The sequence below is a fragment of the Chenopodium album genome, chromosome 15 (assembly GCF_948465745.1).
Source record: "Chenopodium album chromosome 15, dcCheAlbu1.1, whole genome shotgun sequence".
NCBI lineage: Eukaryota > Viridiplantae > Streptophyta > Magnoliopsida > Caryophyllales > Amaranthaceae > Chenopodium > Chenopodium album.
Genome location: NC_137848.1, coordinates 30,994,013 through 31,066,101, shown reverse-complemented (window position 1 = coordinate 31,066,101; position 72,089 = coordinate 30,994,013). Strand labels below are relative to the sequence as shown.

General features: G+C 37.6%; 3 protein-coding genes across 3 annotated transcripts; 2 read left to right on the top strand and 1 right to left on the bottom strand.

Annotated features, from left to right (window-relative positions):
* The first annotated feature begins 36,733 nt into the window (after positions 1–36,733).
* Positions 36,734–46,951, top strand: LOC145582133 (condensin-2 complex subunit H2-like). Its single transcript, XM_081639153.1, has 11 exons — positions 36,734–37,256; positions 37,368–37,467; positions 41,766–41,869; positions 41,956–42,095; positions 42,179–42,626; positions 42,728–42,897; positions 42,973–43,143; positions 43,295–43,393; positions 45,884–45,985; positions 46,075–46,230; positions 46,335–46,951. The coding sequence occupies exons 1-11, from the start codon at positions 37,058–37,060 to the stop codon at positions 46,710–46,712; spliced, it is 2,067 nt and encodes a 688-aa protein (XP_081495279.1). The 5' UTR covers positions 36,734–37,057; the 3' UTR covers positions 46,713–46,951.
* Positions 46,952–48,505: 1,554 nt separating this feature from the next.
* LOC145582132 (RING-H2 finger protein ATL64-like) lies at positions 48,506–50,178 on the bottom strand. Its single transcript, XM_081639152.1, has one exon. It carries the CDS (start codon positions 49,933–49,935, stop codon positions 49,039–49,041), a length of 897 nt encoding a protein of 298 aa, XP_081495278.1. The 5' UTR covers positions 49,936–50,178; the 3' UTR covers positions 48,506–49,038.
* A 13,801-nt stretch (positions 50,179–63,979) lies between these two features.
* LOC145581047 (uncharacterized) lies at positions 63,980–68,179 on the top strand. Its single transcript, XM_081638118.1, has 2 exons — positions 63,980–65,102; positions 65,304–68,179. The coding sequence occupies exons 1-2, from the start codon at positions 63,980–63,982 to the stop codon at positions 68,177–68,179; spliced, it is 3,999 nt and encodes a 1,332-aa protein (XP_081494244.1).
* Positions 68,180–72,089: the final 3,910 nt, after the last annotated feature.

Sequence of the window (72,089 nt, the reverse complement as noted above, 5' to 3'; positions counted from 1 at the left end):
AGGCTTCTACTTTATTCTTCTCGTATTCATGTGCGCTTTCTGACTAGCATGCAAACAATAAGTTAACCCTAAACCGGTTTAATCTATGTTGGTTGAATTTAATGCACAAACAAAACTATTATTGGCGATCACTTGAATTATAATCATATTAGCCCTAAACAAGATTATTAATTATCTTATTAAGCGTGATTACAAGTACAAATTGCCTTTAAACATGCATAAAAGGTGTGATCAAGCAATAACAATAATATATATCAAGCAACATGATAATCACAATAATCATCATCATAATAATAATCATAATCATAACCATAATAACGCTAAAGCATAATAATAGCAAGATCCTAGGCATGATACTAACAAGATTAATAAAAAACCCTAGCATGTCACTAAGCATTAAAGATCAAAGCTTTAGCCCTAGCATGATACCAACATGATATTGATATGATATTAGAAAGCATAGGAAGCACCCTAAACATGATACTAGAAAGCAATAATAACAACATAAACATGATACTAGGAATTAAACAAATTTAAACATGCTTTCTACGAGAATAGAGCAATAAGATTACATACTTTGATGCCTCGTACCTCTTTCTAATAACAAAATACACGCGTTAGTAACTTCAAGGAAAATAATAAATCAAACAATTAAATAAATAATTAAAAGAGAGATTATGGACCAAACCCTCAGAAATTATAACCTTTCACGTCTAGGGCGAAGGCAACTTCGAACATGGCTAGGTGTGTCTAGATCTCGTGAATGCGGAATTTTGTTTGTAAAAATCTAGAGAGATGAGAGCATAGAGAGAATTGAGAGAATAGAATTGATGGATGTGGATGATGATTGTGAATGAATAAAAATGGAGTCTTAGGACCCTATTTATAAGAAAAAAGTCCGAAAATAGGTAGAATTTGATAAGGAATAAAACTCCACTCTGTCGCCGCAAAACCAACCTTGTCGCTAGGCGACAGGGTCTGTCGCGTGGCGACAGGCCTGTCCTTTGGCGACAGCCTGGATTCCTACGCGCTTTCAAACACAGAGTCCACTTATCAATCAAAATTGATTTGTAAAGTCCGTATGAAAATCGAAATCGTATTTTCCATAAAATTATATTTTATTCCAAATAAAACTTATCAAAATATAATTATTAATTCTAATTCTATTAGGACTAAAGAGAACCTTCTAGAGAATTCTAGAAGACTATAATTAATTCTAATAACTCTAGGAATAATAATAACATTAGGCCCTCCCCTAGATCATTGGGCCGCATGTAAAGATCAAACCGGGCCCAATTTAGTATTTTGGTCACAACTTCCTCATTACTCATCGGAATTGGGCTTATAATATATCGTTGGAAAGATCTTTGCAAGCCCCATCCAACTACACTATTATTGGACCCTTGTCGTGGACCAAACTAAACTGGATTGGCTGTTTTCATAAAATAGAGTTTTTTTAAAAAAACAGAAAGAAAGAATTTTTAATAAAAACCAACCGCAACACTTGACCTTTCACACTTTCACCTCGCTCGATAATCATTCGACGCAAAAGGTATTCATCACTGGGTTTGGTTTTGGGGAGACACAAATGGGTGTCTATAGAAGCCCCCACTTTGACTGAGTTTGGAGAAACTTATGTTTCGAAAACGAAAGTCAAAGTAACGATAGGGACGGAGAATGATTCAGAACGTTCTGCGATCCTAAATTACTCTTGTAACGCCGATACCTGCAAACTAGCGTTAGTTAAACAGATAAAAGAGTTAAGAAATGCGTATCTTGCACCGTCGAGCACTCGTTTCTGGAGTAACCGGTTTGTTGTGTTTTGTTGAAGACTACTCTGCTTGTAGCTGCCTCCTATTTCATCGAAGATGACTCTGATTGTAGTCATTCTCCGCCGCTTGGTCACAACCCTCCACAAGCTAGGGAACGCTGTCGAAGATATCTTCGCCTGAAGTTATCCTCATTTGTTGCGACAATACTCCGAAGAATATCACCGAAGACCAATGCCTGTTGATCCTTTAAAGTTCGCTTGAACTTTGCTTCCGCTATGCCAGTACGTCGGCGCTTTTGCTTGCTTGTGAACCAGTGTGTCGGTGCCATTGCTGTCTATGAACTAGTATGTCGGTGCCTTTGCGATGAGCCAATGTTTAGGCGCTTTAAGCTAAGTGAGACGATCTTTTTACCAGGTCGATCACTTGATTTAATCGTAATCAAGCCGATCATTAAATTATGTCAAGTTGCATAGAGGGGCTAACTGGCATACCAAGGAACCCAAACCGCTGCACGAGGTTCACATAACCATATTATGGAGCCCTGTACTCTGTCGCCGCTCTAGCGCTAGCCGGAACTGCTTGTCGCCGCTATTTTTGCTTGTCGCCAGGTGACAGGTTTTGTCGCCACGCGACAAACTTGTCGTTTGGCGACAGGGTCAGGTTTTTTAAATACCCTCCCTTTCTTCTTTATTTTTCGCTGCTGCTGTTTTGTTCTTTTGCATTTGCGCAAAACTTCAATTTTCTCGTTCTCGCTCAATTCTCGACCGAATTCGCTCAACTTGTTGCAAATCAAAGCTTATTTCATCTATTTTCCCGATCCATGTAAGTTTTATTCAAACTCATCTCGGTTTTTGCTGAATTATGCATTCTTTGTTTATAAATTTTCCAAAAATTCTAACATGTTCTCGCTTAATTTGCTTCTTTTGTCAAACTTTATGCTCTAAACTTGCTTGATTATGCTTATGCATTGCCTTGGGAGTGTTTTGAGACTTGTTTGACTCAATTTGGTGAAGAAATAAGCGATTCACCATTGTTGTTCCTCTTGAGGTCGTGAAGAACAATGTGATCCGTTCTTTGTGTTTTTACTAGTTCTTCTTGTACAATTTGTCACAATATTTATCATAGTATTGCAAGAAATTGTTTAGTTGCTTGAAAATGCTGATTATGCTTAAATTGAATTTGTGCTCTGTTTTAGTACTACGTACTCCATTTTTTGCGAACATAGTATCATGCGGCTAGGCGAACCTTAGATACTATAGAACCTTAATCTTTATTATTTGCATAATATAGCATGGTTAGGCAACGCGGCTCAGGTACTCAATCGAGGGACACATGCCGGGAGGACGAGCCTGTCGGCGAGGGTGAGGACCCCTCTACTAGACTTGGACCTTTTCTAGAGTGGGATGAGCACACTCTTTTCTTTTCTCTCGAGCACCATATTTCTGAGCGGGTGCGTCGCAGGCAGATCAGTGGGAGAACTCGCAGTCACGGTTCTGGCAACAACGTCATTGGTATGCTATATAAAGCGTACTTCAGCATAGATGAGGCGTTGCGACAGCTGTGGGAGTCCTGTGGGTTGACTCCCCTCTTTTGGGCTACTCAAGCCATGTACTCCTATGATGGGGGTAACCTCGTCGTCCCAGCTTTGGTGGAGTTCTTTTGGGACACCACCAACACCTTTCACTTTCCTTGGGGTGAGATGACGGTCACGCCTGCCGACTTCAGTCTCATCACAGGTTTAGAGTTTCGTTCTTCTCCACTGCCATTTGACAATGATATTACTGTCTACTCACCGATGGTTTCGGAGTTATTGGGTCCGATTGCTGTTCGAGCCCGTGCCGAGGCTCAGCCGGGACAGCTTAGTTCCCGGTGCATCCGCCGTTCCACCTTGGTAGCGGCTTTTTGAGGATGATGCGACCACTCGCGAGCAGCGGGTGCGCATCTTTGTTCTTATTTTGTTGTCAGGGACCTTTTCTCCTGACAAGGGTAGTCGAGTGCTCCTCTACTACCTGAGAGCTGTTCGCGACCTTCACCTGGTCGGGGCGTATGACTGGGCCAGCTTGGCCTATGCTGACTTTCTTCTGGGCCTCCGACGTTCCTGTCGTCACAGGGCCTTGTCTGGAGAGGTCGCACTTTCCAGTTTCTAGAGGGTCGTAGAGGTATATTTCTATCCTTTTGAAATTAGCTCTAGACTCGTGCAAGCATTTGCTGACTTTTCCTTATCTATGTAGATTTGGTTCTACGAGTACTTCCCCTCACTTGCGCTGGTGAGACCTTCACCTCGCGAGCTTCCCGTCGGCGCTGGTTGGGGAGGTCGCACTAGCCAGGTTGAGAATGCACGTATTCGAGATCTGATCCTCTCGGTAGATTCTCGTGAACACTTATTTTTTGATATTACTCTTTTGAGTACATTTATCTTACATAGCTGTTTTGTAGGAGCCTGACGTGGTATACCGACCATGGGCTGATTTAGCTATACTTGCGCTGGCCGCGCGGTATACTACCGAGCGTCGTTATTTTCAGGGGACGTATGACACTATAGTGTATCTTGGCGAGAGAGTAGCTATTCAGCACTCCTCGGATGTTTTTGTCGTCCCCGCTTGCCCGCCTCAACATATGTTTCACGAGGCGTTGATGCGTGACTGCGCGAGTCGGTCGTCTCCTGGCACTCCCTGGCGGTCTCATGTCCATTTGGAGCAAAGTTACGAGTATGAATTGCTGCATTTGCTAGCGCCGACCCCTGTTTTGTCTGAGGAGGCAGCGGTATGCTTAGTTTTTATTTTTCTTTAGGTAGCCCCCAAGTGAATTCTGATCATTTGAATTTTATCAGGCTGGGCCTAGGGAGTTCGTCCCTCCGAGGATGTCTATCTATTAGCAAGGTACGTTCGGACCGATCGAGGAGATGATTCCTCTAGCCCCCGAGGATCAACGTTTTGTGGAGTGCTCCATTCCTCGTCACCAGACTCGGGTGAGTTTATCTATTTTCTTGCTTTTGTATTTGTTCTGTATTATCACTGACTTTATTCCTTTGATAGTTTTCTCGCGAGGTGGTGACAGCTATGGCGAGGTGTATAGACGCCTTTCGCAGCCAGCTCGTGAGGTTACGGAACCGAGCTACCTATCGGGGGAACGACGTTGAGGAGGTGTCTCTCTTGTCTTTCTTTTGTATCACCTTTCATTATATTCTTTACTTGGTATCTGACTTGATTTTCCTTTGTAGGGACAACCTATTCCTTCACCTCGCACTCGGTCGAGACCAGAGGCTAGGAAAGAGCCGAGTAGATCTGGCTCAAGGCGTCGCCGCACTTCTGACAGCGGTCGAGGTGGCCGGTCTGAGGCAGCTCCAACCGAAGGCTAGGCTTCTTCACCTGAGGATGTCTTTGCTGGGCCGACGGGCCAAGGAGGCGTGACATTGGCTCCTTCGATGGGTGGTGGGACGTACGAGGTTGGCTCGTCGTTGTCGATTGGTGAGCCTGGGTGGACTGCCCCTGAGCTGAGGTTTCAACCGACTGGTGGGTCAGGAGATGGTGAGGGGCATACACCCCGGACTACAGCGTTCTTTGATATGATGGGCGTACCTCATCATCTACGGCCCCCGGCACCATAGTTTGTACCTGTGCTTATTTATTTATTTTGACTTCATAGGACTTTGTCTTTTGTATTATATGACTCACATATTGTATATACAAACTTTTTATATTAAGCCTGTTTTATCTTTGCATTTTATTTTTCATTTTATGTGCATGTGAGTGTGTGCAATTGTGACTTAATTTTTGCGCAAAAATTTCCGTCATTTTTATTATTAATGGAGGTATCTGACTTTCTCCCCCAAAAGAAAAAATGAAAAAAAAAATGATTTCGACTAAAAATAAGCCTTAGCTTAATTTAATCAAAAGAAAAAGGCAATATGGAATGGATTTGTATATAGGGGTATTGAATATCGAGGTGGAATGTGCAAAATCAAAGTCGAATCGAAGTCAGAAAAATGCGGTTTGCATAATGCGTAATTGTCGTTGGCTCAAACGCGTTGTCGCCACGCGTATCCTTTTGTCGCCACGCAACAGGAGTTGTCGCCACGCGACAAGCTCGTCGTTTGGCGACAGACTTATTTTTCCAAATCCTTGCAGAATTCGAAATCTGCCAAAAAAATTGTTTATAAATAGCCCCCCAAATCTGACGATTTCTGTATAATTCGAACAGATTAACTCAAAAATTGATCATGGCTTTGATTAAGAAGAGTTTTTGTGATTTCACTCGTGAGTGGTGTCGTTCTTTAACTGCTAAGGAGAGAAAAGAACTTGACTTTTTTCATATGGGGGGTATTTATGGCATAAAAGGGGTAGATCTTGATATAGACTTTATTCATACCACCTTAGAATATTGGGATCCTAATACTCATTGTTTTAGATTAGGCTATGATGAAATTTGCCCTTTGCCAGAAGAGTTTGGTGCCATTCTAGGCGTTCCTTCATTAAATCTTGTGGTAATGCCTATGGTGAGTGAGTATTATTACAAAGATTATGAGTGTTTCCTTGACCTTAGGGGTAAAGATCTAAAAAACATAGTGCATGGTAATAATGTTGATTTAAAAGAATTTGCACGTTTTTATTTTGATAGACCACGCTCTGAATCTTTTCATGTCTATAAGAGAAGAGCTTTCCTCTTTTGCATGCTTAGCCAATATTTTCTTACTACTGGTAAAAATAATGATGGTCAAGCGATTATAATATCTGTGCTAGAACAAATCGAATCTGGGAGAAATCCCATGCCATTAATCGTTGGAGAGACTATGCTTAGTCTTGATGAATTGAAAAAGAATCCAGAAGCCTCTTCGAGGCTCCCCAATTTTATTACAGGTAGAAAAATAATATTCTTAATTACAGAAATTAAAAATATATTTTTTTATAGCAATACTGATTATGTGCATTGATTTTTAAAGATGTGGCTCATAGAGAGACTAGAATTGATTAGTCCTCCTGATAATATTGACAAATATACCCCCAATTGCTTTGTTCGGCGAAAGAAGCTTTTCTCCTTGAAGATGGGTCGCCGAGAATGGGGCAAAGTTTTTGCCTGTTGTGACTTCTCCATTAAATGGGTCATTCCCTGGTGGAATCTTGAAAAGATGATTGGTTGTAATGCCCAAACCTTTTGCCGTCTTCCTAGTTTGTCAAAATTGACCTTTTATTATCCCTGTAGAGTAAAGAGGCAATATGGGATTGCACAAACCGTTCCTACGGGAGATCTTCGTCGCCCTTATGAATTCCCGGTTTCACAAGAAGTTGAAAGATTTGACAAGTATTGGTGTGGTAGGCCTTTATGGGAAGTGATTACCCAGAAGGTTCCACCTTCTTTGTCCATTGATGTGAAGCGGTGGTTGACTGGTAGATCTCAAAAGGACCGAACCAAAGTAGAGAAGACCAATGTGAAGACTCGCCTTGGTGACAAGAAATTTCCTGTTAAGGAACGCCTAGGTGAAAGAGTTGAGTTTAAGGCTCCTGTGTTGCCTAAGAAGAAGAGTGCTAATAAAGACAAAGGGGAAAAAAAGGTGGACTCTATAGAAAAGAAGGTTTGGGTAGAGAAAAAACATGGAGTTTTAGCTGTGGAAGAGACTATCCATACTAAAATCGAATGTAGAGCCTTTAATGGATGTCTCTTAGCAAAAGTAATGGATGAAGAGGAAGCTTCTGACAAGAATTGGAAAAGGAGTAAGAAAGAAAAGAAAGATTAGAGCATTGCTTTTCCTTCAATTTATTAGACAATTTTAAGTTAATTTAAATTTTTTAAGCTTTATTTAAATTCCATCAATGATGTAATTTTGCAATTTCAGCTTTTTAATTAAATTAACTTTACATTTGTACATTTAAAGCAGTGAAAACAACTTAAAATATTTTTTCCGAAAAAATTTCTTCAAGTACGGAAGTCGAAAAATTTCCAGAATGCACCAAAGTTGTTCAGATGTTCGCAGAAAATTGGCGCCGCTCATAGGAGTCTGTCGCCAGACTTTTCATCTTGTCGCCTGGCGACACTCTTGTCGTTTGGCGAAAATTTTTTTTTCTTTGGCGCTTATGTTTTTGTCGATGCTGGGACGCGAGATTCTTGATAATTAAAGTGGCCGCATCCTTTAAAGGGTTTCCTACGTATCCTTTCTTAAGGAATCAGGCCAAACGTAGCTCTCTTGAGTGTCTTACTCAAGTAATTATGGGTAGTACTTCTTAAGTTGGTCAAAATTGGTCATGTTTGAGAATTCATTGCCATCTATGTCAGTTAATTGAGCTACACCTCCTGACAAGATTGTTTTGACAATGTATGGTTCGGACCAATTGGGCCTGAATTTGCCTCTTGGATCCAAAACATTTTTTATTAGTGCTTTTAGTACCAAGTCTCCAACCTTGATGTTTCTTGTCTTTACCTTCTTGTTGAAGTGTCTAGCCATACGAGTTTGGTAGCATTGGGTATGATGTAGAGCTTCTAGTCGTTTTTCATCAAGTAGAATTAACTCTTCATACCGTGCTCTAGTCCATTCAACTTCATCGAGTTTACTTTCTAACGCAATGCGTAGAGAAGATATTTCTAGCTCTACAGGGTGTACGGCATCCATTCCATAGACTAGGGCGAATGGCGTGTTTCCTGTTGACGTTCGAATTGACGTGCGATAACCCCAAAGTGCAAAATGGAGTTTGTCAGGCCAATTTTTATAATTTTCTATCATTTTCTCGATGATAGTTTTTAAATTTTTATTAGCTGCCTCAACTGCTCCATTTGCTTGAGGTCTATAAGGGGAAGAATGGTGATGTTGAATACCATACTTTTGTAACAATTCTTCACATTCGGCTTGAAAGTGAGTTCCATTGTCACTTATCATCTCATGTGGGACTCCGTATCGACAAATTATGTTCCATTCGATAAAGAGTGCTACATGTTTTGCAGTGAGTTTAGCATATGATTGTGCTTCGACCCACTTTGTGAAGTAATCGGTTGCTACCAAGATGTACTCGTGGCCTCCTGTTCCAGGAGGTGTGATTTTTCCGATTATATCGATTCCCCATGTTGAGAATGGCCATGGTGAGGTGTAGGTATAGAGAAGAGATGGAGGAATATGTTGCAAATTTGCATAAATTTGGCATTTAGGGCATCTTTTTACATATTGATGACAATCCCTATTCATGGTAGTCCAATAATATCCTTTTCGCATTATCTTTTGGGCTAGCATTTTTCCATTAATATGCGTTCCACATACTCCTTCGTGGACTATTCTCATAGTTCTTTGAGCGTCTTTCTTGCCTACACATAATAGGGCTCGACCTTTAGGTACCCTTTTATGTAGCTCATCATTTATGAGTACGTATTGGGAAGCCAAAAGTCTTAAACCTCGTTTTTCTCTTTTGTCAGCATGAGGAGGGTATTCTCCTTTGGTGACATAATTGAGTATATTGGTGTACCATGGTTCTTCTTCTTCTTGGATTGTTTCATCATCCTCTATAGCTTGAATGTATGCTGGTTTGTGTCTTTTCTCTATAGTTAAAGGCATTTGCTCAATTTCCTTAGGAATCCTAACCATTGAGGCTAGTCTTTCCAAGGCATCGGCAAATTGGTTTTCTTCTCTAGGTAGATATGTCTATTCTACCTTTTCCAGTTAATCGGTGAGAGTTTCGAGACAGGTTTGGTAAGGGGCTAAGCTTTCACTCCTTACTTTCCATCTTTTGGAGATTTGGTTGATGATCAAAGAAGAATCTCCGAATATTCGAAGTTTCTTTACACCCAATGCTAAAGCTGTTTCGAGGCCTACCACGCATGCTTCATATTCTGCAGCGTTGTTGGTAACGTCGAAATCCAACTTTATTGAGATTGGAACATGCTCCTCTTTAGGTGATACTATTAGGACTCCTACGCCACATCCCTTTTGGTTCGAGGCTCCATCGAAGTATAAAGTCCAAGTATCATCTTCCGTGACCAATAAGTTTTCATCTGGAAATTCATTGTCGTGTATTGGTGTCGAATCTTCTATCGGAAAGTCCGCTAAGAAGTCCAAGACTACAGATCCTTTGATAGCCTTTTGAGGCATGAATCTTACATCAAAATGGGCTAGGTTGACTATCCACCTTGAGATGCGTCCGTTAAGCGTGGATTTCTCGAATAAGTACTTGAGAGGATCCATTCGTGATACTACAAAGACTGTGTGAACAAGCATGTAGTGTCTTAACTTGGTTGCGGCCCACACCAATGCGAGGCACAATTTCTCAAGTGGTGTATAGCGTGCTTCATATTCGAGCATCTTTTTGCTTAGGTAGTAAATGGTGTTTTCTTTTCCTTCTACCTCTTGTGCGAGCATAGCTCCCATTGTTTCTTTGGTGACTGTTAAGTACAACCTTAGAGGGATTCCTGGAAGCACTGGTGCTAATACGGGAGGATTGGAGAGATAGGCTTTGATCTTCTCATAGGCTTTTTGACATTCGTCGTCCCATATTACTGGCACGTTTTTCTTAAGCTTCTTGAATATCGGTTCACATATTGTTGTTAGCTTAGATATGAACCTACTTATATATTGCAACCGGCCAATAAATCCTCGAATTTGCTTCTCGGTTTTAGGCGGTGGCATTGACATGATTGCTTTGATCTTGGTTGGGTCTATCTCTATTCCTCTAGAGCTTATGACATATCCCAAGATTTTGCCTGAGGTTACTCCAAAAGCACACTTGGATGGATGCAACCTCATGTTGTATTTTCTTAGCCTCTCGAAGAATTTTCTTAAGGCCACTTGATGTCCTGGACGGTCTTTAGATTTCACAATCATGTCGTCCACATATACTTCGACTTCTTTGTGCATCATGTCATGGAGTAGGGCAGTTGCTGCTCGTTGGTAAGTGGCACCCCGCGTTTTTCAACCCAAATGGCATTATCGTGTAACAGTAAGTACCCCAAGGTGTTATGAATGTTGTCTTCTCCATGTCTTCTTCGGCCATGAGAATCTGGTTGTAGCTTGCGTATCCATCCATAAATGAGAGAAGTGCGTGATATGCTGTATTATCTACCAAAATATCGATGTGTGGTAAGGGGAAGTCGTCCTTTGGACTTGCCTTATTTAGATCTCGATAGTCGACACACATTCGAACCCTACCATCCTTTTTTGGAACTGGGACTACATTTGCAACCCATTCGGGGTATTTGGATACCCTGATAAAACCTGCAGTTATTTGCTTTTGTACTTCTTCTTTTATTTTAAGAGCCACATCGGGTTTCATTCGACGCAACTTTTGTTTTACAGGTTTCATTCTTGGGATTAGTGGTATAGTGTGCCGAGCTATTTCTCTATTAATGCCTGGCATATTTTCATATGACCAAGCGAATACATCGATGAATTCTTTAAGTAGATTCATTAAATCGGTTCTTCCATCTTTGTTTAGCGTGAGTCCGATTTTAACTTCTCTTTTAATGGTTGGATCTTTTGAGATATCAACCGTTCCAGTGTCCTCAATTATTGGTGTCTTATTTTCAAGTGTTTCCATTGCTTTAATAATTTCTTTGTCATTTTCATTGTTAGTTAAGCAATACTCATCATCTTGAGTTAAAGAAAGACACGAGGAATAAGGGGAAGAAGACATATTATTAAACTCAAAAATCATTACATCGAATAAAGAAATGTCCGTTGGGACTTGATTGCCAACTATCCTAAGAGTAGAGGGAGGTGCTACAACTAGAGATTTAGAGGACTCGATAGGGGAAGACTCTGACTCAGACTCTGACTCAGACGATTCTTTAAATATTGGCCCTTGTCATGTAGTTATTGAGATCTTCTTTCCGTTTGCAGTAGTCACTTTCACTGTCTTGCGCCATCCTCGCACTAAATCCTCTGCTGGAGTGATGAGCTTGGAAGGATCAAAGTTCTCACTTTGTAGGACTGTTTGAATGAGTGAAGAGTTATCCTCTATATATCTTGGCTCATTCTTTTCTTGCCCAAAGAGAAGTCCCATGACATTAAAGTCAAAGCATGGGGGTGCTTTTTCTTTATAGATAGGAGTTGGGATCTCATCTAGAAAGCAACAATCCAGAAATATTTCGAACCCAGGTTGTCTTATGCCGTTTACAACAAAGGGTTCTGGAAATTCGTAACATGGATAATCTTCTCCCTCTCTTATGAATTGTCCATTTAAAGTAAGAGGGTATTGATTCATTGGGATTGCTTTCTTTTGTGCGCGAGCATTTCTACGTGCTTTTGATTTTTCCTGGGCTCGCTTTAGATCTTCGAGAGTCGGTTCGAAACCAAGTCCGAAAGTATCTAATTTATGGAGGCCAGGTAGTCCCATCTATTTTGCTATCCCTTTCTTCTTTCCCAGAGTCATTCCAGGGAAGTGTCCTTGTTTTCTCAGGATAGCATTGGTTATCATGTTGGAGTGGAGGTCGTAGCGAAGAGGGGTCCTTTCATCTTCCTCGATTAAGGAGACCTCTTCATTAAAGCCCCACAGATCTTCGTCATTCTCATCGTGCTCCACATTGATTAGTGGATTTTTTACTGTTTTGATCCTCATGGGTGAAGCATCGATTGTAATTGGAACTCCTCCAACTATGGCTTTCACTTGTTGGTGAAGAGATGAAGGGATGGCCTTGAGGTCATGAAGCCACGGGCATCCCAACAGTAAGTTGAACGAGGCCTTAATATCTACCACTTGGAATGTGGTGGCATGTTCAATTACTCCCGTCGTTATGTTCATAGTAATTGTGCCTAATGCTTGGCGACGTGAGTTATCATAGGCTCTTATTCCTTGTGTTGACAGAGATAAATCTTCATCTCTTATCCCCAAAATCCTCGCAGTTCTAAGTGGGCAAACGTTAATTGCCGATCCATTATCTACAAGAGTCATGGGGACGTTCATTCTCTTGCAAATTACTTTGAGGTTGAGAGCTTTGTTGTGCTTGTCACCTTCCGGTGGTAGATCTTTGTTGGAAAAAGTGATCAAATTAGTAGGACTTGGGAGATCACTCGTGAGGAAGTTAGCCAACCCCTCAGGAGTGGTGTCCTATTGTATCCCTACTTTAGCTAAGGTATCCATGACCGCAACTCTATGTTCTCGGGATGTAGCTAGAAGTTTCCATACGTTCATTTCGACCTTATTCTTTTTTAATTATTTGACAACATCGTTGTCTTCTATGATTGGTATGGGAACTTGCTGAGTAGTGGGAATAGGTTGTGTAGTAATGGAAGGTTGTATTCTCCCGGATCTGGTGAGGACATCTATAGGTGAATCCTTTTCATCCCAAATGTCACCTACTGGATATATTGTCGAAAGTGGAGTTTCTTCGACGTCCTTGATGTAAACATCCTCGTCATCACTATCCCAAACCCCATTAATGGTAGCATCTCGTTCTTGTGGGATTTGAACTAGTTTCTTGTTATCAATCAATCTTTGGACCAAGTCTTTGAACTTGAAACAATTTTCTATAGTATGATATGGACATTAGTACCTATCTGTCCTTTTTAGTGATTCAAATGGTCTCGGTTCGAGAGGTTGAATTTTACCATTCTCGGAGAGCATTTTGAACATATTTGCATAAGAAGTCCCAATTGGAGTGTATGGCCTATTGTTTCTTTTGGGTGTGTCAATTACTTGGAGGGAGAATGATTTCTTTTCTTTAGGTAGAGGTCTACTTTTGAGTAGTTCGTTTCGTTCCTTTATAACCTCCATGGCCTCGCGTAACAATTCTCTTGCTTCCAATACAACCTGAATAAGAATACACACTTCTTGTTTAGTCGCAGGTTCTTGTCCACAAGGAAAATGATCTTCGGCATCCTCGAAGATTTCCTCCTCTTCTTCAATAGCTTCGACAGATTTGATGAGGTTCGAGGGGTCAACCTAATTTTCCTCATCGGAAATAGCCAAGGAATCCGACATTGGTGCATTATTGATACTTGGCTTCTTGCTTGCAGGGGGCAATGGAAGTTTGTTGTTATCGATTAAATCTTGGATTGCTTCCTTTAGCTTCCAACAATTTTCTGTGAGATGGCCCCTACCCTGATGATACTTTCAATGAGCATTGGGGTTCCAGCTAGCCGTTCTCTTTTCGACAGGTGGGTCCCCAAATGGTCCTATGGGAGTTATAAAACCTTTTGCATGTAAGCGATCGAATGCGGTGTCATAACTCATACCAATAGGAGTAAAGTCCCTCCTAAATGGTTTCTTTTGTCCTTGATTATTCATAGCGAGGATTTCACTCAAATTAAAGGTGCTAACATTGTTCGAGTGGGTGGTTTTGGAAGAAGAAGGATTGTCGTTCTTCTTGCCTTTCCAGCCACAATTAGAGTTACTATTGTTAGCAGCTTTTTGTTTAGGTAGGTCGTCTTCAATATTGATACCAATGTCATAGACGGCCTTGAAAGTGTGCAAGTTATTTTGGTATTTGAGATTCTTAGAATATTTTTCTTGGAGATTCTTGATAAACATTCTTACAGATTCTTTCTCGCTAGGCACCTCAACCATCTTTGCAGAAGTTTCCCACCATTTATTAAAGAAAGAAGTAAAGCCTTCATTCTCTTTCTGCTTAAGTATTTCAAGTTCCCTATGATCAGTTTCAACTTGAATATTGCATTTATATCTATCAATGAAAGCGTTTACAATTGACTCCCAACTAGAGGTTTTCTCTTTATCAAGAGAAAAGTACCATTGCTGACAAACGGTTTCTAAAGATAGAGAAAACAAAGAATGAAAAGCTTTCTTGTCTATTCCTTTGATATTCATTACAGTTTCAAAAGCTCTTAAATGAAAATAAGGGTTATCCATTGCTTTGAATTTCGGGATGTCGTTGGCATTGAACTTCTGCGGAAGAATATTCTTGTCCACCGAGACCCCTTGTGAGCTAATGCCCTGAAATCTATAGTCATTGGATAATCTGCTCAAACTTTCCTGGATGAGCTCCATTTGCTGTTGTCTCGCAGGGTCATTGATTTGAAGAGTTAAATTCTTCAACATTTCAGCCATGTTAGCTACCTGTCCCTTGAGTTCGTTGACTTCTTCCCGACTTGCCATTATCTTCTTAGCTTTCCTTTTTCGACCGATTGGCTTATCAAAAAGCGAGACTTGAACGAAAGTGTTGTCTTTGATTAAACGCCCTTCTTTTCTTAACCACGCGATGTAGATTAAACCATATTTGTTTTAATGACTTAACTCAAGTTGACTTTGATTTTTATGGTTTTAAAAAAAACAAAAATAGGGTGCATATTTTGGGAATGAGTGGTTTAATTGGAGGATTAATATCCGATTTACCCCCCTAAAAAAATGACGGAAAATTCGCATTCAAGACTCTCTAGACATGGTCAAGGTGTGACATACATGTTAGGTGTGTGCTTTATAAGTGAGTGCAAGTGATATGCTTTGACTCTTATGTATGACCATGGGCTAAGTGCCTAGACTCAATTAAGGACTTAAACATGGCTAAAGCCATTAACAAATTGGTTAAACTGATTAGCAGACTGGTTAATTAGACTCGTCATGATGACTCTAGTAAGAATCCGGACTGTCACTGGAACAGCAAAACTGTCACCACAGTTTAAAGCTTGTCGCCAGGCAACAAGCAGTTTACTGCGGCGCCACAGCCCAAACTCCTGCGCTATTGCTGGAACATTAATCTGGGACTGTTTCCAGTAATCTTACTTTAAGGGGACATGCCTACAATCGTATTAAGTCAGATTAATTACTTTATTAGTCTTTAATTAGTCAAATTAATTAATTATTTAATTACTTAGACAAAGTCCTTTTTAGTCATTAATTGGTTTATTTAGACTTAAACACAAGTCAAACAAACGGTTAGCACATATATGATATGGACAAGTAAAGAATGCACAAATAGTTCAAATATTCACAATATGATGCAATGAGTTTGCAACCTAACCATGGCTCTAGTTCTCTAAAGTTCAGGATATGGGTTAGTCAAAGAGGGTCCATGGTTATGAGTCCGGATGCACCGCGCGGAAGCCTTACCTTTGGAAGGGTTGGCGCGAGTGGATGGGACCCCGCAAGTTAAAAACTTGCTTCCACGGTTTGGTGCATTCACAAACTCGGATGTTCCCGTCGTTGCCAGGAGCGTTCAATTGGGTAGATGGAGCGTAAACCCCCAGAGGGTTATGTCCATATGTAGAACACATATGGGTTTCAAAAAAGTGAGAAAAACTCAATCAAGAAGTAGAATTGAGCCAACAGTGCTAGAAATGGTCAAAACAAGAAGGCAGAGTTCTGGCTCGGTATTGAAAGAACTTGGCGCCAGACTACAGGGATTGTCGCTGCAAAAGTACCCCTGTCGCCAAGCGACAGAATTGTCGCCAGGCGACAGAAACACTTTACAGGCGACAAGCCCTGTTTTCTAGACGCCAGTTCCTACATGCCTCAGCAGGTATCTACGTTCTTAGAATTTTCCAGATTTCACAGTGTTATTTCAATTCTAGTTGTGAAAGATATTTCTCAAATTTCCTACGTGTAAAAATCCTATGTTTTTTACTCATTTCGGATGGTCTATCTAATGAGGACCTTTTTTATGCACATAACAATAATGCTAATCAAAATTACGCACATGAAATACTTAGAACTTTTCGAGTCTCATCCACTCATTCTAAATCATTGCCAAAATAAATCTCAGGAATTAAAATAGAAATCCTCCCCAGTGGAGTCGCCAAAAACTGTAGGGAATATTTCAAGCATTACCCCAAACTTGAACCCCACTGTGATCATACACTTAAGTATGGTGGCGTCCAAAGGGAAGGAAGCTAGAGCAAAAGAGTCGCCAACAAGTTTTAGGAACTTATAAACCGTTCACAAGGTAAAGATTACACCCCTTAACGATCCATGAGATCGTCAACTCCAAAAGGTCTTAAACCAAATAGGGTTCGGGGATGAAGGTACAAATCCAACCTAAAAGAGACTGAACCTGCCCTATAAAATAGGCTTCTACTTTATTCTTCTCGTATTCATGTGCGCTTTCTGACTAGCATGCAAACAATAGGTTAACCCTAAACCGGTTTAATCTATGTTGGTTGAATTTAATGCACAAACAAAACTATTATTGGCAATCACTTGAATTATAATCATATTAGCCCTAAACAAGATTATTAATTATCTTATAAGCGTGATTACAAGTACAAATTCCCTTTAAACATGCATAAAAGGTGTGATCAAGCAATAACAATAATATATATCAAGCAACATGATAATCACAATAATCATCATCATAATAATAATCATAATCATAATCATAATAACGCTAAAGCATAATAATAGCAACATCCTAGGCATGATACTAACAAGATTAATAACAAACCCTAGCATGTCACTAAGCATTAAAGATCAAAGCTTTAGCCCTAGCATGATACTAACATGATATTGATATGATATTAGAAAGCATAGGAAGCACCCTAAACATGATACTAGAAAGCAATAATAACATCATAAACATGATACTAGGAATTAAACAAATTTAAACATGCTTTCAACGAGAATAGAGCAATAAGATTACATACTTTGATGCCTCGTACCTCTTTCAAATAACAAAATACACGCGTTAGTAACTTCAAGGAAAATAATAAATCAAACAATTAAATAAATAATTAAAAGAGAGATTATGGACCAAACCCTCAGAAATTATAACCTTTGACGTCTAGGGCGAAGGCAACTTCGAACTTGGCTAGGTGTGTCTAGATCTCGTGAATGCGGAATTTTGTTTGTAAAAAGCTAGAGAGATGAGAGCATAGAGAGAATTGAGAGAATAGAATTGATGGATGTGGATGATGATTGTGAATGAATAAAAACGGAGGTTTAGGACCCTATTTATAAGAAAACAGTCCGAAAATAGGTAGAATTTGATAAGGAATAAAACTCCACTCTGTCGCCGCAAAACCAACCTTGTCGCGTGGCGACAGGCCTGTCATTTGGCGACAGCCTACAACCTGGATTCCTACGCGCTTTCAAACACGGAGTACACTTATCAATCAAAATCGATTTGTAAAGTCCGTATGAAAATCGAAATCGTATTTTCCATAAAATAATATTTTATTCCAAATAAAACTTATCAAAATATAATTATTAATTCTAATTCTATTAGGACTAAAGAGAACCTTCTAGAGAATTCTAGAAGACTATAATTAATTCTAATAACTCTAGGAATAATAATTAACATTGGGCCCTCCCCTAGATCATTGGGCCGCATGTAAAGATCAAACCGGGCCCAGTTTAGTATTTTGGTCACAACTTCCTCATTACTCATCGGAATTGGGCTTATAATATATCGTTGGAAAACTCTTTGCAAACCCTATCCAACTACACTATTATTGGACCCTTGTCGTGGACCAAACTAAACTGGATTGGCTGTTTTCATAAAATAGAGTTGTTTTTCAAAAACAGAAAGAAAGAATTTTTAATAAAAACCAACCGCAACACTTGACCTTTCACACTTTCACCTCGCTCGATAATCATTCGACGCAAAAGGTATTCATCACTGGGTTTGGTTTTGGGGAGACACAAATGGGTGTCTACACACATCAACATTAGAATCATGATTACCCCTATTATAGACATCCCTAGTAAACCAAACATAGAAATCCCAAGCATCATCAATTGACAATGCTCTAAATTCACCATTATGCACGCTCTCAACTTCATCCCTAGTTTTCTCATTCAAACTAAAATAACAAATCTCACAAGCGTCCCGAAGACTACAACAATTACAGTTCAAAAACCCTATAAGTCTATGGAAGTAGACATTAAAAGACTCACCATCATATTGAGGAAAAGAAAAACATTCCATTTTTTACACAAAACAAACAAAAATCAAATAAAAGAAAGGTATATACAAAGAACTAGACTTAAGCAATCAAAAACACTTAAACATAGACACCGTTCCCCGACAACGGCGCCATTTTGACGCAGGGAAAAGTATGTCGTTATCTAATCTTCCCTAGAGCCAAACAAATTTATAATCACTTAACAAACCTAAATACAAGTATAGAGGTAAGTCAAGGGTCAAACCACTAGGAACGGTTATGTTCAAGTATTTCCAATCTATGCCTAAGCTAGGTCGAAGTCAAGGGTAAAGAGATAACACTAAACAACTACTGAACAAGTAAACAAACAAATGAAACACTAGGGAATGGAGATCAACAAGTAATCATGACAATTGCAACAACTGGAGAAGAACATGCCAATTAATGGTTGTGAAGACTAATGACAAGAGCTATCAATTGGAATCAAAGAGCTATCTCCTATAATTCAAGCTAGGGTTCACTATGAATGACTAACAAGGAGAATCACAATCCAAACCAATCGATAATTGCAATTCCTAAATCAATGGGTCGTGTCATTAGCAATCGCAATGCAATCTAGGATAATTCTCAAGGCCTAATCAAACTACACACATGCAAACTTTCATTAATCACTTTAATCTCAACAATCAATCAACACAATTCCTAAATTAATCACAATCAATCAATCATACAAGTTTCACCCAATCCATAGCCAAACAACTACTCAAGAATCATCATCTAATCAACAAGCAACTAAAGAAATCAAGAATCAACAAAATATGGAGAACAATTATACTAATCAAGAATCAAACATCAACATCAAATCAAACAAACTTGAAATTAAACAAAGCAATAAAATGAGATGGAGTTAAAAATCCTCGTTGATTAATTATAGATCTTCAATGTAATTGTCACCTTGAATCTTCAATCTCTCAAATCCCCAATGAAATTCCTCACTTTCTCTCTCTAAATCTACTCCTAAACTATCCCTAGATCTAGAGAGAGAAGATCTCAACCTAAGCTAAAATATGAGAGATAAATTCTAAGTTAGTCTAAAGTTGTTCAAAAATAGAAAGGCCTCAAGTATATATAGCAAAGAAAAACAAAAGGGACGGAGAGTCGCGGTGCGCACGCGCAGGAGGGTGTGCGCGAGCGCACCAAACTATGGTGCACACACACATGAGGGTATGCGCGCGCGTACCACATGGTGTGCCACTCATGCCCCCTGCTGCGCTCGCGCGCCATAGTGATGGTCATGCACTCGGCCTCTTGCTTTAGTTCTAGCGCTCACAAGCATGCTCCTCATTGACGCTCTTGTATGATGCTCACGAGGGGGCAGCCTTCAAATCTTCATTTTTGTGTGTTCGTGATCAAGACATGCGATGATGGTGATCCACGAGAGCGCTAATGCCAAGAAGAGGAGCTTGCTTCTTATCTTGAACTCTAGTCAATCGAATGATATGAGTCTTGTCCCGAGCATCCAAAAGACTTGGAGAACCTTCCAAAGTAGATCCCGAGACCCGAAAAAAGCCTACAATAAAAGAAAGTAAAGTGAGTAAAGTAGAAAAGACGAAAATACCCTTATTTCACAAGAAAGCACAAAAAAAGGGAAACGAAGAAACTAAAGCATAAATGAAAGAAACTAAAGCATTATTTAAAGAGAAAACCTATAAAATAGAAGGAAAACGTCCTAAAATGCTACCATATGATTGCCTTAAATGACACTCATCAAACCTCCTATCACAACACAACCCATTCCTACTACTCAACAAGTTCCCATACCTATCATAGAAGACAACAACTCAAGAAGACTAAGGTCGAAATGAACGTATGAAAACTACTAGCCACATCCCGTGAGCATAGAGTCGCGGTAATGGATGCCTTGGCTAAGGTAGGAATAGATTCAGAAACCACTCCTGAGAGGTTGGCTAACTTCCTCACGAGTGATCTCCCTAGTCCCATTAATCTAATCACCTAATCTGACAAGGATTTACCTCCTGAATAAGCACAATAAAGCCTTAAACCTCACAGTAATCTGCAAGAGAATGAATGTCCCAATGACTCTTGTAGATAATGGGTCAGCGATTAATGTTTGCCCACTTCAAACCGCGAGGATGCTAGGAATAAGAGACGAAGACTTGTCTCCCTCTACGCAAGTCATAAGAGCTTATGACAAAACTCGTCACCAAGCTCTTTGAACCATAACGATGAAGTCACGGCAAGGGTTATTGAGCATGATACTACTTTTCAAGTGGTAGACACCTCTTTCAACTTGTTATTGGGACGCCCTTGGCTCATGACCTTAAGGCCATCTCTTCATCAACAAGTAAAGGCTATAGTTGGAGGAATTCCCGTCAAAATTGATGCTTCCCCAATGAGGATCAAGGTAATCGACAAAACCCTCATAAATGTGGAGCATGACGAGAATGATGAAGATTTATAGGGCTTCAATGCTGAAGAGGTCTCTTTTATCGAGGAAGATGAAAAGACCCCTCTTCACTATGACCTTCATTCAAACATGATAGTTAATAGCATACTCCGAAAGCAAGGACACTTTCTTGGAATGACTCTAGGAAAGAAGAAGGGAGTGGCAACACAAATGGGATCGCTTGGCATTCCTAAATTAGATACTTTTGGACTTGGTTTTGAACCGACTCCGAAAGACTAAAGCAAGCCCGGGAGAAAATTAACGCACATAGGAATGCTCATACTTAAAAGAAAGCAATCCTAATGGACCAATATCCTATCACTCTAATTGGTCAATTCATAAGAGAGGGTGAGGACTATCCATGTTATGAATTTCCTGAGCCCTTCGTCAAAGATGGGGTAGGACAACCAGGATTGAAATCTTCTTGGATTGCAATTTCTTAGATGAGATTCCAACCCCTATTCACAAAGAGAAAGTACCCTCATGTTTTGACTTCAATGTCATGGGATTACTCTTTGGCTATGAGAAAAATGAGCCTAAGTGCATCAAAGATAATTCTGCGCTTATCCAAATGGCCTTGCAAAGCGAAGTCTTTTGTCCCACAAAGCTCATTACTCCGGCAGAAGGATTAGTTCGAGGATGGCGAAAGACTGTGAAGGTGACTACCCCAAGTGGAAGAAAGATCTCCATAAGAACAGGACAAGGACCAATGTTCGATGAGTTTGAATTGCCTGAGTTTGAGTTTGAGTCCGAGTCTGAATTCAAGTCTTCTGTAGTCGAGTCCTCTAAACCTTCTATAGTAGCATCTCTTTCTCTCCCTTCTACTTCAAAATCTACTCCTAAGATAGTTAGTAGTCAAGTCCCAACGGAAATTTCTTTATTTGATGTAATGATTTCCGAATTCAATAACATGTCTTCTTTCGCTTACTCCTCGTGTCATTCCCTTACTCAATATGACGAGCATTGCTTAACTAACAATGAAAGTGATAAAGAAATAATTAAGGTAATGGAAACACTTGAAAACAAAACACCGGTAATTGAAGACACCGAAACGGTTGATATCTCAAAAGATCCAATCATTAAAAGAGATTTTAAAATTGGTCTAACTCTTAGTAAAGAAGAAAGAACCGATTTAGTTAATCTACTAAAAGAATTTATTGATGTGTTTGCTTGGTCATACGAAGATATGCCAGGAATAAATAGAGAAATAGCTTAACACACAATACCACTAATTCCAAGAATGAAACCTTTAAAACAAAAGTTACGTCGAATGAAACCCGATGTAGCTCTTAAAATAAAAGAAGTTCAAAAACAAATAGCTACAGGTTTTATCAGGGTATCTAAATACCCCGAATGCAAATGTGGTGCCAGTTCCTAAGAAAGATGAAAGAGTTAGAATGTGTGTTGACTACATAGATCTAAATAAGGCAAGTCCAAAGGACGACTTCCCTTTACCACACATCGACATTTTAGTAGATAACACAGCAAATCACACACTTCTCTCGTTTATGGATGGGTATGCAGGGTATAACCAGATTCTCATGGCTGAAGAAGACATGGAAAAAACTACATTCATAACACCTTGGGGCACTTACTGTTACACGGTAATGCCATTCGGGTTGAAAAACGCGGGTGCCACTTTCCAAAGAGCAGCGATTGCCTTACTTCATGACATGATGCATAAAGAAGTTGAAGTCTATGTGGATGATATGATTGTGAAATCAAAAGACCGTACAGGACACCAAGTAGCCTTAAGAAAATTCTTCGAAAGGCTAAGAAAATACAACATGAGGCTAAACCCAGCCAAGTGTGCTTTTAGAGTCACCTCAGGGAAACTCTTAGGTTATGTCATTAGCTGTAGAGGAATAGAAATAGACCTAACAAAGATCAAAGCGATCATGTTAATTCCACCGCCCAAGACCGAAAAGCATATTCGAGGATTTATTGGCCGGTTGCAATATATAAGTAGGTTCATATCCAAGCTAACCACAATATGTGAACCAGTATTCAAAAAGCTTAAAAAGAACGTGCCAGTAATATGGGACGATGAGTGTCAAAAAGCCTTTGAAAAGATCAAAGCCTATCTCGCTAATCCCCCTGTATTAGCACCAGCGCTTCTAGGAATCCCTCTTCGATTGTACCTAACAGTCACTAAAGAGACAACGGGAGCCATGCTTGCGCAAGAAGTAGAAGGTAAAGAGAACGACATCTACTACTTAAGCAAAAAGATGCTCGAATATGAAGTACACACCACTTGAGGAATTGTGCCTCGCACTAGTGTGGGCCACAACCAAGTTAAGACATTACATGCTCGTTCATATAGTCTATGTAGTATCTCGAATGGACCTACTTAAGTATCTCTTTGAGAAATCTATACTTAATGGGTGAATATCAAGATGGATAGTCAACTTAGCACAATTTGACGTAAGGTTCATGCCTTAAAAAGCTATTAAAGGATCAGTGGTCTCGGACTTCTTAGCAGGTTTCCCAATAGAAGATTTGACACCGATACATGAGAATGATTTTCTAGACGAAGACTTGATGGTTACATAAGATGATACTTGGACATTATACTTCGATGGAGCCTCAAACCAAAAAGGATGTGGCGTTTGAGTATTATTAGTATCACCTAAAGAAAAACACGTTCCAATCTCCATAAAGTTAGATTTCGCATTAGCAATAATGCTGCGGAATATGAAGCATGTGTGGTAGGCCTCGAAACAGCTTTGGCATTGGGAGTAAAGAAACTTCGAATATTCGGAGACACTTCTTTAATCATCAATCAGATTTCCAAAAGATGAAAAGTAAGGAGTGAAAGCTTAGCTCCTTATCAAACATACCTGGAAACTCTCACTGATCAACTCGAAAAGGTAGAATACAAATATCTAGCTAGAGAAGAAAATCAGTTTGCTGATGCCTTGGCAAGGCTAGCCTCAATGGATAGAATTCCTAAGGAAATTGAGCAAATGCCTTTGACAATAGAGAAAAGGCATAAATCGGCTTACATCCAAGCCATAGAAGATAATGAAGTTGTTCAAGAAGAAGAAGAAGAAGAGGAGGAAGAACCTTGGTATACTGACATCCTCAACTATGTCACCAAAGGAGAATATCCACTTCACGCTGATAAGAGAGCGAAACGAGTACTAGGACTTTTGGCTTCCCATTATGTACTCATAAATGATGAGCTACATAAAAGGGTACCTAAAGGTAGAGCTCTCCTATGTGTAGGTAAAAAGGAAGCTCAAAGAGCAATGAGAATAATCCATGAAGGAGTATGTGGAACTCACATGAATGGCAAAATGCTATCCCAAAAAGTAATGCGCCAAGGATACTATTGGACTACCATGAACAAAGATTGCCATCAATATGTAAAAAGATGCCCTAAATGCCAAATATACGCTAACCTACACTTCATCACTTCTTTACACCTATTCATTAGCATGGCCATTCTCAACATGGGGAATAGATATTATTGGAAAAATCATTCCTCCTGGGACAGGAGACCATGAATACATCCTAGTAGCAATTGCTTACTTTACAAAATGGGTGGAAGCAGCATCATGTGCAAAACTCACCGCAAAACATGTAGCACTCTTTACCGAAAGGAACATCATATGTCGATATGGAGTCCTACATGAAATGATAAGTGACAATGGAACTCACTTCCAAGCGGAATGTGAAGAATTGCTTCAGAAATATGGCATTCAACATCATCACTCTTCCCCATACAGGCCTTAAGAAAATGGCGCGGTAGAGGCAGCCAATAAAAATTTAAAAACTATCATCGAAAAAATGACAGAGAACTACAAGGATTGGACTGACAAACTCCATTTCCCTCTTTGGGGTTATCGCACGTCAATTCGTTCATCCACCAGAAATACGCCATTTTCCTTAGTTTACGGAATGGATGTCGTACAACCAGTAGAGTTGGAAATACCATCCCTACGCATCGCATTGAAGAGTAAGCTCGATGAGGTCAAATGGAATAGATAGAGAAAGATATGAAGAGCTAATTCTACTCGATGAAAAACGACTAGAAGCTCTACATCATACCCAATGCTACTAAACTCGCATGGCTAGACACTTCAATAAAAAGGTCAAGACAAGAAACATCAAAGTAGGAGACTTGGTGTTAAAAGCATTAAGGAAAAACGTTCTAGACCCATGAGGCAAATTTAGGCCTAATTGGTCTGGACCATACGTCTTCAAAACTATCCTATCAGGAGGTGCCGCAAAACTAACTGATATGGATGGTAATGAATTCTCAAGTATGACGAACCTTGACCAACTTAAGAAATTCTACCCATGATGAATTGAGTAACATACTCAAGAGAGCTACGTTTGGCCTGATTCCTAAGGAAAGGATACGCAGGCAACCCTTTACTGGTTCGGCAACTTTAAATTTTACAAACCTCGCAGTCCTTCATCGACACGTTAACACAGAGCGAACGACGCACATAATTCAAACCCAGCGCGCCGCGACAAGATTTGTTTTCGTCAATCTGGGAAAATTTCCGGCGCCAATTTATTTTCGTCAATCTGGGCAAATTTCGGTGTATTTCGAGAAATTTTCGACTTCTGTATTCGAACAATTTTCGAAATTAATTCAAGTCGTTTTAAATTGCTTTAATAAATAATTCAATGTAAAAAATCAATTTAATTTAAAAGCTGAAATTTGCATTAATAAAAGTAGAATTACATTATTGATTGAATTAAAATAAAGGCTTAAAATAAAATTGACTTGAAAATAACAATTGACAAATAAATTGATAGTAAAAGCAATGCTCTAATTTGTCTTCTCTTTTCTGGCCCTTTTCCAATTCTTGTCTGCCTCTTCTTCATCATCCATCTCTTTCACCAATAGGGATCCCTTAGAAGATCTGCACACAATCTTAGTATCAATAGTTTCTCCTACAGCCATTACACCATATTTTTTCTCAACTCATACTTTCTTGTCTGTGGAGTCAGTTTTTCTTCAATTCTCCTTGCCCTTAATAGTATTTTTCTTCTTAGGAATAATAGGAGTCTTGAATTCAACTCTTGCACCTAGACGATATTTAGGAGGAATTTTCTTATCTCCTAGGCGATCTCTAACGCTAGTCTTCTACATGTTTCGGACTTTATTCTTGTCCTTTTGAGATCTATCAAGTAACCACTACTTCACATCTTTAGACAAAGAAGGAGGAATCTTTTGGATAACAACTTCCCACAAAGGTCTAGCACACCAGTAATCATCAAATCTTTCTACATCTTGTGAAACGGAAAATTCATAAGGGCGACAAAGATCCCCGAAAGGAACGGTTTGAGCAAGGCCGTATTGTCTTTTTACTCTAGAAGGGTAGTAAAAGGTTAATTTGGACAAACCTGGATGACGGAAAAAAGGTTGTTTATTGACACCAACCATCTTCTCAATTTTTCACCACAGAACAACCCATTTAATGGCAAAGTCGCGAGTTTCAAAGATTCTACTCCACTCCTGACGGCCCATCTTTATGGAGAAATGCTTCTTCCTTCTCACAAGACAATTTGGTGTATACTTTTCAATATTTTTAGGAGGGCTAGTTAATTCAAGCCTTTCCATTAGCCAAATCTGCAAAAATTCAATGCAAAAAAATTAGTATTACTATACAAAATTAAATATTTTTTATTTCTATAATTAAAAGTATTGATTTTCTATCTGTAATAAAATTGGAGAACCTCTAAGAGGTGCTTTCGGATCTCTTTTTTAGTTCATCTAAACTAAGCATAGTTTTTCCAACAATTAATGGCATTGGATTTCCCCCTAATTAAATTTGCTCCATGACAGATGCTAAAATTGCCTGACCCTCATGAATATTTCCACTAGTAAGAAGATATTGGCTAAACATACAAAAGACGAAAGCCCTCCTCTTATAAAAATGAAAAGACTCAGAGCGTGGTCTATCAAAATAAAAGCGTGCAAATTCTTTCAAATTTTCTACATTCCCATGCACTACGTCTTTTAGGTCCCTATCCCTAAGGTTAAGGAAACACTCAAAATCTTTATATATTCACTCACTTTAGGAATTACCGCAAGATCTAAAGAGGGGAAGCCAAGAATGGCACCAAACTCTTCCGGTAAAGGGCACATTTCATCATAACCAAATTTAAAGCAATGGGTATTTGAATCCCAATATTCTAAGGTGGTATGAATAAAATCTATGTCAAGATATACCCCTTTAATACCATATAAACCCCCCAAGTGAAAAAAGTCCAGCTCTTTCCTCTCTTTGGCAGTCAAAGATCGGCACCACTCACGAATAAAATCATTAAAAGTCTTAGACATGGCTATGTGAGAGAAAATCAATAAGCTAAATAATTTTAATTTTCTCGAATTATGATGTAATTGACGGATTTGGGGGCTTTTTATAAACAGAACCTGACGCAAACCGAATCCTAAAAGAATTCGGAGAAATAAGACCATCGTGCCGCGACAGGAGTATTGCGCCGCAATGGTTCAATTTTTACCGCGTCAGAATAACGCGCTAAGCTAACCATGTGTTATTCGACTTCGACTCGGATTCGTACTTTGACTTTACGATTTTGATTCTCTTTCAAAACCTTATCCAACCTTATTTTTGGCAATTTTCTTTCAAAAAACTTATCCCCTTTTGATTATTTCAAGTTTAATTAATTTTAAGCTTATTTTTAGTCAAACTCAATTTTATTTTTCATTTTTTCTTTTTAGGGGAGGAAGTCGGATACCCTCCATTTTAGTGATAAAAATGAAGAAATTTTTTTGCAAAAGTTAATCACAATTTTGCACACACTTATATGCACATAAAATGAAAAATAAAAATAAAAAGATAAATAACATAGTAATCATAGGGTTTATATACAACATATCTAACATAAGTTTCTAATAATATAAAGCAAAGTCCTACAACATCAAATAAAAAAAAAAAAAAAAGCACAGGTACAACTACGGCGCCGGAGGACGCAAATACAGAGGAACACCGAATGTATCCAAGAACTGCACAGTCCGCGGAGTCAATCCCTCACCAGCCTCAGGATCACTAGTGGTCGGGAGCAAAAGAGTAGGGCCAACCCATCCTGGCTCACCCTGCTGAGGGCCCGACTGCTGAGGCTGTTGTGGCTGCTGCGACGACGAGCCAACCTCGTACGTCCCACCACCCACAAAAGGAGTTGATGTCGCGTCTCCCTGGCCAGTCGGCCTCCTCGATGCACCCTCGAAAGAAGACCAGAAACCCTCCATTACCACAGTCTGACCCGACTCCGCTCGACCACCCTGGTTCCCGACCGAAGTATGACGATGCCTCGAGCCAGACCCGGATCTCTCTCTCCGATCCTCGGGTCTCGTACGAGTACGTGATGGAGGAACAGGCTAAAATAGAAAAAATACGCCGAGTCAAATACAAGAAAAATAAGTAAATACAAAGTAAAGGTCAAAGGGAAATACCTCTGTGCCGTCATTCGCACGACGACAGGAAGCTCGATGACTCAACCTCACGAGTTGATAACGAAAGGCGACCATGCCTCTCGCCATCCTCGTCATCATCTCGCGGGAAAACTATTAAGCAATAAAAGTCATAAACAGTTAAAAAACATGCCTGCAAACAAAATGATGATAGATGACTCATCCAGGCCTGGTGGCGAGGTATCGACCTCTCTACAAAGCGCCACTCCTCATGGGCTAGAGGAATCATCTCATTAACCGGACCAAAAGACCCCTGGTAAGTAATGAACACTAGTGGAGGTACACCACAGCATCATACGTCCCCTGGAAGTAGCGCCGTTGAGCTGTGTACTGAACAGCCCGCGCGGGGACATCAAAATTAGCCCATGGACAGAATTTAACCTCAGGTCCCTGCAAGGCGAACATTCATGAGTAGGAATCGTATTTAGAAGAGTGAACAAAAATGATGAACAGTGCATACCGAGAGAAGCGAATCTCGAACAAGGGCAGTAGCAGTTTGGTCGGTATAACAGCCACCCCAGCTAGCGGCAACAGGGATCCCTCAAGGCAAAGGCCTGGCTGGCGTTAAAGATGGCATATACTCGTAGAACCACACCTGGAACAACACAGAAACATCAGCAAAGCTAAACGACAAAAATAAACCTATTATCAAGAGGAATAGAGTATACCTCTACGATCCTCCAAAAGCTCGAAAGAGTGACCTCCTCATCAAAGGTGCGATGACAGTAGGCGAGTCATAACCTTAGCAGGAAGTTAGCATAGGCCAAGCTAGCCCAGTCAAAAGTCCCGATCGCTCGGAGGTCGCAAAGAGCAGGCAAGTAGTAGAGCAGCACTCGGCTACCCTTGTTAGGAGAGAAAGACCCTGACAAAAGAATCAAAAAGAAAATGCACCTGCTGCTCTGAGGTGGTCGCATCATCTTGAAAAGCCTCTACTAGCACAGGCCGACAAATCGATCGGCTACTCATCTGTAACGGTCGAGACTCACCGCGGGCCCGAATAACAATGGGGCCTAGTAGCTCCTCTACCTCAAGAGAGAAAAGAGTAGTATCGCTACTAAAAGGAACTGCAACTGACCGGAACTCCAAACCGGTGATGATAGAGAAGTCTAGGGGAGTGACAGTCATCTCACCCCGAGAGAAGTGAAACGTGTTGGTGTTATCCCAAAAGAACTCCACCAAAGCGCGAACCAAGAAACGACTCAACTTTAAGGAATAGAGATCCTGAGTAGTCTGCAACAATGGAGTCAGACCACAAGACTCCCACAGCGCAAGCAACTCCTCGTTGTTGCGAAAGTAAAAAACGTATAGCTGCCCTATGGTGTCGTTACCTCAGCCGTGGCAACGAACTCGCTCATCAGTCATCCTGAGCCGAACGCGCTCTGAAATATGAAACTGAGGCGCGAAGTACAAGGTGCGCCCATCCCACTCAAGGAACTCCCCAAGGCTAGTGGAAGTCCCCTCGCCGGCGTCGACGGGCTCGTCCTCTCGGTGAGCCCCACGAGAGCGTGGGCCAGAACCGCATCGTCGAGACATGCTAATTATACAAGAAAACAGTAAATAAATGATTCTATAGTACCTAAGGTTCTCCTAGCCGCATGATACTATGTTTGAAAAAGCCAAAGTACGTAGTACTAAAACAGAGCATGTTTTTGAACCAAGTAAAAATAGCATTCTCAAGCAATCAAACAATTTCTTACAATACTATGACAAATATTGTGACAAATTGAGCATGAATAGCTAGCAAAAACACGAAGATCAAGCCACATTGTTCTCAAGAACTCAAAGTGCCCAACAATGGTAAATCGTTCATTTCATCACCAAATTGAGTCAAACAAGTCTTAAAACACTCCTGAGGTGATATATAAACATAAACAAGTAATTTCATGGCAAGAAACTTGATAAATAAGGAAAATTAAGCAAGATAAGTTTCGGCTTTTTCAAAAATCCGCAAACAAACATGCACAAAATTCTTCCAAATTGAGAGGAGTTTGAGTAAAATTTACATAGATCGGCAAACTAGAGATCGAGAGCTTCAATTTGCAATAAATTTGAGCGAATTTGGTTGAGAAACGAGCAGGAATGAGTAATTTGAAGTTTCGAGCGAAACCGAGCATGAAATGAGGCAAATGACGAAATGAGGAAGAGGAAGGGGTTTTATTCCGGAAACCCGACTCCATTGTGCCGCGACAAGTCTGGCGCATCGCGATGACACGTAGGATCGAGCGCTGGCTCTTCTTTCCTTAGTGATGCAACCCCTAGGCCCCATAAATGGTTATGTGGACCTTATTCAGCAAATTGGGTTCCTTGGTACGCCAATTAGCCCCTATAAGCAAATTGACATGATTAGTAGTCGGCTCGATTACAATTGCAATAAGTGATCGGCCTGACGACAATCATTTCACTTTACTTAAAGGGCCTAAGTATTGGCTCATCATAAGCACCGAGGTATTGGTTCACAAGCAAATGCAAGCGCCAAATTACCGTCTCATTACAAAGGCGTTGAGGTACTGGCACAGCAAGCAATTAAAGCAAAATATATCTGCGAAGCATTAGCAAACGGAGGATCAACAAGCGATGGTAATTGATAATCTCCCTAGGAACATTGTCACAACACAACTGAAGATGGCTACAAGCAGCGTTCTTCAACGATGTCCTGAGTAGAGAGGAGATTGTCTATAGCGGCGAGGTACTGCCATAACTCTGGAGATTACGACACACAGTCACCTTTGACGATGTTCCCGAGGCACTGTGGAGGATTGTCACAAACAAATGAAGATAGTGAGGCACTGTTACCTTCAGATGACGTTCACAAGGTACTGTGGAAGTCGTCACAATAAATGCAGCAACAAACAAATTAGTTACTCCAGAGACGTGTGCTCAACGGTGCAAGATACGCGTTTCTAACTCTTTTATCTATTTAACTAACGGTAGTTTGCAGGTATCGGCGTTACAAGAATGATTTAGGATCGCAGAATGTTCTGAATCATTCTCCGTCCTTATCGCTACTTTGACTATTGTTATAAAAACTTACATTTCTCCAAACTTAGAAAAAGTGGGGGCTTCTGTAGACACCTGATTGTGTCTCCCCGAAAAGCAAACCCAGTGATGAATTTCTTTCATGTCATTTGATTATCGAACAAGGTGGAATGTGAAAAGTCTTGTGATGTGGTCATTTTAATAAAAAATACCTCTTTCTGTTTTTGAAAATATTTCTTTTCGTACTCTATTTATGAAAAGTGTCCAGCCAATTTAGTTTGGTCCATGTAAGGGTCCAATAATAGTGTAGTTGGATTAGGTTCGAAAAGAGCTTTCCAACTATATATAATAAGCCCAATTCCGATGAATAATGAGGAAGTTATGGCCAAAATACTAAATTGGGCCCAAAATAAGTTTTATATGGCCTAATGATCAGGTGGAGGGCCCATTAATTAATATTCCTAAAGTCATTAGGATTGATTTTAATTTTCTAGAATAGTCTAGAAGCTTGTTTTGAATTCTAGTGGGATTAGGATTAATAATTATATCTTTTAGAAAAAATAAAGAATTTTATTTGGAATAAAACAAGTGTTTTGAAAGATTAAATCTGATTTTTAAAAGATAAGTACGGACGTTAATTAAGTCTAATTTAATTAGATTAAGGACTCTGTACGGCTTTGAGTTAGCGCGTGGACCATCGTGAAACGACAGCTCCATCACGCCGCGATGGATCTTGTCGTGCCGCGATGGAAACAGTTTTACTCCGAATCAAATTTGATCTTTTTCTGATCATTTCGGGACCTTTTTCTCTAAAAATAGGGTCTTTTCGCCGTTTTTAATCATCAACAATCATCTAATTCTATTCTTCTCTCTCTTGAGCAATAGCTTATTCTTTCTCCCTCTTTCTAAGCCTTCCTTTTACAAATACAATATCCACATTCACGAGTCTTAAACACACCTAGCAAAGCTCGAAGTTGCCTTCGCCCTAGACGTGAAAGAAAGAGATACGAGGCAATAGAGTAAGTAATTGGATTACTTCTTAATTATTCTTTTGATACAGAAATCATGTTCATTATATTGATTCCTAGTATCATGTTAGGGCTAAAGCTTTGATCTTTATTTCTTAGTGACATGCTAGGATTTGCTATTAATCATGTTAGTATCATGCCTAGGATCTTGCTAATATTATTATGCTTTGATGAGATTGGGATTGTTATTATGATGATGATTTGTTGTGCCAATAATATTATGTTGCTTGGTATATTGTTGTTATTGTTTGATCACGCCCTCTCTTGCAGGATTAAAGGGAATTTGTACTTGTAATCACGCTTAATAAGATAATTAATAATTTTATTTAGGTTAATGTGATTTTAATTCAAGTGATCGTCGATAATAGTTTTGTTTGTGCATTAATATTCAACCAACATAGAAAGTGCACATGAATATGAGAAGAATAAAGTAGAGGCCTATTTTAAGGGCAGGTCCAATCTCTTTTAGGTTGGATTTGTACCTTCATCTCCGAATATCCAGTCATGGTTCCAGACCACTATGGATCGTGAAGGGGTGTAACCTTCACCCTGTGAACGGTTTACAAGTTCTTAGAACTTGTTGGCGACTCTTTTGCTCTAGTTTCCTTCCCTTTGGACGCCACCATGCTTAAGTGTATGATCACAGTGGGACTCAAGTGTGGGATGCTTGAAATATTCCCTACACTCCCACTTGGCTTTTTAGAAAGAAATTCCTTTTCTAGAAAGAAACCATCGCGAGCAACAAACACTTTGTTATCTGCGCGATTGTTGAAGTAATACCCTCTTGTCTCCTTGGGATAACCCACGAAGAAACATTTGTCTGATTTAGGGCCTAGTTTATCGCCTTGTAAATGTTTTATACATGCTTCACATCCCCAAATCTTTAGAAAAGACAACTTTAGAGCTCTTCCATTCCACATCTCATATGGAGTCTTTTCAATCGCTTTGGACGAGCTTCTGTTTAGTACTTTTGCAGCTGCTTCCAATGCATATCCCCAGAATGATATGTGAAGAACATTAAAGCTCATCATGGAACGAACCATGTCTAGCAAGGTTCGATTCCTTCTTTCTGACACACAATTTAACTGTGGTGTTTTTGGAAGAGTTAATTGTGAAAGTATTCCACAATGCCTCAAATGATCATCAAATTCTTGGGTTAAATACTCACCACCACGATAAGATCTTAGAGCTTTAATTTTTTTCCCAAGTTGATTTTGTACTTCATTCTGGAATTCTTTTAACTTTTCAAGGGCTTCCGACTTTTGCTTCATTAAGTAAATATAACCAAATCTACTTAAATCATTAGTGAAAGTAATGAAGTAACTAAATCCACCCCTAGCTTTTGAACTCATTGGTCCACACGCATTTGTATGTATGAGTCCCAAAAGGTCACTAGCTCTTTCACATATTCCCGTAAAGGGTGACTTGGTCATTTTACCGAGTAAGAATGACTCACAGGTTTCAAATGATTCATAATCCTTATGTAATTTCTTGATGCGCGTTTGGTTAATATGACCTAGCCTACAATGCTATAGGTATGTTGGGTTTAAACCATATGTTCTTTGCTTTTTGTGATCTATGTCGTAGATATGGGTCGTATAGTCTAATACATATAAACCATTAGCCAATTTAGCACTAGCATATAACATATTTTCCCTCGAAATAAAACAACACTTGTCTATAATTTCAAAAGAAAAACCTTCAATACCTAAAACATGAATTGAAATAATGTTTTTAGTAATTGTAAGAACATAATAACAGTTATTAAGCACCAAAACGAATCTAGATGGGAGCTTGAGTTCATAGCTTCCAATAGCAAGTGTAGCAATAGTTGCTCCATTTCCTACTCAAAGCATTATCTCCCCTATTGCGAGCCTTCTACTCACTCTTAACTCCTGCATTTGATTAATAATGTGAGCACCACAACCGATATCGAATACCCATGTGGAAGAGGAAGTAAGGTTAATTTAATTTCTACAACAAAAACATTAGGTAACTCCTTACCTTCCGTTTTCACTGGTGTATTGTGGGGACAACCTGGTAAGTGGCAAGACCACCTACCGCAATAGAAGTATTAGCTTCCCTCCTTCTTCAAGTACTCCTCTGTATGGTTGATCAATAGTTCGACAAGCGTCATTGTCGAGCCTTCATCATTATGAATAAGCTTGACAAGATCAAAGCCACCATAAAGTGAAAACAAGATAGTGTCATGTGCAGAGTCATCATCAAATGGCCTCCCTAAGATGTCCATCTGATTGAGTAATTCAATCAGTTCCTTGATATGGGTCTTAACTGACTGACCAGGAGTGAGTTTCTTAGCCATTATCTTACAATGAATATTGTAAGTCTTAAACCTTGCACTGTCAGTCCAGGAGTAATATATTCGAGGAATCAAGTTAACGACATCCTTGACATTTTGGTTATTGATGCCTTCACTTCCTAATGCCCAATGCCACCTCTACAGATGGCACGTAGACATTCTCGCAAGTGAGTTAATTCATAATCCATGAACCTTCTTTTCCAACAAGTTGGAATAGAGTTCAATATGAGGTTCCTGTTTTTCTCTGAATCTGAAACATCTTTCGCATGCCTATCAGGAGTGAAACCCACTGTGAATCTGCTTTCAATGGGAATATATAATCGATTTTCGAGCTTTTGGCTCTTTAGAACATTTCCTAGCTCGTCTTCCTATTCCTTAAAGTTTTTGAGGTTGAGCCTTGTTTTTAGTTTGGTTATAAATTAGTGTTGTCATTAAAGCTATTCATCTACAAACAAAATCAAAACGAGGCAAAGTTTAATAATTATGTTTAATAAAATTTAAAGTACTATAAGCGTATTAAATAGGTAACTTTAAAACATTTTATTCAATATTAATTGATCCCAATTGAATTAAATGATTCCAAGATCCTTTATTTGTGTAATAGATGACCGGGCTGAGGCCCTACCATCAAGCATTACATTTTCAAGGTGAGTAAACTCTTTACTGATTACAACTCTTGTAACTCTTGGTTGAATAATTAACCATCACATGTTTAATTATCACCCTTTGCTTCAAGGTTCTAAACGCTTTAGGTAACCTTGTTGAGTATAACTAATTAAATGTGTAGAACGTGATCTACCCCAAATTACTCAAGATAACAAGTGACACTCTGCTGAGGCCGACTCATCTGATTTGGGTATTTCTACCCCACCACATGGCACAATGTGAGCTCGCCACGTGTCACTTGAGAAGGCCTCCAAATGGACCTCTCAAGGCCCGACACGAGATACTTTAAAAATATATGAGGTATTTAAATCGTTCAAACCACCACCAACTCCTTCATCATAACTCCAAACCATGCTTTTATAATGGCGACAACCTGATCTCTTCCTCTAACCTTCCATTTTCATTAATTTTTTTTTCTCTCTCTCACCCCCTTAACAATGCAAGGCCTAAACCCCATGAGAAACAAAGCTCAAACTCTGGAAACCCTAAACTCTGATTGAGTTGCAACTCCAATGAAAGATAATCAATGTTTTCGACAAGAATAGAGATTTCCCTCTCTCTCCTTGCCGACAATGGTGGGAATTCGGCGAAGGGGTTGTGGTGAGTGATGACATAATTGTAGGTGAAGCTGAAAATAGAGGTGTAGATTAGAGAGTGAGGAGGTAAGTTATGGTGGTATTTCAAAATTATGGTGACGGACTGACGGTGTGGAGATGGTTGCTACCATGGATGTAGTAAAGAACAACGGGCTCTGATTGAGGTGAAAAGGCAAGAGGGATGGTTAATGAGGGTATGCTGTTTTCTTTTATGTTGAAACGGTAAAGATAAATAAGAAAGAGTATAGTGTAAAATTTGCCAAAGAAGGAAAAAAGTCAACTAAAAAGAAATTTTTCAAAAAGAAACACAAATAAACTAATACGGATTAACTGACAAAGGAAGTATGGAATTTGAAACTCCATTACTTTAATTACTACTTAAAGCGTATCCATACAAATGTACAAGATATTATATGAAAGTTTTTCATAATATTATTGATATAGATAGTTATTTATTTTGGTAATGATTTAGTGTTAGATTCAAATATCAGACATTTGATTATTCTTAATTTTCTACATGATTTTAAATGGTAAGAATAATCACAATAAACTGAAGAGATCTAATCTTAATTTATCGAATCCAAAATTTAAAGATCCAATTTTTTTTTTTTTTTTTTTTTTTTTAGGAAGAGAAAAGATCCAAAATTTTTAGACTAAACAAATTCATTTGCTACTTTATTTCGATTTTTCACGAGCAGGCGGGAAAAACGGGCATCTAAAATTTTGAACGCCTTTCTCTATCCTATCCAACTCCCCCCACTTTGCTACAGCTTCAATCGACAATCTTCCAAGAACGACCAAAACCCTCAAATTTCTTATCTCAATCTCAAATTTACTCCATTATCTTCCATTACTCACATTCAATTTAATAGAACTACAACAAATCACGACAAAAGTGCCAAGCCCTAAAACCCTAATTCAATTTTAGGGTTTTTCCCACCTCAATTTATCCCAAAATCAAGTCTTTTATTAGGGTTTCAGTAGAAATTTCAGTGATGGTTTCACATTAATGGAGAATGCGGTTCAATTAGACGAATTATGGAAAGCAAGAGTCAAGACCCGAATAGTGGAATTGCTGGGAATAACAATGTCATTCATACTGTTCAAGCGCATAGAGACCTTGAATCTAATTGGGGTGTCGATCTTGCAAAAAACCTTGAAGATTATCTTTTGAAGATTTGTTCTGGTGAAATATCTGGAAGAGATGATGCCCATTTATCCGTTAATTTTGCTGAAGGTTTGCGTTTAATTTTTATAAGTTTTTTGCTTTTGAAGAATTTAATGGGGTTTGATTTTTCTTGGTGTTTTGAATTAACAATTTTGTTGCTTTTTCGTCGGTAAATTGTAGCTGCTTTGTTGCTTCAAGGTTCGATACAAGTGTATAGTCGTAAAGTTGAGTACCTTTACAACTTGGTATTGCATGCTTTGGAGTTTGTTTCTCAAACAAGGTTTGTTTTTGGATGCACCCATCTTCTTATTTTGTTTTATTTTTATACAACTTGCTCGTTTGCTTATTTTTGTATAAACTGTGGCCCAAAGATATATTTTTTCTTTTATACTGGTATTGATATTGTAATGCATTGCAAGTAGCTAAATGGTAATGTTATGGAGTATGTTGCAACTTGGGTTGTTTTCTTTTTTTTTTTTTTGGTTGCTCAACTCTGCATCACACCCTGAATACCCGGAAGGCATCAGTTGCCATCACCAATGGTGATAAGCAGATGGAAGAAAGAGAGAAACACTCCCTCTGTCTGAGTGTCTGGAAATAATAGTCATGTATGCTGTTTTTAGATGCTAGAAAAATTGTCAAGTTTGATAATATTTGACAGATTTTGGTTTAATTCCCGAACAAAATACGTTTATATGAAGTGATGGAGAGAGGATGGGAAGAGGGCACAAGTTATGCGTGAATACTTTAGTGAAATCTCAATACATCCCTAATTATGTGGGGTTGGAACTATGTTACACTTAATTCCAGACGTAGGGAGTATTAATGTGGTTGTGACTCCAAAGTAGTGTTTTACTGTTGGACTTTCTAATATTGATAAATGGTGTGTTAAAATTACTTCTTTCAATAAACTTGAAATGTCTTGAATGGCGATATTGTGGCTGAATAATGGAAATTGGCATACAAAACACATTGATCTATTGTTTGCAGTTTACCTAGTTTTGAGATGAGAAATTGAGAAGTTGTAGGTAAGAGAAACTTATATTTTGAACTCATTATTGTTAATAGGAGCCAAAAAAGTTTTATTAAGATTTTATATGTTAAATATTAGGATTTTTTTGTCAAAAACTACCTTATATAACTCAAAATTTGTGAGAAACTACTTAATAAAAAAATGTTGTAAGAAACTACCTATTAAATAAAGATGTTAAAGAAACTGCCTATTAAAATAAAAATGTAGGAGAAAGACGTCAGTTCCGGAAAAAGAGTTAAAAAGTAGTTAACTTGAACTAAAGGAGATTCTTGATTAGATAACAAGTCCATTTTTCGTTTTTGGATTCAGTATAGATAAAAGAGCTTCCTATGGTATACTATTCAATTCGTGACGGCGAATTGATATGATATCTAAGATATTATTATTCCAGATTCTGATTAAATATCATCAACACATAAAGTTTGGATCGTTTCTATGGGATTAAATCTCGAGTTAATCGTACGTAGAAAAACGATATGATTATGGAGGTAAATAATCTCACATTTATTGCTATTGCACTATTCATTATAGTTCCTACTGCTATCTATGTAAAAACGGATACCCAGAATCATTGATTTGAATGATAGTTTATTTCGTAGCTCTTTGACGAATTCCAAGATAAGAGAAACTTAAATTTTGAACTCATTATTGTTAGTTGGAGCCAAAGGGGGTTTATTAAGATCTTATACGTTATATATTAGGTTTTTTTTTTTTTTTTTTTTTTTTTTTTTTTTTTTTTTTTTTGGTAAAAACCTACCTATTACAACTCAAATTTTGTGAGGAATAACCTAATAAAGAAAATGTGGTAAGAAACTACCGATTAAAATAAAAATGTTATAAGAAACTACCTATTAAAGTAAAATTGTTGTAAAAGATTACCCTTCGCGGCTTCGCTAGGTTTTCATCATTGACTAATTTCTTCGACGTTGATTGCCCATGTGATTTTAATCAACCAAATTCTCACCTTTTTTTTCCCCAATGTGGTGCCCAGCATCCCAATTTCATCCTTATATCCAACAATTTCTCCTTCCATTGCTTCCCTTGCATCATTTTCCCCTTCCCTTGCATCATCCTTAATTTTGAGCAACACTTTTCTTCCATTTGACAATATGCAATATGGGTTTCTTAAATTTGGGCTAATTTTGCGGGCTGAAATTGCAACAATTTATGTCGTGGGCTGTTGTGCTATTGTTGTTGGTGTAGCGTGGTTAGAATGATGGTTGTTGTGGCTGCTGCTTGTGGCTTGGTAGGGGAGCATGGAAGGATGACTCCTTGTGATATTGATGTGGCTGCTATTTGTTGGTGTGTCAGTGGCTGGGTATTGCAGTGAGGCGAGAGATATGGGCAGCGAGGTATGGTGACGAAGAGTGTGCGCTGGTGTTATTGTTGGTGGCGTCAGGAGGTAGAGATGGAGTGTGGTGGTGCGGTGATGGCGTGCGAAAGTGCGACAAGGAATTGTGAAGGAGCGAGCGCTTGTGTTGGTTTTGGGGATGCGTGAAGGTGGTATTCGTGGTTTTTTGAAGTGGGTTGGGGTGTTATGGCGGTGGGTCAAAATGGTGCGGTGGTGATGAAGGTGGCACAGCTGGTGGTGCATGGAAATAAAAACGAAAAAAAGCTTTCTAAAGGGCCCGTGACTAGCACGTGTATAGTCGTAGAAGTTAGTCAACGGTGGAAATTTGGTGAACAGTAGTCTTTCACAACATTTTATTTTTAATAGGTAGTTTTTACAACTTTTTTTTTATTAGGTAGTTTCTCGCAAAATCTAATTTGTACTAGGTAGCTTTTGACAAAAAAATTCTAAATATCATCTAATATGAAATGATTGTCTAGAATTATTTTCTTTATTGGCATCTTTTAATCTTTCTTACTACGTCTTCTTTTATGATTACAATATCCTATTTAACACCTTTTCTTCTCATTTGTTTAATTGGTCATACTATGAGATCATGTTTATAGTTTGGTAATTCACAATTCCCACTGCTAGGTGCAATGTTACCTTCCTATGAAGATGTTAAGATGAGTTTTGCATTGGTTCAAAATACCCCTTTGTATATGTTTAGTCTTTTCAAAGTTTGTATACACCTCATATGCATAGTTGACAATTTGAACTTTACCAATGTGCTTGATGCAAGGATGTACGACTAATATTATGTCTCTTGAAAGCTTAGGCTTGATGTCTTGAGCTTCGTTCAAGTCATTTTATTTGTGAAATCGGGTGATGCTTGAATAAATTTCAAGGTCTATATTGAACACCTGCATGAATGGAATTTATCATTTCATATATTATTATTAAGGTTGTTTAAACTGTTATGCTATGTGTGATTAGAGGGTATCCTTCCATACATAATCATGCTCCTTTTTTGAATTCATTCATATTCCTGCGGAACCTGTTTGTTTGCACATGTTCACAAGTCTTCCATGTTATTTGTAAATTTGAAAATGATAGTGTAATGTTGTAGCTAATTTTATTTCACTGAAATTTCAAAGATTTTGTCTCATGAATACAAATTAACTTTCCTATGTTTTCAAGTAGTTTCACTGTGAATTGATAGCCATTAAAGTTTTAAAGATGAGTATTTCATTGTTTGCTAGGACAAATGAACGCTTAAAACTTAAATGTTTCTTAGTGCTCACAACTGGAAGCTGGTTGAAGCTTTTTGGTCTAAGATGCAACACCATTGGAAGAAAAGAGAATTCATTGTTCATAGTAGATTTTAGGTGATGAAATCCATGAGTAACTTGATAAGTATAGCTCAAAAAGGGCGCATGCACTGTTTTGGAATTACAATAATAGTAAATCCTTGAAAACGTGCAAGGCACCAACCATATATGAGTTAGGCTTTGTTCTGCTCAATTTTTCTTTTGGCTGAATTTTGTTGTTTTTGTCAAATTTTACTCTTTTTTTTATTTCTAATTTTTGGTTACTAAGCTTCACTTAATTTTGATGAAAAGTATTTTATTAAAGTTAAGGAGAATGGAGCCTACCTTATATTTTGAGAATACTTTATTAGAAAATGTTGAAAGCTTGCATATTATCAGTATTATATCACTTGTAAATATATTTAAGTAGAAGGTTGGATAACTTTGAATCCATGATGATAATCAATGGCCTAGTCTAGGTGGCCTTGGGCAAGTTTTGCCTTTGATTTACCCTGGATATTTCATGGACTTTATAGTTACTTCCTCTATTTATTTAATTATACCATATTGGCTTTTAATAGTTTAATACTATCCACATACCGAGTACTTCACTTTGACGAGGTTATTTATATATAGATAAAAACATAGTCATGTAAGATATTGTTAGATTTGTCCTAACATATAGTTTCAAGATGTCATCTTTTTATAAGTTTAACTGATAGACAATTAACGACATTAAGGGTCAAAGTTAATGCATTGGTAGATGAGCAAAATTAAAATGAAGCATCTAAAAAAATTAAGGAAGAATTTATTTCTAATTTTCTTCAGTTTTCAAAGGTGAGAGCCCATAGGGTGGGTGAGTAAAAATTTTCAAAGGGTGCTAATGACTTTCTATACATGTATAGATCACAAGAAAATGTGGGAAGCACCTCAGATCAGCCTGAAGCCAGTTCATCTCACACAGTTCATGACGAGGAAGATCAGTTTTGGGTCTCAGATGATATTCCTGGTATTCAGATTGTTTCTGCTACCTGTACTTTGTTTTTTATCAGGTTTGTAACTTTTGTTGTTGTCTTAACCCTGATTCTATGGCAGTGGATGCAAAAAATTGCCTGGATAATGTGACCAGCAAAGACACCTCTTTGGACCACTTTGTAAAGCCACCTGCTAACTTAGTTGTACTTGAAGGTGATTGTTTAGATTCTACTGATGATGGTGAACTGGAATCATACCTGGTAACATTTTGTCTTTTATAATATCTTAGAGGATAATATACCTTGATTTTACACTAATAACTCTCATTCATATATGGTTGCAGTTGGCCACCAACAATCTCTATTGTGATTTTATCCTCTTAGACCCATGTGATGCAGTGGCTGTAGATAAGTTTCTGAAGGATGATAAAACTGGTGAAAGACAGCATAGCAGCCATAGAGGGAGCTCATTGATCTCAAAAGCTCATAAAAGTTTCCTGTCTCCTGCCAGATACACTGGAGGGACAGCCCGCAAGTCTTCTTCCAAGAAAGGGTTGGATAATTTTGGTCAGGCTTTGCCTTTTGGCGAGACCAGCAGAAATTTAAATGAAGATTTTGAGGATGGTCCTTCCAATAATGGTATTTCTGATCACGGTGAATGTGGATTTGAATCAGATGATAATAACCCACATCACGATGATTGTGATGATTCTGATGGTGATGATGATGATCCTTGGAAGCCTTTGAATCCCCATGAACCTGGAAATTTAAAAGTGAAGCCTTTCAGAAAAGGTTCTTATAATGCTTGGCAATATGTTCTTACGATGGTGTTCTTGTATTTTTTTTTTTTTTTTTTTTTTTTTGATCTAAAATTTGCTGAATTTATCTGACAGTTAAAACTCTCAAGAAGGCAAGGATGAGGAAGAATGTCAGTGTAGCTCATCAGTTTCCCCTAGCAAAGCTGCATGGAACAGTTAGTCCCGAGCTCCTAGAGATATGGGAGTTGCACTTTCGTTCTTGTAAAAAACAAGAAGAATTACAACCAGTTCCATTGTTTGAAAAGGTATGTTTTATCTGTAGTGGCTGGAAATTTATATTGCATGTTTGGGCTTGCATGACTTTTTAAATTCAAATGCAGCTGCGCCAAACCCTTGTTGGAGGGCATTCGAATCCTGATTCATTTTTCACTCCTGAAAACGGTGAAGCAGAAGATATTTCAGATGATGGGATCCCTGATTTTGATCAACATGATTTTGACATGCCAGACGTCAATTATATGGATGAAGGAGTTGATTTTAACACAGATAATGTCAGGAAAGCTTGTCCTTCCTATAATCTCTTGTGATTGCTGATATTGTTGTATAAGGAGAGGAAGAAACTTGGAGGGTTGCTACCTTTGATATCCTGCTTGTGGAACTATATACGATTTCATCTTCTTATTAGCTTATTCATGGATGCAGCATGATGATTTTGGTGATCACTATGATGCTGCCAATGCTGATGTAAATGAGGACCCAACTTCTCAACCTAGCTTGGAAGATCTATGTCGCGCTCATCTGGTAAGACTGGGCCTTTTCATGACGACTTATCAATTTGTGGGGCTGTATTTAGGATATCTTGATTTGTTTTACATTTTTGAATCAAGGTTCTATATATTCAGGGATTTTTGGACCTTGTGAAAGTGGGATTAGTAACCTTTGTCATTTCATTGACACGGTGCCTTTGATGAAAGAAAAGAGTGTCAGTGAATAAAATAAGATAGTAGATATGATGAAAGATACTTGTGTGTGTGTGTGAGAGAGAGAGGGTTGGGGGGGTAAATATCTTTAATTTCACTGTGTACTTGTGTTCCATACGATCATACACTCTCGTCTTGCAAGATGACCATGTTAATTAAGTTAATATACATTGATTGCTTTTCAACTGTGGTAGCAAAATAAGGAAGGAGTTGAAAAATGATCACATGAAAGGGATCCCATTCTAGGTTGAAGAAGGTAGCAAGGTTGGGGCAAGTGCTTTTAATGCTAAATGTTTAATACAAGCAATAGGAACACTTATTGCCTCACATTTGTATTCTGTAAGTAAAGAAATCAAATCTGTATAACAGTCAGTAAAGAAAAGCTTGCATTCTGCAAAGAATAAAAAATGCCTCAAGGCCGAATTGGACTATTCATTCAGCATCAAACCTAAAATGTGTTGTTCTGAAAAATTTACCCTCTTTGTTCCTTTTAATTGGTTATGTTTTTACTTAACACGCTTGCCAATGCACTTGTTTGACCATTAATAACTTTCAATGCATACTTGTAAAAATTATAATAATTGAATATTAATAAAGTACTCGTTGAGATGAATCAAACAAGACCCCACATGACTATATTATGTCTTATATATTGGAAATAAATAAGAAGAATATCTCATTTTTTGAATAGTGCTAAAAATCAAAATGTAACTAATAATAAGGAACATAGGGAGTATTAGGTATCATGAGCCATAGTTTATACCGTGGATAATTGATACAGACCAAGCACTTAATTATAGCTTTACTAAGCTTGATGGCTTTAATTCTTGAGGGATTTGTTGATTTTGTTTCTATTTATGGGCTTAATAGGTATGAGTGTATGACAGTGGGGTGTGCTGGGCCCTGCTGGCCAGCCTATTCCTCTGCCTTCGTGCCTGGGCCTTGTTCAGGCACATCCAAGTAGCTTCTTGCCTTGCACCCTTGCTTGTTGTTAGAACAAACATGACATACATGCCAAGTGAGTTTGGCTTGTGCAAGCTGATGTTCTAAGTGAAACTTTTTGGATTGGTTATTAAGTTTATGACCTAATAATCTAATAGGAAAAGGTATACTTTGTTTTTTTACTTGTTCTACTTTGACTTTGACCATCATTTGTTATACGGAATGAAAAATATCGTTATGTTGGATATTGTTAGATTTGTCTCGACATTTTAAAATTCAGTACAAGTATTTTTTTGTTTATTATTTTTATAATTACATAATTAAAGGTATCAATGGTCAAAGTTGCATATTGGAAAACGTGCTTATTCATAAATCATAATAAAACAACTTGAAAAAGAGATGTTCTAAGAACATAGCATAATTAATAATGCAATCATTAATTTAGGATAAATGTGCTGGCCATACCTTCTGCTTGATCTACTTGCCATTTTTCTTGCCAGTCATGGGAACATTTTTGCCAGTCGTGGGAACAGTCATTTCCGCAAAATTATGGCCCTAGCATGGACATGTCCACCCCTCCTTCCCCTTCAGATTTAGGGCTGGTTTACCCCCACATCTGTTAGGCTTAATTGCTTTTGTGGCTCAAGAATAATTCAGTATGGTGTGTGTGTTTTTCAGTTAGTTTAACAAGCAGCTGTAGGTTATGAATAATTTGTGGGCCTTTGTGGCCTTGCCGAGGTTGTAGGAATTGTGTGTTGGGGACAACCAAACTAATGTGGATAGCAAAGAATGAAGGAAAGGAAGGGGAGGGAAAAAGGAGGAAGGGGAGGGAAGGGAATGGTGAGCTCCATTTTTCCTCCAAATCTCTTCAATTTTGGAGGGATTTTGCTTATTAAAAAGAGGGAAATGGTTCCCTCCCTCTCCTTCCCCTTCCTTCCCCCAATCCTTTACCCCCAAACAAGAGAAATTGTCCTCCCTTTCTCTTCTCTTCTTTTCTTCCATTTCCTTCTATTTAAACAAAGTTTAAAGTAGTAAATAATTGGTGAAAATTTGGAAGTACTAAGAGATTGATTCGGTGGTAGTCTTCATGAGCTAGAGGTCAAAGGTCCATTATTTGCAGACTTGCTGGGATTTCAATTCTCACTCTAAGTTTTAGTATGTTTGATATGAAAAATCATGTTTGTGCACACATTTCTCAGCCTCAAACCTAAGCTTTTGGAGAACTCTGTATCATCCACTGTTTCACATACTAAAATTATAGAAACCAAGTAGCTCTGAACACGCAGATAAGTTTTCTGTAAACTTATGTTTTTTTCTTCCTGATCTATTTCCCATGAGAAACATCCTTATTATTACTTTTTTTCCTCAGGATTCACTTCTTGCTAGCATAGCTGAAAATGAGACGCAGACTGAGTTGGCTGCTCGGGTTTCATCATGGAAGCAAAGAACAGAACATGACTTAGAAGAGGAAGTATGCCCTTTTCAACCATATATTACAACTAAATTTTCAGTCAATTGCTGCTGTTTCATTCAGTTCTAAGGTTATCCTTTTTGTTTCAGGACTCACGGCCACCATTTGACATACATGAATATGGTGAAGCAGTGTTGGACAGAATATCTCAAAGTGAAGATGGAAGTGTTGTGTCCTTCACAGATGTGGTGAAGGGACAAGAGAAACATGATATTGCACGGACTTTTTCTGCCCTTCTACAACTGGTTAGATTTTGAGTAGTGTTGCTGTTTTTCTTGTTTTTATACTGTTTATACTCTTTTTGGTGTCATTTTAGGTTGAATGAGGACTGTTTTGCTTGATTTTGTAGGTAAATGACAGAAAAGTTGACTTGGATAGGAGCACTTCAACAACTGATTCGTTTTGTTACACAGTTGAAAATCCATTTCATGTTAGACTTCTTAGCCATGCCAAGGGGCCAAAGAAAATGCAATTTCAGATTGGTAAGAAGAGGCAAAAATCTCCCATCAAACTTGGATGCAACAAAGATAAAATTGACCGCTTGAGCAGACATCCCTCAACTATTAGCTCACCATCTTCCGGATCTAAATCAAGATCTATTTTAGCGCAACCAAATTGTAAATATTCTTTGGAGCTGGAGAAGGGTGGGCTGGGGTGCACTCCTGATGGGAAGCGCAGGCGAAGATCTCGGGTAGCTGAGTCAGTTGACTTGAACTCAGCAAGATGACATGATATTCGAGAACATCATCTTTGTAGTGTATTCTCACTACATTCCAGTGATGATTCATAGCTTTAGGTTAGCTAATACTGACCATTTAGCGCCTTCAAGGTTGTTTCTTTCGGTCATAACTTAAATCAGTATATCAGTATATGCAATTGTAAGTCATTAGTCATTGTAACATCTTTCATCAGCAAGTGTAGCTGTATCCATTGTATGTAATATATGTATTACATTCATAATTTTTAGTAGGAAAAAATGGTTTTAATAATCCAAATTTTAGATTATTTACTTTAAATAATCCTAATTTTAAGTGGCGGTGATCTTTTTTTTTTTTTTTTTTTTGTTAAATGCCATGTGTTGCAATTTAATTGGACATTTTTTTTTTCTTTTATATAATAACTTGAAACTCCTTTCCCGAACCCCTATCCCTCCCCCTTCCCCTACTGGCAAAATCCCAGCCCCTCCTTTCCCCTTGCCGAAAATTTTAATCCCCTCCCCTTTCCCTGCACGAAACCACAACCCTTACCCAAAATCCCGTCCTACCCTCACTTATCTCGGAAATCACCTTGAGCCCTCTAAAATTGGGATTATTGCAGAATAATTAAAATTGAGATTATTTAAATTAAACTAGCATTTTTGCTCGTTTGATGTACAGGTTGTTACTTATGTTATTTTTATACATAAGTATATTTTTCAATAGTTGAACTTTTGATATAAAACAAAGAGAGAGTGAGGGCGGAATTGTGGAAGAAGAGGAAGGGATTTAGTTACGTATGTATACACGAATATTGTGGGATGAAATGACATATTGGTTTTAAGTTATATTTTAAGTTTAGGAGATGAAAAGAATATTCTTATTGTATTTCACATGTTTATTAATATGTACTAATTAGTTCAACTTTAATTTATTATGGTGAAAATGAAACACTTCAGTTTCTTACTTAATTTTGCAAGTTTTAGAAAACATAAAGACTTTAATTTTATTTTATTTTAAGTGATATTAAAAAGTAAAGAAAGATTAAGAGATGTGACATATGGCATATGAGTACTTTGTAGTGACATGTGGTATAGGATTGATTTGTGGTTTGTATTTTTAAATATTAAAGTATAGATATCCCAATTGGGATTAATAAAATCAATTTTTCCTTTTTAATACGACTTATTTCTTTAAGGATGGGAGTTAGAGGTGGCCAACTTGTCGTGCTTGGCCGCTGCGAGCCGTGCCTGATGGTGGCTCGTGTCGTGCCGTGTCGGGCCACCTGTAGCACACCCTAGCCCACGGCACGACACGACTCACGTGCCTGATGTGATGTGCCGTGCCGGACACTGGGCCACCCATAATATTTTTAATTTTTTTATAATTTTTTTTGAACAACTTATAAAATGGATATACTATTTAAATAATTTTATTAATTTATGTTATGTTTTTTTTTATTATTATATTATTATTGTTCTTATTATTTTTATAGTTATATATTATTATTTATGTTATTTTATGGTCGTGTCCGGCAGTGCTTGATGTCCGTACTGGCGGGCCAAATTACCGTGCTTTCAGCGGGTTCGTGCCGTGCTCGTGTTGGATTCTTGAAATTGTGTTCACGGCACGACCCAATATCACTTGCATTTAATCATTCTTCATTACGGAAATATTAAGAACAATACTATAGTACTCCTTTCGTTTTTTTTATTTGCATTAATTTGGATTGCACAAGGTTTTAAAAAGAGTAATATAATATTTTAAGTGGATGAATAAATTATTATAATTAAAGTAAGATAGAGAGCATAAAAGATGAAGTATGTGAGAGAGGATGCCAAAGTCTACGACTAGAAATACCAAATAAATAAACCCATACTTTTCCTTTACTATAACAAAGTCTACGACTAGGAATGTACACAATAATATTCACTAATGAAAAACAAATTAAAAATTGAACAAATTGCAAAGTACTGTATTTTTTTCATACTTGTATTACTATGCCGTATTTACATAGTCAATATACTGAAATTTGATGGTCTCCAAAAGTATGCCATGAAATGTATGAAATGACAGTTCTACCCTCAACAAAAACGGGTCTCGGCCACGTGTCAAGCAGGTCACGTTCATTGACCAAAGCTCGAGGTATGAACACCACGACTCTCTGACAACTTCCGCCGAATGTTTTCAAAATTCCAACGACTTTTTTAATTTTATGCGCCGTCGCGTGTACGTCACGTGCCCTTAAATCTCGCCCCAATTTTTCCCACTCACTTGAAAAAATTGATTCTCTCTAAAATCAGGAAAATGATGAATGAGGTTTTGAATACCGTCAATTAGTCACCTCAGTGTTATGGCCTAACCCGACTCGATATCCAACTCGCAACAACTCGACCCGGCACCAGAAGGCGAGGGGAGCGGAGACCTTTTATCCCTACTCAATATCCTCTTCAATGACATTATCCGACTTGTTGGCGATCTAAAAACCGAACCCTGGGACCGACTCGGCCCCGGCTCGTCCGAGTTAGACCCTTGAAAACAAAAACTCTGTGTCCTCCTCGGCACCTCAATTGACACCCCCACCAAATCCAACCCCTTCCTCCTCCCCGCAAACGACGACGATCCCGTAGTTAATACGTCCGACTCACCGTGACTCGGACCTAAATTGGTTCTTGATTCGGGTACATTAAAAGTCTGCGACAGCTCACCCAGCTCGATAACCACCTCATCGCCTTCCACAGTAGGCGGTGGTGGCGGAACATCGTCAGCGTCGACGGGGGAGCGGCAAAGGGGACACGTGGAGTGAGAATGGAACCACATGTCAATACACTCAACATGAAAACAGTGTTTACATTTAGGCAATAAACGCCCTTTTTCTCTCTCCTCAAATTCTGATAAACAAACAGCGCATTCCAGCACTTCCCCTTCAACAAGCTCAACCACCTTGTCCTTCCGAAACGTAAAAGTCGGTAATGATTTAAGCACAGCCGCGTCGAGCCCCTGTGATTGGGCGGGAGCAATGTCGGAAGGATTATCCGGCTCGATGTAGAGTACGAGTTGGGTACGACGACGAGCGCGACGGATCTGTCGCCGTCGCGCTCGTAATATATACCATCGGGCGTACACGTGAAGACATACCATTATTACAACCACGGCGAATAGAATCACGATTGCGCTTAGCATTATCCTGCCGCTGAGGGCGTATCCCTTCTGTTCGTGAGGGATATTGTAATCCTTACCAATATGATCCGCCATTTTTAGGAAAAATATTCAATTCAACAAATAAATTGTAATAAGTTATGAAGATTGTGAATAAAGAAGAGGAAGAAATACGAGTTTGAAGTTTAAATGAGTATTGAGAAAGAGGAAGGTTCAAGAAAGTTTCGGAAGTAGAAAAATGGAGTCAAGGGTAAATGCGGGGAAAAGGGAGGTATTGGGCGTCCACAAAGGGACGAGAGACGGCAGACGCCCAAGTTGACGCGGTTTTTTTTTTTTTTTTTTTTTGGTTAAAAAGATAGAAATTTAGAATTTAATGTTATTTTAAAAAGACAAAAAAAGGAGCCAACTTGGTTGTTGTTGTTGCTGACTATGAAATTAGGAGATAGACTCTGTCGTGAAAACTGATTTTTAATTTTAATTTTAATTTTATGAGTGTTTTTTGGATTTAGGAAATTACTTGGACATTGCAACTACGTAAGTTGTTGACTTGTTGGTAGAGCTGTCGGTTTCTGACCCGAACCTTTGAATCTGAGTGTTTCGAATTGATCCGAAAAGAAAATGAACTGTTTAAAACCCATTTTTTGGAAACAGAAAACTGACCTGACCCAATTTTTTCCAATCCGAAATTGAATTGAACCGAATTTGTGCGAACCGTTACTAACCTGATCCGTTATCAAGCCAAACCGTTACAACCCGAAACTGAAAGCAACCCAAACTGATTACATCTAAACCCGATAATAACCCGACCCATTTTAAACCGAAAACCGTTAAAACCCGATAAAAACCCGATAAACCTAAATCGTTCCAACCTGTAACCCGTTGTGACCGAACCATTTATAATCTGTAACCCGTTGTGACCGAACCGTTTACGACCCGTAACCCGTTGAGACCAAACCTTTTAAATCCCGTAACCCGTCATGACTGAGTCGTGTACAACATGTAACCCAATATGTTTATGATTTAATCCGTTTCAACTCACTACTCGATAAACCAAACTTATTTATGACTTGACTTTATTATAACATGACCAGTTCCTACCCGTTATCTGACTAATTCGACTCGATAATCATTCGACTCAATTTTAACCCGATATGATTTGAACTGAAACCTGCTTTAAATTGGGTAAACTCGTTTTCAAACCAACCAAGTTCAATCTAAACCGATTATAACCTAAAACGATAATAATAGGACCCGATTTCACCCAATCTGTTTTGAACCAAAACCCATTTTCTAACCGACCCAGTTTAACCCAAACTGATCATGACCCGAACCAATTACGACCCGTCCTGATTAAGACCTGAACTGTTTTAACCAAAACCCACTTTAAACGGGCTAAACCTATTTTCAAACTGACCTAGTTCAACCCAAATTGATTATGACCCGAAGTGACTAGAACCTAACCCAATAAGGACCCGATCCGAATAAAAACTGCAATTAAAAAAACCAAACCAACTGACCCGATAATTTTCAAAACCAACCCAAACCGACCCGCTAATTATTTCAACCCGTTATAAACCGACCCGTTATAATTCGAAATTGATAAACTCAACCTAAACCCGAACTGTTTACCCGAATTGACACCCCTAGTTGTTGGTGAAGTCATTGATTTACTTGTAGGAGTCAGTCCTAGGACGAAACTAACTAGTTGCTCAATAATAAGTACAAGACGTGCGTTCCATTAACTTTTGGTTGGATTATATGGAGTAGTTTTATAGATGAGTGATGAATGTTTCATTATATCTGAATTATGGAGTGATATTTACGTACCAAACGTAATACAAGTATATATTGTTTACGTTAATATTCCTCTTAATCTTATCCTAAACCGAATGAATAATAAAATGATAAAGTTGAAAGACGCTTACTATATTAAGTGCGTGTATGTTTCGTATCGTATTATTTTACAGATCGTTTTGTGTGTGACATCTCATAAAAGAACAAAGTAATCGTTATAACACTGACTAAATAACCCCTGTAATACTCACCGAGTAATTCCTATAACATTGACCAATTACCCTTATAATATTGGTGAAGTAACTCCTTTACTGACCAAGTAACTCTCATAATGGATGACCACATGGTGTGGCCAACCACATAAACCTTTCCCAAAAATTATTAACTTTCGAGTAGCCATTGGTATTTTTTCTATAGTTGGGGGGGGGGGGGAAGGGAATATTATTTATCTCTAAACAAATTCTTATATACGGTGTGGTAAGGTATCAAAGGGTTACTTTTAGCACTGTCAAAACAGTTTGACAGTTCGGTTTCGGTTCGGTTTGAAATCGGTTCGGTAGTTAATCGGGTCGGTTTGGAAACGGTTTAATTGTCTCACGGGTCGGTTTTGGTTCGGTTTAAATAGTTATCGGTTCGATTCGGTTTATTCTTAAGCGGTTTTAATTCGGTTCGGGTTGTAAACAGTCCGGGTAGTAAACAGTTCGGTGCAGGCGGGTTGCGGTTTGTTAACGGTGCGGTGTAAACGGTTTTTATCCAGGTTCAAACAGTTCGGGTTGGAAACGGTTTCGGGTCAGAAACAGTTCGGTTCTTTTTTGGTTCAGTTTATAACTGGTTCGAATCTTTTTCGGTTCAGTTTTTAATTGGTTCGGTTCTTTTTCGGTTCAGTTTATAACTGGTTCGGTTCTTTGATGGTTTAACCACTTTAACGTTATTCATATCGGTTCCATTTCAAGTTTACTAAATTACTGTTCGGGTCGGTTTTCGATTTCAAAAAATAAATTGTTTATCGAGTTGTTTGGATTCGGGTAGTTAATTGGTTTTGGTTTGAAATTTGATAGTACTTGCTAACCTTTTGCGTTCACAAGTTTTATATAAAGTCGGCAAGTCGCGAATCATTTCTTATTTAGGCATCATATTATAAACAAATTCTCATTGATTTTATAAATACATATTATGTTCTGTTTCAAGTTTAGTCATACTGATTTTACTAGTTTATTACGAAGTAGATTATAAGAGTTAGTGTATTAATGTATTATTGTTTTACAATTAGGTTATTATATGCTTCTTATTTAATCATTTATATACTACGCATAGTATCATAATCATTTGGCTTTGCTATTGTCAAAAAAAAAATAAAATAGTATCATAATCATGATTTGATGAGTTCTTGACTTCTTGTGAAATGAAAATTTGCAATTTGGTAATTCGATACTTGATTAGTCAACAAGACTGATAATTATGACTCATTTATCATTATATATTTTCATGAAATTATGAAGATATTACAAAGTGCTTTGATTTGTATAATGGAAGAAAACACTAATGATTAATTAACAAGGTAATATTGATTAGTTCAATCGATCATATGTACACATTATTAACACATGGCATCTAACCATCTCATAGTTAAATATTCGTATCATCGTTATTCGTATGTATTAGTACAAAGTTATAGACTCATTAGTGATCTTTTTAAATTTATCTATTTATACATTTTATTAATATAACGTTTTTATAATTTTTACGTGTATGAAAATAAAGATATACTAGTAGATGTTTTAATACGTGTCTTGGGCACTGATCCCGATCAAATGGGGTAAAAAAATACTAAAGAATTGAGGGAATAATATTTTTGTAGATGAATGTACAACACACAAACACACACGGATCCCCACTCTCAACCATAGATTAAAAAATCAATGGTTAGATTCTTTCTCCCACAACACACACGGATCACCACTCTCAACCATAGATTAAAAAATCAATGGTTAGATTCTTTCTCCCACAACACACACGGATCACCACTCTCAACCATAGATTAAAAAATCAATGGTTAGATTCTTTCTCCCACAACACACACAGATCACCAATCTAAACCATAGATTAAACAATCAATGGTTAGATTTACATGAAACCCTTTTGAAACCCAATTTGGAATTAGGGTTATCACTTATCAATCTTCCTCTCTCTCTCTCTCTCTCTCTTCCTCTCTTGCTGTTCCTCTCTCTCTCTCTCCTCTCTCTAATTCTACTTCATTTCTTGTGTATTCTTTGACAGACAAAGCGAATTTCTTGATTTCTTCTAGTTTTGAAACCCCCAAAATCATTATAGTTTTGCCGTCGACCACAATCATCCCTCATTCCCTTTCTCACATAGTCAAATGACGTCCGACAGATATCCTACCGCAACGGCAAGCCGGTGACTGCGCGAGTACAAGATCTCGCCGCAAACAAGCACATGACGATGACTGCAAGTTGTAGTGTTAATTTAGATGTTTTCATGGTTTGAGATGGGTCTAGTTTAGCTATGAGTTTTAAGGAAAATGTTCATTATTAATTGTTAATGTGGTTTTCCTATGATAAAGTATGATAAAATATTACAAGATCCTTCATTTTTTTGGATTTTTGGATTATATGGCTTTGTAATTGTTGCTGGTCTGCCTGTTAGTATTATTTTTATAATTTTGTTTTAATTAATTATAATCTTGGTAGAATGGATTTAATAAAATTGGGTACCCCATGTACCCGATTTTCTCGGGTCGGGACATGGGCCGACTTTTGAACTACCCGAAAAAGCGGGTACTTGGATTTGAACACCCCTACGCCCTACCTGAGGCTTGTTTTACTCTTGTTTGTGAACACTGATTAACCTTAAGACCTTAATGAATGATTTGCCTTGCTATTTTAAAAAAAATATTCTAATATTTAATCCATTTAATTATATTCCCGTCAAAAAAAAAAATCCATTTAATTATATAAAAAAGTTTGTAAATTGTTCGATTTAGAAGCGATTAGGTTCATAAACGGTTCGGTTTATAACCAGTTCGGTTTACAATCAGTTTGGTTTTTAAATGGTTCGGTGCAAACGGGTAGCAGTTTGCTAACGGTCCGGTGTAAACGGTTTTTTTGCCAGTTTAAACGGTTTCGGGTTGGAATCGGTTTCGGGTTAGATACAGTTCGGTTCTTTTTCGGTTCGGTTTTCTTTCAGTTCGGTTTATATTTGGTTTGGTTTGTTAACGGGTTCGGTTCTTATACGGTTTAACATTATTCGGGTCGATTCGGTTTCGGGTTTACTAAAATACGGTTCGGGTCGGTTTTCGGTTTCAAAAAAATCGGTTTTTAATCGGTTCGGTTCTCATTTGGGTCGGTCGGTTTCGGGCAGTTAAACGGTTTCGGTTTGAAATTTGACAGCACTAGTTACTTTGTTAGTGTTATATAGGGGTTACGCGGTCAACAAGGCTAGGGTAACTTCGTTAGTATTATAGGAGTTACTCAGTCAGTGATAAAAGGGTTACTTCGTTAGTGTTATAAAGGTTACTCGGTCAATGATAAAAGGGTTATTTCTTCATTGTTATAGGGGTTACTCGGTCAGTGATACAAGGGTTACTTCATCAACGTTATATGAGTTACTTGGTCAATGTTAAAGAAATTACTCGATCAGTATTATAAGGGTTATTCGATCAATGTTATAAAAATACTTTATTTTTTATACTAGCCGCACACAAGACGAGTTTGATAGTTTTTACTCACTTTTTGATAAAAATTACCTCCACCATAAAACACTACCCTATTGGACATCCATCGTCTAACACTAAGGTTTTCTATCAAGCTGTGGTTTACATAATATTTACATCTCAATAATTATTCAAGATGGATTGTTGGTTGATTGATATTATTTTTAACTTTAAGCTTTAGTATCCATTGATGAATTATTGAAATGATCATAGAAATGATTTTAGGAAGTATTAGAGTTGATTAATCGAACATGAATTATAAAGGTTATTTACTTGGCGCTAGATAAACTTACAAGAAAAAAAAAAAAACACTCCGTAGGTGATTGAGTTTTGTCGTAAACTATGAGTCTATGGAGTGATAAAGGGACTAGTCATACTTTTAATGTGTTTGATTTGTCATTTTTTGTTACATCAAGGTGTTTGATTTGTCGATTGTAATTGAATTTGTAATTTTGAGTTGTCAATTATGTTATGATTTGTCAAATTGATTCTTTTTTCTTTTGTAATCATTTACTCATGAGGGATATAGTAGTATGACTTCTCAAGATGACAATAATCTCTTAACTCTTCGTTTATATATCTATTTTTTTTTTTTTGAAGACTCGTGTATATATCTATTCGTTTCTTTTTATTGGTTATATTTTAACCATTTTACTTAAATAAAAAATTTCAAAAATAACCAATAAATAGAAATAAAGGAGTAGACATTAGTTTTCTTTCTACCGAAAAACTCCATTTGTTACTTAATTAGACCTTCCCAGCAACTTTACCAAAACGACTCGTACTATAGTATGTTCACACCTTTAGTATTGACTTGGGTGTCCTTCAATTCACCTCAAAAAATTTCACACAATGTGAAAATTTTCAATATATAAAGGAGGGCGTCCAATATATATAGGATCAATGAACAAATTGATATCAGGGATCAAAATCGGGGGTCAATTCCTAATTGTTGAATTTGAAAAAATTGTAGCTTAATCCACTACAGTCACTAACGAAGTATTTCGTCCGTTTTCGTTTTTTTATTGCAATAAGTTGCCTTCACAAAGATTAAGGGAGCATGCATAAGTAAGTGGTGTTAGCGAGGGAGTTAACGATTATAGAAAAGAGAAAGTGGGTGAATAATTCATCTAAAATTAAGATCGAGCATCTCTAATGGTTGCCTTTACCATATACTTTTCCCGTTCAAAATTATATTATACGTCTTGGGTATTTTAATTTTACTATTTACAATTTATAAACTCTACTTTGACTAATTTTTGTAATTTACAGATAGCAAAACATGGTCATATGAGATCTTGTTAGATTCATCTTGATGTGTATTTTCACAATATCAACTTTTTATAGTTTTTTTTACTTATCAATAATTAGAGAAATTTACAGATGAATATTTGCATTGACAAACATTATACTCCGTAAGTTTTTATTTAAGTGCCCTAATTACTATAAACGATCGTTTTCTATTAAAGTGCCCCATTACTATATATAGCAAGTTGTGTGATTATTATATAATTCTTGGTACAACAAGTAGGAGGGCTTCCAAAGGGAGGTTAGTGATGTATATGTAATAACATAACAACTGGTCCCTTTTTTTTTTTATTTATTTATTTTATTACTGGACTTTTATACAATACTATTGGGACTTTTTATAGTACTACTTGAACTTCCAATAATATTACTAACACTTTATATTATACCACTGATGACATTATTAGTACTACTAAAGGAAATACTTAACAATATCGTTTTATAATTAAGAGTAATAATCACTTGTTTTTCGATTAATGAATTTTAATGGTACTAGTTATCACAACTCTACTACTTATATATCTAAACAAATGAACTTTTTAGTTTAGGGAAATTGTTCTGTGTGCCCTTAAGGTTTTAAAAAATGCACCGTGTACCCCTGAAAACTTACAAATGCACTGTGTACCCCTGAGATTTGTAAGAACTTGCACTAAATACCCCTAGACTCATATAACAAATGATAATTTTGTTAAATTGAGACCCCATATAGGCTATAAGCATCAAATTCTATTAAATTGTTACAGTGTAACACTAGTATAATGCTAAACCATTTAATTATCAAGCAAACTTAATTGATAAATCAAATTCTAACACCTTAAAGTTTAGGATTTAGAATGATCGATGGAGTTCAAATTTTGATGTAATTTATGCTTTTAGGCGGTTTTACTTCATACATATAAAGTACTAAAATTGAGTTTGTGTTTAGGCATAATTTGTAACACCCTAGAAATTCCTTTCTTTAAAAACACCTGTTTTGCTCTGTTTAAAACTCGAAATAGGAAAATCTAAGACATTACTGCCACCGTGAAAACGGCTAAGGCAACTATCAAAGACACACAGCGGAAGACTCTCTTTGAAAATATTTAAAACGACTCAACTTAAAAAGTCAACCAACGAAAGTAAAGTCAAACCAAAGTAAACAAAGTCAACCTACAACTTGGAACAATTGTAAGACCTTAACAAAACTGAACCAAATAAGAATCTTTGCGTTAGTCTCACAAACAATAATATCATAAAATAATTAAAGCAATAAACATATCATAAACTTATGGAAACTAGCATGATTCGCTCTTCACTCATGCCCATCATGAATATGCTTCATCATCTGAAAAGCTTCTTTCTACTTGTTTCCACTACTCTCCATTAAAAATGGGTCATCATAGGGCCAAGGTAAAGACAAGGCCAACAAACACACAATCAACAAAGTTGAGTACATAAGCGTAGTTAAACACACTAACATGCTTTCATCTATCAACACACAACTTATCTCGTTGCACCTGTTTACAAACACACAACACACAACAAGACTTATCAACTAAGTAACTAAATAATTTGTTTAGTATTGATTACGCATCGAACGTGTTTCCCCCTAACACCACAATAAATTGACCTTTGTGCCACGAGTAAAATCGTGACACAAGTTTGAAATTCCCGTGGCTATGTAATTTAGCCACAAGAATTTCGTAATTTACTCCCGTGGCACAAGAGGCCGTGGGTAGGAATTTGCCACGGGAAAATGGATGCCGTGGCAAATTTAAAATTTTATGTCACGGGTATTCACGTAGCAAACAAATTCATGTGCCACGAATAGTAACGTGGCTAACAAAGTACTTGCCACAAATTCTACGGTGGCTAATAAACATTATTGCCACAAATATTACCGTGGCTAATAAGCTTGTTTACCACAAATACTACCGTGGCTAGTAGACTCTGTTGCCATAGATTACCGTGGCTAATAACAATAGTAGAAGGAAAAAAAACAGGCACCGGTTCAAAATGGCTTAAAAGCACTGATATACACAAAAAACTTTAATATTTTCATTAGTAACTTGTAAATTTACATTTTCATCCCAAATGTTCAACGGACATAGTACATACATACACATAAAACTTAGATAATTCGTAGTTTCTTTAATAACTTATAATTTTACACTTTTCATCCTAATAAAATGAAGAAAAAAAATTATACAATTAGTCAATTTGAGTACACTAAAATTGGAGTAGCAGCAGAGAGCAGTAGCAGTGTTCCAGCAACTAGCAGTAGCAGCACCTAAATTAAAGTAGTGGCAAATTGGCAAATCATGGAGCATCTAAAACACCTTTCTCCGACCAGCACGCTACACAGCTTAAACTTCAATTTCAGCCAGCAATTGTTATGAAATTACGTCATGATATGTCCGAAATTCACTGTAATTTCAGAAGAAGAATATTTGCATATACTAAAATAAGTACTAGCCAATATAACAGAGTTTTGGTCAAGGAGGGGCATATATTACACTAAGAAAGAAAGTCCAAAGTACACTTCCATACAAAAAATAAAGATTAGTTAGATTACATAATTATAAGAGCCGCAACTAATGCTACATACCAAAAAGAAATAACCTTTTCATACCGAATATTCAACCCTGACCCGACTCAAATTAGAGTTTATACGTAGAAACACTAGAAACAATAGGGCAAGTATGATGCATTATATGATTTAATGATTAATCAAAATTAACATACTAATAATATGAATTACAACCTTCATTGACAAAATAGAACCCTTCACAAGACAAGAAACATATAACCAAGTTCAAAACGTTTCAGCACTATTAGCATATTAACACACTAATTGGCCACTATTGAAATCTCATACACTACCTTACTTGAATAAAAAAAAAAATAATAAATAAATAAAAAATTGATATGAAAACTTGAAAGATCTAATTAATAAGAATAATTGAATATTTTATTAAACTTGGAAAAGTCCATGTCAGCACGATTACACCACTAAATTGAAGAACAAATAAAAAACCCTCTATTATTATTCAAATATGAGTAGTGTAGTTAGAGTAGATATTTTACTTTTTAGTTTATTATATAAGCATTCAAAGTTGGCCTTTTAGTAGACATGGATAGAAATTATGAATGCTCCTTTAGCTATTCAAGATCTATTACTTATTATGACCTTTCCTTCACGTTGTAAACTTAAATTATGTCTACATTAAACAATAATCAAAAAAATTCTAACTTATTAGAAGAGCTATAATAGATGTTCATGCTTCATATTGGTGAAAAAAGCACCACTTATATCCAACTTATCTTGCAGAATGTTTATCCCAATATCCCTAAGGAATCATATCCATTTTTAAAGATTGCCAAACATTCTCAAACGGCACAGTTAAATGTCTATCTTAGGAACACAAATCCAAAGACTACCAATCTAAAATTTCTATATCCAAGCTAAAAAATTGAACCAAAGACAATAAACTCACAAATGGAGAAAGGATGAAAGAAATATGATGTATGTAATTAAAATAGAGCCCTTTTTCCCTTTATATATAACAAAGGAAAAGCTAACAGAATTTCCCGCCACACCCGAAAGATAACCACTTTATAAACTCCCAATTGCCAACTAACAAATATGTCAACGACAGACATGTTATAAACAACCATTCAACCCAAATTAACAGACATTAACTTCATTCAAGGAATTCATTGAACACCTTGAGAGCACATAATTACAAGACATAAACAAAATAACATATTCAAGTTGCAAATGTACTCACCTTGGCACAAACATCGACAACCCGGCTGAGTTCTTCTCCAAATGCATCTTCATCTTTCAACAATGTCTTCTTTAATTCAATTTTGAACTTTCGAGTTTCTTGCAAAATCCCCAAAAAAAAATAGAAGAATAAAAAAAGAGCAAAAACATAAGATAAAATATAATTATAGCAATAATTTGTGCAATGTTATTATTATAGCTTTTGCAAATTCTGGAATTTGGTTACGATACACATAATTCCAAGGTGGGTTTGCCCTGAGAATTGAGGAGAGAGACTCTGAAGTGCAATATTGGCTTTTCAAGATATTATCAACTTTGAATGTTTATCTTTCCCACTCAAAAGTGCAGATTCAAAAATTTGCAATTCTGAATTCACAGAAATATCAACCATCACCATTTGATAATTGATTAAATCACACTCAGCACAGTATGACTATAAACAACTTTGATATAGTATACTACAATAATACACCCGTAAATAAATTCCAGTAGAAATTGATCATAAAAATGCAATATGAAGCCCATAAAACTCAAAGATTCAACAAATCATTGCACCAACAATATACACACTTCCATTTCCCTAAGTTGGTCAGCACTAAATTAAGATTAAACAAACTATACATTGGGCAGGAAGTGTTAAAGAATTTAATTGCAAATCAAGTATTAAAGAAAGTACAACAAGGAAGATGAACCAGTAGTTTTAAGTTGTGAAGGCTGAGATTTTGCTAGTAACTCTGTAACTGCCCTCTTCCTTGCAACTGCCCCCTCCTTGCTCCCCCTGCCTCAGCCCCCTGCTGCACCTTCCCCCTCACTCCTGCAATTGCCCCCTTGCTTTATTGATAGTAATTTAACTCGAGAAAACTAAACAACAGGACATGCAAATTGTTATTCGAAGATTGAACATATTATACACAAAAATTACAATCAAAGTAATTTCTTGTTGATAATATCGAATTAATTAAATGAAATCAGATTAGCTAACATATGAAATATTGAAAATAAAAGAACAAAAATCAGTTGATCCATACAAAAATTGAAGCACAAAATTGCAAAAATAAATCAAAATTGGAGAGCAATTCTACACAAGTGTTGCAACTAAAATCCTACTAAATTCAATTGCTACCACATACGTTTTAGAAAAATTAAATTAAATCACCATTGCTTCTTAGAATAAAACAATATTTACGAAAAACCGAATAATTAATAGATCTAACTTTGAAATGTTGTCAAGAACTGATCATGCAAACGTTGGTTGAATCTTGGAATTAAGGATCGTTCGAACGGTTTTGAATCTTCAGCAAATAAGGGGTCTAATTTTGAGGGGAATTTTGTGGTTTTTTCTTTACATTTTTTTTAAAATTGGGGGATAATGAAAGGGGTTAAACGCCTAATAATTTTGGGATTTTTTTTTGAACACTAATAATTTGGGATTTGTGTGTTGTTTTTGTTTTGATTTAATTAGCCGCCTAATTCGCAATTTAGCTTTTGTAAAAAATTTTATAGGGTAATGATATATGAACCTTTGAGATTCTCTTCAGTTATCATCATATCATTTTGCTGTAAGCAATAAAAAATGCTCTCTCTCAATGAAAAACCTGCGTCCATCCCCTCCCCTGCTTCGAATGAAGAGCAGGATCTCTTGACTAGATCAAATAAAAAGCACAAACGCAAAATCAATAACATAATTTTTGGTTCAAATGCTAATGACATTCATGATTCTGAAATGGCTGCTGTTGGTGTTCCTGCTCCAAAGGCTAATCCTTTACCCCAGGGGCTTCCAAATGGACACCAACCTCCCCTCCAATGGTCTTTTCGAGACATCATGCAAGGACAATCTTCCAAAGCTGCGGTAGAAAATGTCCTCCTTAGTGATGATGAAGACGATGATGTCTCAGATGATGACACTGCTCCGGAAGAGATTCTGAATGATCCCCGCTGCCCTGCTATCTTGTTGACTAAAGAAGAAAATAGAAGGATGAGAAAACCTTGGAAATATGCCCTTATCATCAAGATGTTTAGTGGGAGTATTGGGTACATGGGTCTTATGCGGAAACTGAAGAAAAAGTGGAATCTAAAAGGAGAACTAACCTTGACTGACATTGGTTGCAAGTTCTTCATTGCCCGTTTCAGTAATGCTGCAGATTATAATTTTGTCCTCACACAAGGTCCCTGGATGATTGATGACAATTACCTCACAATTAGGAAGTGGATGCCTAATTTCATCCCAGATGAAGCCCTTATCAAAGTCCTTACAGCATGGATTAGGATTCCTAATCTATCAGTTGAGTACTTCGACTCCTCTTTTCTGCAAAAAGTAGGCTCAAAAATTGGGAAGGTCTTAAGAGTTGATAAGACCACTGCTATGGCAGAGAGAGGTCAATTTACTAGACTAAGTGTGGAAATTGATCTTTCCAAACCCCTGTTGTCTAAGTTTTGGCTTAAGGGTAGGATTTGGAGAATTCAGTATGAAGGAATTAGGATGATCTGCTATCGGTGTGGAAAGATGGGTCACTCGGAAGATTCTTGTGTCTCTACTATTGCTGATCAGGAAGAAATGGCAGAGGATGTTCCAAATCCTCAAATTCCAAGGACTGTTGCTGCTCCTGCAAAACCTGAGGAACATGAAGCCTTTGGTTCATGGATGTTAGTTAAAAAACCTTCTAGGAGAAGACCTCCTAGATCAGATAAACCACCTCAGCCAGCTCAGCCAGCTAGCACCACTGCTGCTGGTGGTCAAGTCTCATCCAAGGATCAAGGGGTCAATCTTCATAAGTCAAAGGTCAACCAAACTAACAACGAGAATATCGGAATTAATTCCAGATTTTCGATTCTAGAAGATATTGCTCCCGAAATATTTGCAAATCCTGCTCCCCAAGATAACAATCAGCACTTCTCAAGGGATCAAATCTCGCCAATTGAGGATAATATGGAAACTGAATCTAGTAATTTTGATACTATCAATTTGAACGAAGATTCTCAAGTAAGAGCCGAGATTTTGGACCACCCTAATGAATTTAATTTAGGCAAGCAACCACTTAGGCTATACACGCAAAAAATCTCTAACCCAAAGCAGCTTAACAATAAGAAAGGTACTGGTATTGGACCGAAGCAAGTACTTAAGGAGAAAAACAGCCCAATTGTTAAGCCCATTGTCAAGCCAGTGCAAGCCGTCCCTTTTCAGGGTAAAGAGAATTTCAACTCCATCACTTTAAGCGTTGATGCTACTCCAATCCTGCAGCCTTTGAACCAAGTTCTCCAGAAGCAATCAGAGGATGGACTTACCCCTTCAGTCGTCCATGTTTCACCAACCTTTGAATGTGAACCCTTTGATTGTTCCAACGGACAAGATCCTATGTGTAGGACAACCTATGGAGACACCATACTTGGTGAAAGCGATCCCCCTGACCCATGTATTGGAGGTCAATATGGTGACTCACTTCGAGCCAACTCCGGAGCCGCCAGAACTGGTGATAACGATGAAATTGCCCAATGAGGTTTTCCGCCTCTTGCAATTAATCAACCATTCTTTCATGACTATGTATCCTCATGCTAAAGCCCCTTTGTTTGACAATATTATGAATTTAGATCCAATTAGTTCTCCTATTTCCTGTATGGTGTGGAACGTCCAAGGAGCGGGTAGTCGTTCCTTTACTGCAGGGCTGAAAGAAATTATTCGTATCAACCAGCCGAATGTTTTAGCCTTAGTTGAGACCCATATGGGAGGAACTCAAGCTCAGAAAATTGCAAATATTCTGAATTACAGGGGTCATACTCGTGTCGATGCCCAAGGATTTAGTGGTGGTATTTGGATATATTGGAAACTGGAATTGGTCTCTGTAGAACCAATATACAAGCATAATCAATATATTACAATGGACATTAGGAGAGTTGGTGGCCAACCTTGGTTCTTTACGACAGTTTATGCTAGCCCAGACCCGACTCGGCGCAAGGATTTATGGAAGGAATTAAAGGACTTTGCTACTACCCACAAGAAACCTTGGATGATTGCAGGGGATTTTAACGACACTCGTTTCACTAGTGAACGCAATAGTTCATGTCCAGAAACTTCCAGACGTTCTGCCCTGTTCAATGAGTGGGTTCAAGAGCTAAATTTGCTTGAACTTGAGTTTGTAGGTGCCTCTCATACCTGGTCAAGAGGACTGACCCCCGAGACTTGGAAGTGTGCTCGTCTCGACAGGGCCTTCTGCAATAGCGAGTGGGCTTTATCCTTCCAGCACGCCAAGGTTAAGCATCTACCAGCAGTTGTATCTGATCACTGCCCAATTTTCATAGACCCTAATGGCTTTGTTCCTCTACATTCAATGAACAAACCATTTAGATTTCAGGCTACATGGTTATCTCACGAAAAATTCCAGGAATTCCTCTCGGAAAAATGGTCTAATTCTGATCCTCTTATTCCAACTTTATCCAAGTTGGCTGATGCTTTGCAAAATTGGAACAAGGAGGTATACCATAATATTATCCGCAAAAAACGATCTCTTTTGGCTCGAATTTCTGGTGTTCAAAAATCCATGTCGCTGCAGCCTCATCGTGGTCTTATTAAATTGGAGGCTTCCTTGAGAAGGGAGTTGGATGAGGTGCTTGAAGAGGAAGAGCTGTATTGGTATCAAAAGGCGAGAGTAGATTGGATCAAGAACGGTGATCGTAACACTACTTTCTTCCAATTGAGTACTATTATTCGTTGCTAGAAAAATAAAATTGGTGCGTTAAAAAATGATCAAGGGGGTTGGATCTCTAACCCGGATGAAGTCAAGGATAGTGTTGTTAAATATTTCTCTTCTCTTTTTACGGAAGAAGGGGAGAGTGATTCCTCTAATATCCCCAATGATATTTTTCCAGAACTCTCGTCGAAGGACTGGAACTCTCTGTCGAGACCCTACTTGAACATCGAGATTGAAGAGGTTATTCATCATATGAGGTCCCTCAAAGCTCCGGGCCCGGATGGATTTCAAGCTCTTTTCTACCAAAAGAATTGGGAGCTTGTCAAAGGGAAGGTGTGTCTGGCAGTGTTAGATATTCTCAATGGCAAGGGGTTACATGAGCATTTAAATGACACTCACATTGTTCTAATCCCAAAGGTTGACAGCCCGGAAGGTCCCTCTCAATTCCGTCCTATTGGGTTATGCAATGTAGCCTATAAGATTGTGACGAAAGTTATTGTCAATCGTATCAAACCTATCCTTCCTGTGCATATCTCAAATACACAAGGAAGCTTTGTCCCGGGTCGTCAAATAACGGACAACATTGTTATTTTTCAAGAAGTTATTCACACGATGAAAAAGAAGCAAGGTGGGAAAGGTTTTATGGCTTTGAAGATTGACTTCGAAAAAGCCTATGATCGACTTCGTTGGAGTTTTATTTGTGATACTCTTATGCAAATGCACCTCCCGTACTTGCTTATTGAAGTCATCATGGAATGTGTCTCTTCGGCTTCTATGAAAGTCTTGTGGAACGGTGAACCAACTCAAAGCTTCACCCCTTCTCGTGGCATAAGGCAAGGAGATCCTCTTTCTCCTTGCCTATTTGTGATGTGTATGGAGAGATTATATCAAACTATTGAGGAAGCAATCATTCTCAATCGATGGAAACCTATTAGAGCAAGTCGAAATGGACTTTTACTCTCCAATTTATTTTTTGCTGATGATGTGATTCTTTTTGCGGAAGCGGACATAGATCAAGCAATGGTTGTGCGTGACTGCTTGGAGAGGTTTTGTAAAGCCTCTGGACAAAAAATTAGTCTTTCCAAATCGAGGGTATATTTTTCTAGTAATATTCAGCAAGATCTTCAAGACAGTATTGCTTCGGTGTTGGGCATGGAGGCTACTACAGACCTGGGTTTTTATCTTGGCATGCCAACTATCTCTAGCCGTGTTACGAGGGACACCTTTAGCCACCTCTGCGAGAAAATTGATAGGCGTTTATCTGGTTGGAAGACTAAGTATTTATCCCTTGCGGGCAGAGTTACATTAGCAAAGTCTACACTTTCTTCGATGGCGTATTACTCTATGCAAACGGCTAAGATTCCAAAGACGGTTTGTGATGACATTGATAGGAAAACAAGGAGATTCATTTGGGGTGGTGACGATGAGCACAAACGTGTTCATCTCTTAGCCTGGGAGACTTTGCAGAAACCTATATCCCAAGGAGGTTTGGGTATTAGGTCTGCTAGCCAAGCTAACTCAGCATTCCTTGCGAAGCTTGGCCGGAGACTTCTTACTACCCCGAATGCCCTATGGTCACGCGTGCTTCAGGATAAATATTGCAAAGGGAGATGTGATTCGGATATGTTTGAACCGAAGCAGGGAATGTCTAATGTTTGGCGTGGTATCTCTGAGAATGCCAAATATTTGTGTGAAGGCCTGCGTGTTGCTATTGGTAATGGTACAAAGACCCTTTTCTGGGATCATAGATGGCTGTCTAACACTCCTCTTAGTGAGCTTACGATTCAGCCTATACCTGATGACATTCTTGGTGCCACAGTTGAAGAGATGTGGGATCGTGGTTCGGGTTGGAAGTGGGAGGTGTTTGCTCATGTGCTGGACCAGAGCACCCTGCACCTCATCCAAGCGCATGAAGTTTGTGACAATCCAGATGTTGAGGACTTGATTTATTGGGGTAATTCACCAAAGGGTAAGTTTACTATCAAATCGGCTCTTAAGATTATTCGTAAAGAGTCAACTGTGATTAATGAAGACATGTGGAACCTTGTTTGGAAGGCTCCGGTTCAACAACGAATTAGAACCTTTATGTGGTTAACTTGCCATGATCGTCTTATGGGCAATCTTAATAGATTCAAGCGGAAGCTGACCACTAATCCCACTTGTTTTGTGTGTGGCAAAGATGATGAATCGAGTTTACACATTTTAAGAGATTGCGCCTATGCTAAAAGTATCTGGAATCGTATTGGAGGGAGAAGTAACTCCCCTGCCTTTTTCCAGAGTGATCTGAAAAATTGGATTACTCAAAACTTGGAGGATTCTAATGCTGTTGATGAGGATAAATGGCCTACTTTCTTTGCAATCACTCTTTGGTGGCTATGGCGTTGGAGGAACATTAATGTGTTTAGGAATGGTGAAGACATCCCAGTTGACATAGGTGCTTTTCTTCATGTGAGATTCAATGAGACTTGGCGTAGCTTCCATCCAGAAGGTGATCAAATGCAAGGGTCTGCCTGTGCAAGGATAGAGAGATGCATAGCCTGGACTGCTCCACCCTCAGGCTGGTATGTCTTGAATACAGATGGAGCTGCTAAGGGTTCTCCAGGTCCTGTTGGTGGGGGTGCAATCATCAGGGATCATCTTGGGAATTTTATCTCAGCGTTTTCAGCAAACTATGGTAGCTGCATAGCTTATCGTGCTGAAGTGATGGCTCTTACTCGTGGTCTTAAGCTAGCACGTAATCTCCAGATTAGCAAACTTATAGTCCAGCTAGACAACTTAGCTTGTGTTCAAGCCATGAATTCTGATGACCAAGGAGGAGGTGAGTGTGCTCACCTTATCAATTTCTGCCACAGTTTGTTAAATAAGGATGATTGGGAAGTTAGAGTGGTTCATGTTTTCCGTGAAGGCAACAGGGCTGCTCACTGGCTTGCTAATCAAGGGGTGGCTCATTCGTCTTCTAGTCTTCGTATTCTAGGTAGTGCTCCTTTGGAGCTTCGTAGGATTCTTAGTGAGGATGTTCAAGGTGTTGGTTTCCCACGCCTTGTTCCTCCTTGATAGGCTAGCTGTTTTATTGTTGTTTTCTTTTTATTTTCGTTTGGCTGTTAGCTTCATATGCAAAAAAAAAAAAAAAATATATGAACCTTTGAGGCTATCACAAATTTTTATATGTGATTACTTATTTTGGAGTTACTTATTTTGGGGTTACTTGTTACAAAATTAACATAGTGAGCATATGTCCTTTTTAATTTATTTTATATATTTAGAATTTACGATTAGTTATGCAGCCCGTCTTGTGTGCTACTGACCAAACCATAAGGCCCGTTGTAAAAAAAAAACAAAGTAAGCCCTATAATACCAACCGAGTAACCCCTCTAACACTAACCGACCAACATATTACTGACGAAATAACCCTTGTAACACCGACCAAGTGCAGTATGACTAGCCATGTATAAAAATTTGTGAAAATAATTAATTTGTAATTGTGAAAATATAATACGATTATAGTAGTACATAAATCAAATTCCCATCAATGAAAAAAATTCCCATCAATTTTTATTGTATAATTTTCCGTACTACTCATCAACTCTATTATAATTATAAATTGATTAAAAATACTACTAATTGTAAACAGGTTGGAATTTTTATATAAAACTGTTATATGTAATATGTATCTCATGATTAAAACTAATTGTATATTTAGGTGATGAGTCTATTTTATATATGTTTTTATTCCCCATCTCACGGTCATATTTGTGCTTATTTGAGCTCTGCGGAGCTATTTTTATTACTAATATACATTTTCTAGTGTTTTTGTAGATTTGGTATTATTTTGCTGGAATTTACAGAATTATGACAATCCCCGAGATTATTAACCACTACAAAGACATTATAATCGGATCGTATTTCATAACCAGATATTTGAAGTACAAAACCAAGCTAGAGTAATTTGGTTTGGTGATTGAGGGCCCAGTTTGGCAAAAGAGTAGCTATACAAGTTCCGAATTAAAGTGTAAAAGACCGAATGAAGTACACAGACTAGAGTAAAGACTCAAGGCAATTTATGAAGGCCCAAGAAGACCAGCCCAAGAGTTGCGAACGACCCTATCGAGCACTAGTTCCTTTCTTTGGAACAATGTTGTTGTCAACTGGGCTTTGGTTCTATTTAAAGGCCCATTATTAATGGGGGCTTTGGTTTTTACGGGAGGAGTTGTCATTCTTTTGTTAGGATTTGGACTTCTTAGACTTTTAGTTAGGTTATTAAGACTCTCTTAGTTTCCTAATTAGTTTAGCTTTACTTCTCTTTATAAAAGGAGGAGTAGTAGTTTTACGTAGGGAGTTTTCTTAGTATTAGTTTCTTTAGTTTAGTTCTCAATTATTAGATTCTTTTAGTTTTCTTCCGTAATTTTCATAGCTTTAGTTTTAATTTATTTATTTGTTTTAACTTTAGTTTGTTGTTTTAATTATAGTTAGTTTATTATTATAGTTAGTTTATTATTCGTTATTTTATTGATTCTTGCTTTTAATCATGCTTTCTTTAATATATTTTGATTAGTTTAGATTTAATTATGTGTGAGTAGTTTAATTCTAGGGTTCTTGGGGGATCCATAATTAATTTGAAGGGATAAAGTATTATTGTTGATTATTGATATTGCATGATAATTTCTTATTGGATTATTTTAATTCTTTACAATTAGATTATGAATCCAACAGATGTGATTTGATTGTAAAAGTATAGCAATGTTGAATTGTTGAATCGAGCAGATGTTAATGATATTAAAGGCTATTTTCAATAGAAACTTAGATCTAGTAAATTGTGAGAGCCTGTTAGATCTATGTTGATTAATAAATTGCGAGAACCTGTTAATCATGTTATATGTGCAATATTATTTGTTGATTGTTATGTTTTATCCTGGAATATTAATTATTGGTGAACCTGTGACCCTAGGTATCTTATTATTGATTTCTCCTTAATTATTCTCCTTAGTTTAATTTCTTTAACAATAATTTGGTTATTTGACAATTTAGATTATAATAATTAATTAGGAGTAAAAGAATATTGTTTTCCTGTGGATTCGACCCTACTTTCCTATCTACTTTATTTAGAGGACTTAGGTTATTTTTTTGATTAGGTGATACGACTTTAGTCTATCAAAATTTGGCGCCGTTGCCGGGGAAACGGTTTTATTTTTATTTTTAATTATTATTAGAGTCTAGATTATTATTTTTTTCCCTTTTATTCCTTATGAGTTGAAAATATCCATGCTTACGCCACTACAAGAAATATATGATTTTTATGCAGCACCTGACTACTGTTGTTGTCAATATCGTCTTTGTCATGAAAATCCCGAATGCCCTTATAGTGAGTTTTTCGTGCGTGCTCTAGATGATTTTAGAGTCTTTCCATTTACATATGATCATATTCGAAAATGATTGGTTGCAAATGAGAGTTATTGGAAGGCTCTTGATGAAAAAGTCTATGGACACTGTAATAATACGAAGGTTATTAAGGATGAAGAACCATCCGTTATAGAGTTTGTGGTTGAAAAATCATTGGTTGACGAATCGGTGATTGAAAAATCATTAGTTGTAGAAACGGTGGTTGAAAATTCCATTGTTGATGATGAGGTTATTTGTGAGGGTAAAATTTTCAAGTCATTATTGGATGATAAAGACAATGACTACCTCCATGTTTGTTCTATTAATTCTAAATTTTTAGCGGAGGAAGTAGAAGGTTGTGGTGTATTTTCATCCCTTGACTTTTCCTTTTACCTTGAGCTTACTTAATGTGCTCCTAATTTTTTCTATGTAAAGATAAGTTTGCTTGTTTTTAAGCCCTATCTAGTGCTTAATGAAATGTTTGCAGTAGCGTTTGATAAATTACTCAAGGCGTTGAATTCTTCCGATTGAGAGAAGAGTATGGTCGAGCAAGACCTTGATAAACCTGCGCTTTGCGGGAGGCAACCCGTATCTTATTTATTTTATTATTATATTTATTTTTATTTTTATTGTTTTTAGTGTTTTTAAAAGAGGTGATGAGTTATGTTTGTGTGAACGTTTTATGTATGTTTTGATCAAGAAGAGCGAAAAAGAAGAAGAAGAAAGAGTACAAAAGATATTTGGGGCAAAAGAGTAGCAGCAATCAGCCTGGTCGAATTGGGAGCATGGCCCCGATCGGGTTGATCTCGCCCGATCGGGCGTGGGTACGCGTCAGCAAAGCTGCTCAACTTCGATAGGCCATAACTTTTGCGTTTCTAATCGGATTTTTGCGTGTGACCTATCATTGGAAATCTCTTCAAATCTATTTTCCAATGCAATTAGAATCACGGAATTATGATTTATTAATAAAAAGTTATGATCAGAATAGTGCACCTAACTTAATTTTTATGTTTTTCCCACTAACACTTTGTTTCTCTCTTGCCCATTTTTGTTCCAAAGAGGTGGATTATAATCCCCAAGGCTTTGGTGACATTGATGTGGTGATGATGATGAAGAGTAGTCACCTTGACTACTAGCTTCCCTTTAAGACAATGAGGACATTGCCAAATTTAGCTTGGGGGGAAGTTTTCGTGTTTGCATGGTATATCTTTCACCCTCTCTCTTTTTATTTATTCATTTATTATTATTTTTTTCTTTTAGTGTGTTTAGGATAGTTTTTTTTTTTATTTTCTTTCTTAGTTTAGATTTTTATTGCTTTAAAAATAAAATAAAATAGCCAAAAATACGTTCCAATGAATTATGAATCATGCTTCCCTGTGCCCCTTAATGAAAATTTTTCGAAATTGTTTTGATTTTTGGTATATGATGATAAATATTGATGATTATTTGGTCATGATTTGATAGTCGATTACCTTGAAATCTTAACATGCGTCAATTTTGCCCAACTACTTGTGAATATAGTGCTTGACTAGTTGATTTGGTGAGGAATGTGCGTTATTTCCTGGTATGTCAATGAAGTTGAGTATTG

What these genes read in the sequence shown, in the direction of transcription:
- LOC145582133 (XM_081639153.1), top strand. Translation starts at nt 37,058, where the DNA reads ATGGAAAGCAAGAGTCAAGACCCGAATAGTGGAATTGCTGGGAATAAC. An exon ending in ATCCGTTAATTTTGCTGAAG is followed by an intron (nt 37,257 to 37,367) that starts GTTTGCGTTTAA and finishes GGTAAATTGTAG; the next exon opens with CTGCTTTGTTGCTTCAAGGT. An exon ending in TTTCTGCCCTTCTACAACTG is followed by an intron (nt 46,231 to 46,334) that starts GTTAGATTTTGA and finishes TTGATTTTGTAG; the next exon opens with GTAAATGACAGAAAAGTTGA.
- LOC145582132 (XM_081639152.1), bottom strand. Translation starts at nt 49,935, where the DNA reads ATGGCGGATCATATTGGTAAGGATTACAATATCCCTCACGAACAGAAG.
- LOC145581047 (XM_081638118.1), top strand. Translation starts at nt 63,980, where the DNA reads ATGTATCCTCATGCTAAAGCCCCTTTGTTTGACAATATTATGAATTTA. An exon ending in AGTAGATTGGATCAAGAACG is followed by an intron (nt 65,103 to 65,303) that starts GTGATCGTAACA and finishes ATATTTTTCCAG; the next exon opens with AACTCTCGTCGAAGGACTGG.